This window comes from Ornithodoros turicata, chromosome 3 (genome assembly GCF_037126465.1).
Source record: "Ornithodoros turicata isolate Travis chromosome 3, ASM3712646v1, whole genome shotgun sequence".
In the NCBI taxonomy this organism is placed as follows: domain Eukaryota; kingdom Metazoa; phylum Arthropoda; class Arachnida; order Ixodida; family Argasidae; genus Ornithodoros; species Ornithodoros turicata.
Window position 1 is genome coordinate 2050980 of NC_088203.1, and position 70617 is coordinate 2121596.

Genomic DNA, 70617 nt, shown 5'->3' on the forward strand with positions numbered 1-70617 from the left:
GGAGATAGAGCACTACACGGGCACGGGCTTACCCGAAAACCCAAGCCGGGTAACGCTTTCTTTTTGCGGACCTGGGCTGTGCTTGGGTTTGACCACTATGGGCCCGGGCCGGGCCTGGGTCCGTACATTGCCAGGCCTAGGTCGGACTCGAGCCTGTGTTACCTCTGTCTTACTTAGCCACGGTCAAGTTTTACAGCCTGATACTGTGGGCCGGGCCGGGTAGCCTATATATTTATCGGGCACGGGCCGGGCCGGGCTATGTATGCAGCCGTCGTGCCGGGCCTGGGCCTAAAAATACGGCCCGTGCAGTGCTCTAAGAGGAGACTTAAGTCTACTACGAACCGAATCTCTCGGATCAGACTTTGAAATATTTGACAAATACATACTTTCGCTATAGGTCTCATAAAAATTACGTACTCTCGACGCACGAACTTTGATTACCGTGGTCATTAACGGTCATGTATGGAGCTTACGGTTTGTGTGCACTTTCACCCTCTTTGCTTCTCGTTATACATCGGACATTTTCCGAATACTGCGAATTTTCGGGGTTTGCAATGTTTTTGTTACTCGCGCGGAAACCGATTTTCCCGATCAGCTGGGATCCGATAAGCGGAATCTTTGAGGGTGTTAATAAACCATTGATAATGTGGCTCCCGAAGTCGCCTTCTATAGTAGCCTTCCGAAGCACTGCCTCAGCCGCGCTCGTGCGGATAATATTCTGAGTCTGAGGCATGCACACTGCCATCGAAATGTACGATAACGTCACGGTGACGTTATCAACTGTCTATCAACGCGTTCACGATTAACGGTTCCGAAAACGCGATGTTAGTTCATCGCGTTTTCGGAACCGAGCTGTTCCTTCGAAGCACATTACTTTGCTCTTGATCACAGTATGGGTTCCGTTGCGTGCTCCCAATCAACTAAAACATCGTCTCGAATCTCTCAATTTTTTTTTAAAGTATAGAGTGGCCCCTTACATGTATATGGTCCGATATCCAGTTTTGTTACACGGGGAAAGTTTTAGCTAAGTGAATAGGGAGAAAAAGGAAGATCTTGTATCATCCCATTGTGCTGGTACTTTCAGAAATTTTGCTGCGCCACGTTTTGAACAGTTCCCGCGCGTTACGATAAATATTTAAACATAATTAGTAAATACGACATTTTCCCCTCGAACTCAAACATTAGCCCCCCATGGCGAGTAATCCCGAGGTTGTGTACTACGGGCTATGGCACACTACAGTTTGCTAGGCATCGTTGTGTTTCCCACTCAGGTGGCTGTCGAGAACATATCATGAACTGTGCTGTAGTTATCGCACAACGTAAAGAAAAGACTTGGATCGTATATGGACATAACACGCTGATCTGCACCAACCAAAAAAGCAGCATATCGGCAACATATCAGCATTGGTAACCATTCAGCGACACATTTCTCTTGCACGGGCTATATACAACAAAATGTAAGTACGGATACAAAGCCTTTGAGCAGCTAAAGCGAAGTCTCTGCAATGTCCTGTGGAAGCACACTAGCAGCCACCTTGCCGTTGCGTCCAATCCTCACAATGCTTGATCTTTGGATGGGCTGTTGGCAAGCGGACAGCGACGACTGGCCTGCTGGGATAGCAGTGTGCAAAAGCAGAGCTCATCAGTGCCTTCTAACATGCCCTTATTGTGTATAACGGGTGGGAAAATAATGGGGCGTTAAATGCCCCGCTTCCATGCTAGTCAGGGTACAACGGAATTTGTCCGGCATAACTCTCCGGTTCAACGTGTCTAAAACGCGCTCTGATTAAAACTTTTGGGCACAATTCATGCAGCCCTGATATAGCGTCGCGTGTTCGCTGTATACGACACAAGGAGATAAGGTATTCGTTTCGTAGGCGTCACCATTTGAAAGTTGGTTTCACCTCATCGTCGAAACGGATTTGGCAAGGCGAGCTGCCACAGCCGCGCTAGACTAACCTAACTTATCACTAAACTAACCAAGTTTATGATGTCTTGGGTTAGTCTAGTGATAGGTTAGGTTAGGTTAGGTTAGTCTGGGCTGTGGCAACTTGCCTTGTGTCCTCAAATCCGCTTCGATGGGCGATTAGGGCGCGGCTAGCTGATTAGGTTAGGTTAGGTTATAACCTAACCTAACCTAACACTAAACTAGCCTAAGACATCATAAACTGGTAGGCATAGCTTTAGGTTAGTTTAGTGCGGCTGTAGCCGCTTGCCTTGCCAAATCCGTTTCGATAATGAGGTGAAGCCAACTTTCAAATGGTGACGCCTACCAAACGAATGCCGGGGATAAGATCGGTCACCGTGCTATGTTTTGCAGAGTTGGTTACGCCGTTGTTATCACACTCACGTGCGCAGGAGCCGAAAAGGTGGTAGGAATTTCCCACAAGGTGAATGGCTAACGCTACGTCATACATCGTGTTGGGTACCCAAGCAGCAAAATGTACTGAAAGTCGAGTGCAAAAGGGGTGGCCGGGTATGTGGAAGTCCTTGAACAGACCCGTGAAAGTAAAGAGCATTGATAAGACACATACCGTCCACCCCTATTGTACTCGACTTTCAGTACATTGTGCTGCTTGGGTAAGTACGAAAGCCTGTGTCGTCAATTGAAAATGTGTGTTGCGCTACGTGTTTTCTACGTAACTATAATTTTTCTATCGGTGGGCGGTGTCTTCGCCATGCGGTGTGTAGCTAATACCGGATACTCAAAGATAAACGTTGTTTCTTCGGCTCCTGCCGTATGTCTGCCTACCTTTCGACGATCAAACTTTGCACAATCTCGTTTTCCGATTTCATTTGAGTGAAAAAGCCTGAAAGGACTTGGTTATGTGATGAGGCGGACCGCCAGGAAACTGCCTGCCATGGCTTTGATAATGGTAATTGATAATAAAGTGATCAAATTAATTCGATCATGATAATTTGGTCGTGCCTCTTGTGAGGCCTCGCAGAAACACACCCCCATGACGCCATGGCAATTCATTTTTGGGCAGTAATGCTCACAGAAATACATACGTAGGGGTCAGATATTAAACTCGTCCTATAGATGCTTTATCAGATAACGAGGTCCCTCCATGTTTTTACAGCACATTAAAGCAGAAACCGAGCTATTGTGCCGCATTTGACCGTCGAAAGAAGGGAACACTGCGTGAAGCGAAGAAGCAACTGCTTATCTCTCTACACCCTGTAGTATCTACTGCCTAAAGTGTCTACCGTGAGAAGAGAAATCATACATCAAATACTGCATAGAAGAGCGTGAAAAGTTTGCACAAAGCATCGTTCCTGTGAGAACATCATGCGATATGGCTGCACCTTGGCACATGCCAGTAGAAGCATTGCTGTGGGAATAGAAGCTCGACAAATTACAGCGTCATGCGACTACTGCTCATGCACATGATTAATGAAGGCGAAAAAAAAAGCTTTCAGTTCATATAAAAGATACGATGATCACGATCCGTGTCATATTGAGCAGTAGCTTTTTATAAAGAATAAGAAAAAAAGAGGAAAGAAAAACGACGTGTAGAGGACCATCCTTGCAGAGCAGATTCAGAGGTTTACCGTGTATTCACACGAAGGACATTTCCCGGAATACAGCGGAGAATGCAAAAAAAAAAAAAAAAAAAAAAGTCATGGCTTTCTGCTGTCACGTGAGCGCGAGCACTCAACATCGTGTCTTCACTACGACCTACTAGATTATAACGACCATGTCACAATCAGAAAACCCTATGAGGAGCCTGTCCGCACGACCCGCCAGGGGCGCTACTGATCGGCACAACACGATTGGACGATGGAAATTTGAATTCTGAACGCGCAGCATGTGTACGACTACCGTAGCAGACGACAGCGATATAGCCCCTATGAAAACGCGTAGAATGATGATGATAATCAACCTCAGAATGAAACATCTGTGGAACGTCCACCGCTTGTACACAAATACTAAGGTAAGCTGAAGTACAAAGTATTGTAGAAGTTGAGGAAGCAATAACTGGGACGATCAGAAGCGCCACCGCTACCTTCCAAAAATGCGGCGCATAGAAGGGGTGCGCCTGACATGGTCGTTATAATCTAGTAGGTCGTGGTCTTCACGTACACTGCTAACTGTGGGGAATATCCTGCGACACAGCCACAAGATATTCCGTAGCAGACGACAGGGAAAGACGCTGACGGTGTCGTCTGCTAAGTGCCGTCTGCTATGACTGGTGCCGTATGAATGCTGGCCATAACATGGGATGGGATGGAACTTCGGCTCTGTGAGCAGTGTTTTCGCTTTTCCTTCCACTAGAATCTTCCGTGAGGATGTCCTCCGTGTGAATACACGGTTACTGGACCATGGCCTGCAAACTGACGGAACAATTAATGGTCCTTCGAAAACTGTTTGAAGATTGCAGCTATATCTACTTATGAGCATTGTATCACGTGATCCTCCACAATCCTTCCGCATTGGATCCATTCCTGCCATGCCCTTGGCTGTCAGTTCCTCGTGTCGTGCAAAATATTTATGGTTAAGAACTGAAAGACGGCCTCTACAATTTACGTCATAAGTTCCGTACAGTTAAACCTCCTCCCCCCTCTTTTGCGTACGACCTGGTTTCTATCATCCCAGTAATATTTGAATGTCTTCGCGGTTGGTGTTCGGTTTGGAATCGAACAGAAGTGGCAGGTTTTGAAATGGACTGCAGGTTCAAGAATGTTTGCTGGCTCAGCTTCTGCAGTCGCAAAGACGAAAAATAATTTAGAATGGAAGAAAATAATATATACGATTGTCACCCGTGATTGACACACGAGGTCAGATGCTATACCTTTGGATAAGAAATCTAGACGCATTAGAGAGTCGGCCCCCTACGTGAAGCTTACCCGCGTTTCCAGCACGGTACATTGCAGTTGCTTGCGTCTTCGTTGATCGCCTGGGCAAGAGTGCTTTGGTCAGGGCGTCGTTGGTGTCCCCATTTGCCGAAGCCCTCCAGGCCAACGACCGTAGCCTCCCCTTGGGTCCCGTGTACACGGCGTCAGCGCTGAGACTTCTGGGTATGGTCTGCCGCCACCAATCGGGCGGTTCCTTGATCCGAGGCCCATCGGCGCCCAGCTGGTGAAACTCGGCCAGCGAGTAAAGTTTGAGCGCAATGTCTCTGCCCACCAGATTGTGCAGAATGGCTGCCATCGTTGGGTTGAGTCGAAGCACGTTGTGAAGGCGCCGTCTGGACCAGCAAAGATAGCGGCACGGCTCTTGCGCTGTGATGCTCACCTGAAACGTCGCGGGCTTCGTACTGTACAAGTACCCTTTTCAAAGTTTATATTTCTGCCGTTTTGGGGCAGAATTTCCTCTTAGCATGAGTCGAGACAACTTTTTCGAGAAAGACGTTGAAGGTAGAGTGGTCGTCTACAACCGGGGAGTGCATACAGGAGACAGATCCGGATGCGCTTACTATGTATCACAAACTCGGCCAAACTTCCCCTTCTTAAGGTAATGTTCGGTTTTGAGCTCATGTCACTTCAAAGATCGATCGATCGATCGATCGATCTGTGAATATAGTTACCTGTAAAGCTCAACTAATAAATCAATGAGCATTCAATCAATCTGGATAGAATCTACACTAGAGATAGAAAAGGGTACTCATTTACTTCCCCGCACGAATGGACCAATTATTTGTGGGTACGTGGAGAGAAAAAAAGGTACTGTAGAATTAGTACCGCTTCCACGCGTGTGATACAGATAGCTGACGGCCAGTGTTAGAGCCCAGGCTCTAATTGAGATATGCGAACGTTGAACTGACAGGTCCTTACCTGAAATAATTTTGTCGCTACCTATAGGGCAGGACTCGTATTCTGGAGAATCTATGAACTCGAAAGGTTGTATGTAGTGTAGAAGAACATCTTCGCACGTTACCTGTAGCCTGCGGCAGAAAAAAGGGAGTCCACATGCAGTTCTAGACTGTCCTCCCGCGATGTAATTACATGCCAAGAAAGCTAGGAGGAGACATACTTTCCGGACAGGAGGATGGAAACCTTTTGGTCCGCAGGTGAGACGCCTTCCACAGCGTACTTGTGGTCGCCGTCCAGCGACATGATTTCTGCAGCACGGACAATCGTTGCAAATCGTTTCTTTCCAACCTGCAGAGGTGTATTGTACCGGATCAGTGTGCGCGAGGGCACTGCACCACATTAGTTTCTCTGATGAAAGACAGAGAAAATTGCTTATTACTCTAAAGTGCAGTGATGGCCACTAACTACTTCTACAGTAGTTTAACTATAACTACTAACTACTTTGTGATTGAGTAGTTTAACTAGTAGTTCAACTACTTTTCGGGGGAGTAGTTAAAACTACTGCAATGTAGTTTAACTACATCTATAACTACTTAACGTTGTCCACCAACACCAATCCCTTGTAGTGTTCTTGGACACCTAAATATGAATCACAAGCAATAATAAATTTTGGCTCAAGCCATTGCTACGATCGTCAAATACAATGCTTGCGGCGGGATTCTTTCTGTGCCTACGCGATAAACTAGGTAAGTTGCAGAATTATTTCACAACAAATCAAATGAGGCTTCACTAGACAAGCATTAAAAGTGAAGATTTAGTACACATGCACGACACAATTGCTCTGCACCTCCGTTCTCATCAAACAAGTAGCTCAAGGTAAAAGTCGGAAGCACAATCGTGCCGTAAAGCTTGCGTCAAAATCGGAAGTAGTTGGCGCCTTCAGAAACCTAACTACTGTAGTTAACTACTTAAAATAGTAGTTTAACTAGTAGTTGCCACTACATTTATGCAAGTAGTTGATAACTACTTTTTAACTACAATCAGATAGTTTAACTAGTAGTTTAACTACATGTAGTTAACTACTGGTCATCACTGCTAAAGTGTACCTGGTAAGGCAGGAAGAGTCTGTCGTAGAGGCCCCGTAGTTCGTTGGGTAGCCTGGGAGGCAGCGCCTGCCAGGCGAGGTACAAGGCATGTGCGGCATTCACGATGAAGCAGGTCAGGTGCCAGGCGAGCACATCGGGAGCGCATACCACCAGGCCCGCCCAGACACTCGTCATCAAGAAACTCATGGTGAGCAGACTGCGGAGAATCAGAGGCGACGCGACGCATCGGTGAGGTATCAGAAACGCCGCTGCGCAGCACAGTTGACCACCCTGGGAACACAATGCGGAACAAATTGCGATCATGAATATACTCATTGAAGGAGTCTATAGATGACGTACAGAGAACTTCCTTCAGAAATTCTCGTCCACACAGGAAGTCTTATAAGTCTCAAGGAACGAAAGTATAGTCATTGAAGAGATCAAACCAATTGGAACAAGGATGATGCAATAGTCATCGACGGAAAATACCGATGCTATTGTTGTAACACGGCCGAGGACGCCAACAACTTGGCGGCAGGGGACAAGTCGCCATAAGAATGGAATGTGCCATTATTCACCGACGCACACCGTAAAGCCAACACTTATGATCGTCACTCACCACACTTGGATAGGAAAGTAACGGAATTGAAAGAGTCCCGGAATGTAAGGACGTGCATAGTGTACCTGCCATAGGATGTGTTGAGCGTCTTCCCAGGCGTCGCAGCCGCCTTGTCGGCGGTACGTTGCCGTCGGGACTCCTTCCTTGACGCTGGCGTTGGCCCCGGCAACTCCCGGATGGTGGACCATCGACTATTCACGGCATCAGGGTCGTCGTCCTCCTCCTCGGCCCTCTCTGGGTCGTTCCTTCTTAGATACAATACCTTCTACAACGTATCAGTGCAGGTGAACAGGGACGTGGTAATGAGGGCAGCTATTCCGCTTGGCCATCTGCAAGGTGGTGCCGTTTGGGTTACTTATAGTGATGGCGCATTCAACTTTTGCTTCGACGGGTCTGAAACAGAACTTTGAGGTGAACCACTGTACAAAATGATCCTCATTTCAGGAAGGAGCAGAGTGTCTGTAACCATTAACATATAAATGTCACAAGATGACCCCAATTGTTACGTGTTATGTCTACATTGTCCTGCGTACATGGCCACCAGCATGTGGAGAGGGCGAACGCAAATCCTGTCTGTCTGTACATCGACGGTCGTGTCGACACGGAGCTGACCACTCGCATCCCGCCATAGGGCTTTTCGTCAACTGCAGTTCTTACGTATTTGAGCGTTGATCATCCAAGTAGGTGTGTCACACAAGCTGTTTAGCCACAGAAAGAGGAAAACGCAACTCCCGTGGCATAGTGGTTAGGATGATCGCTTTCCACGTCTAGACTAGGATGTGACTCGAGTCCGGCTATGCTGGTCTGAGTGTTTTCAGCAGACTTCCCCTGAAGTCGGCCCAGGACGCATACTAAACCCCATGTCCCCCACTCCTTCCTGCTGTCCTCTCTTCTTCTGTCCACGTCCGCACGCCGATCATAGCCACAGTACGTAGACTACCCCCTTCCTCCCCCCCCCACACACACACTCTCTTATCCTTACTCCATCTCTCCATCTGTATAACGACCATGTAACAATCAGCAACCCCTATGAGGAGCCCGTCCGCACGATCCGCCAGGGGCGCTGCTCATCGGCACGCCACGATTGGACGATGGAAATTTGAATTCTGAACGCGCAGAAACATATGTACGACTACCGTAGCAGACGACAGCGATAGCTCCTACGAAAACGCGTAGAATGATGACGATAATCAACCTCAGAATGAAACATCTGTGGAATATCCACCGCTTGTACAGAAATACTAAGGTAAGGTGAACTACAAAGTATTGTAGAAGTTGAGGAAGCAATAACTGGGACGATGAGAAGCGCCACCGCTAGCTTCCAAAAATGCGGCGCTGGGAAGGGGTGCCCACGACATGGTCGTTATAATCTAGTAGGTCGTGTCCAAAACACATTTTCCGTACAGACACGCTTATAGGCATAATAATCGTAATTATTAGCCCACGCCGCAGATAATCGAGGGAAGGGGGATGTTGGTGACACAATGTGTGGAGCTAAGCCTGACACCCCTTCGTTATTCCGCTCCGTTGGAATGTATGATCGCAGATCCTGGTTATGAAACTTTGCGTGGAGACACCGTTTCTGGAAGGTTTTGAGTTGCGTCATAAACGAGGATGTTTCTTGGCTTCTATTGAGGAAGGGGAATAATAAGAAGCCCGTTACTTTCTTACGCTTCGGTTACGACATGTTCCTGCTGGTTGTGGTTTTTGGCAGTGTTCAAAGCTGCGGAATGAGCGACTGGCTGCAAATTTGTATTTGTTTGCTGTACAGGGACTGTATTGCAGGGCCCGCCCTAACAAGCCCGATAAACCTGCATTTTTTAACCTTGCGTGCAATAAATTATCCTTCATCCTGGATCCTTAAACTTGAAGAATAAGTATACGGTGGAAGGTAAACATGCGCCATGTATTGCTGATGATGTCATGCTGGGAGCTCGAATCCGACTGAGATTTTCCTGGGTTTTCCGCCGGACGTTCCGTACGTATGTTGACGCAGGAGTCAACGCACCTGCTCCTACGAGTAACCTATTCCTTCCACGTGTGTACACGTCTGCTTCATGATGCTAAGACGGAATTTAAAAAAAAAATGACTTACCCGAAATGTCCAAATTGCGGGGCATAAACTAAAAGCCGCGTTGTACATGTTTGGTAGCATGTCAGTACTTTATCGAAAGGCCTTCGTACATATGTCATTTGACAGATTGCAGCGTACTGGATTGATGGCATTAACTCCACACACACTGGAGTGCAGGATGGCGGGTGATCACACAGATGATGTTGGCAGAGCTCTCTTCAAACGCGACGCGATAATAATAATAATAATAATAATAATAATAATAATGCCTTTATTAATGCGCCCAAGAATAGCCGAAGCCTTGGTGTTGGCGCACGCAAGCAATGCAGTATTTACAAATATATACACACACACACACACAAACACACACACACATATATATGTATATATATGCCTGCAAACGCCTGTGGCGTGCCCGTACCGATTATGACGTCATGTAGCAAACCTATTTAAGAAATGTGTAATCAGCTACGCATCTTTAGTCCTGACGAAGACAGTGCCACTGTCGAAACGTCGACAACCCTTTTAGCATTCCAAGTATCTTAAATGTAAATAAATTATCCCTTTTTTCTTACTTCCCGTACCTTCGTAGTCTGTGTTTCAATTTTCATTTCAGATACATACATACATATACAGATTAGACAAAACATAATATAACATATTCAGGAAGAGGAACGTAACAGGAAGATATTCACACTGATACGTACAGTACAGACTTAGAGATATACAGGACATAGCCCTAAAAGGGGAAGAAAAAAAAGAAAAAAAAACTTCACGTGTTACTTAGTGAACGCAAGAGGAGAGTTTTAAAAACGTTTGAATGGGAGTTAAAGATATCAACAGAGGGGTGAATTGCGTTTGTCATTTGTTGAATACGTACGATCGGATTTACAGATAACGGATAATAATAATAATAATAATAATAATAACTCGCATAACAGTAGAGAAAATCTCCTTACTTCCGGAAGCAGTGTCAGGAAATTTAAACGAAGTACAAGGTGTCGAAAGTACGCGCATAATTTCGTTGTAATGAGTGCCCAGAGGATGGAAGACACCTCTCCGAGTGAGTGCAAAAAAGGCGCAATTAAGATTCTTGAAATGACCCAGCACCACTAATCACGTTCGCTCCCTCTTCTAAGAAACTACACTTTCTCCACCATGCGTAATTTTAAGCGTAATATCCTCGTGCTCGTGAAACGGATGGAAGCCGTCACCATTCTACGTAATTGAAGCGATGCATCAACATCTCGGATCGCAATCATCATCAGACCAATCTTAGAACAAATGGCAGAACAAGCTGCTTCCTAACGAGAGTATTCGTTCAACTTTCAAAAATGGACCGCCAAGACAGGGAACTGAAATGTCGTTGGAATTATATGCTTGCGACTCGACTTTTTCGAGTACAACCCGATTCTACCCGATATTTGCCGATCGCATCGTTTTTTTGTCTGAATAGTATCTTGAACTTATTTTCGCTCCGAAATATATACTCATTTCGCAGCTGACCGCAGATTTAAAAAATAGGACTTTGTTTTTACCACTGGAAAAAGTTGTATAGCTGACTTTCCCGCAATGATGGTTATGCTGCAGCGAAAGCACGCTTTACAGGCGAAACTGGGTTGACGACGACGATGATCATGGGGGTGGGGGCGAATATGTTTATTGAAAAAACAAAAAAAAAGGGGGAGGAAAGGTTAGATGATCATGGCCATTCCCTCGGACAGTGCATGTATACACACGCGTCCAAAACAAGAAAAAAAAAAAGTAAAAGTAACGATAAAAAGTAGCGTTCCTCCCATCCGGGATGTTTATCGCCACCGGCAGATTCAGGGTAGCCAGCATCGGCACGCCATCGAAGCTAAATTGAGTCAACGATGGCGAACAAATGGGCGGCAGTGATTAACGTTTTTAGCGTTGTTCGAAGAAAAATACGGAAAAAGGATTTCCCCGATTGGGCAATCAAGCGAGGTAATGGCTCTGCGGAACAATTTGCGTCGCATGATCAGACTGGGGATCCAATTGCGCGACCGTTATTTTGCCTTTATTCCCGTCTCTATGGAAACGCAATATGTATCATAATCGCTGGAAATCAACGTCCGTAATTGTACATAGGTAGCACGAAAAAGCACAACAGACCACAATAACGTCGTATGTACGCAAATTGTTCTACACCGCACAAAGGCATATTACGTCTCGCGCAACATTACACGATGCGGTGTTTTACTTGATACAATCTAATCAATGGTAGCATTCGCTGCGATGGTGATAGTGGTGTGATAAAGAAAAAAAAAAAGGCGTGTGAGTCGCGACAAAGCCAGACTCGCCACCCCAGGACGCCTACACATGGTGAATACAAACAGATGAAAATGATGGAATGCAACATGTACTTCAAAAGGTTCGAATGAGTGAGTGTAAAATGTCAAACAAGAAGGGCACACACAGCACACACTTAGCAAGTCATAGAATGTCCATAAGCCCAGTTGTACGTAGAAAACCTTCAAGTGCCCTCAGCGCCTTGTCGTGCGACTGAGGACCTAACGGTTTCGCGATGTTGAAGGCTCGCCCCTAAAACCCTTCGAGTGTCAACGTATTTTCGACACCCGAGAAGGATGCGTTCTGCGTCCTCTACAACGCCACAGTCACTGCAGTTCGGAGAGTCACACTTGCCCAGTTTGAAGAGAAGACGTGCGCTGTACGGTACATTGAGCCGTAGCCTATGTAGGACATCGTCACAAACGTCGTCGTGACAAAGGACATGTAGGACAGTCGTCGTTTGTCGCGTGAAGGAAGGTGGTGCTCGAAAGCGTAACCCTGGGTCGACCTTGTAAAGAAGCGAATCCCGAGCAGATCCTGTTAGCAAGGAGGTGCTGCACATTTGTTGCTTAAATTCGTTCAGCATTCAGCGCCGCGTGTCCTTTGGTGAAGTAAATGGGCATCAGTTGGACATGCCTGAGTTGAAGAGACCGGCGTGCGGCAGCGTCCGAAACCTCGTTGCCTGCAATACCACAGTGACTAGGGATCCACTGCAATTGGATGTCATGACCTTTTAAAATTGCACCTTTTAAAATTGCAATGTGTGCGAGACGTCTTGTACTGCTTATGCGCAGTGAACATGGTAGACAGAGTCTGTAACGCCCACCATGAGTCACTATAAATGATCCAGCGAGCAACTGAAGATCGGAAGTGGATAAAGCTTAGTGCCGAATGGACCCCGTGAAGTTTTCATTTATTTATTTATCTTTTCGTTATTTCCTTTTCTCTCGTTTATTCTGCCTCCGGTACCATACCATATTATTCTCCCTCCGGTGCTGTTTTGTTCTGCTCAAGACTGAACTGGGGGAGGTCGTGCCCTGGTATATAATCTTTCTTTCCCGGCAGTCCAGGAACAATTATTCTTGTGTCAGGAGACTGCAGAGCCCACGTTGGGATATCCGGTAATGCATGTGGCTTGTGCTCCGGAATAAGAGGCTCTAGTACGTTGCAGAAAACACTGCTGGCTACATTATTTATTTATTTTGCTAGTGGTATATATTAAGTGGAATGGTCTAAAGCGTGAACCGCATGGACCGAAAAGCGTCCGAATTCTTTCCGAACCGAATTCGGGACCGAACTTTTTTCGGAGAACAGAATTCCGTGCCGAATTCGGCCCGATCTGGCCAAGCCAGATTTCTCCTCCGAGCTGGTAAGTGACGCCAACCGAAAAAGTAGAAGCAACCACTGGCTATCCAGCCGGAAGGAGAACCCTAGCAACGATGACGTAGGTTAATGATGGGGTTGACTGTTGCCGTGTGTGTGCGACTTCTACCCCTCTGAATACAGGGATTATCTCATTGACCTGGATGGTTGAAAGGCGATGCTCTCCAAGGCCAGAAGTCTTCGGCCGAAATTCGGAGTGCATTTCGGTAGCATGCGGTGATGCACAGAAAAAAGTTCGGTCCCGATTTCGGTTCGGCCAGTTTTCGGCCAGTTTTTCGTGCCATGCGGTTCACCCTTAAGAGTTTCATTTCACCCGACCGAGACCAGAAACTATTCGAGGGTAGCTATCGAGTGTAATCTGAGTGGTACCGGTAACATCTTAATGGGTTAGATGAAATTTTATATAATCGTATTACGCGTATAAATTACACGTACTGTCGGGGGACACGGTTAGCTGAAATCGCCTGTCAGTACCTCATCATCCCATATTACCTCGGTTGCGCTCGAAAGTGTTGTGTTCAAATATTGTATTTGAAAAGTGGACCAGGTGCTGCGCGTGTTTATTACTCGAAAGAAATAGTCTCGCAACACCTGGAGATTTGAGATGAGATAAACCATCGAGTGCTGATTTTAGACAACCACGTCCCCTACAGTACAACTGAAATGAATAGTCTACGGACCTCTCCCCCCCCAAAAAAAACAACAACAACAAAACACCCATAAAGTTGATCCTCAACGGGTCGGTACTCTATACACTAAAACTCACCCTGATTGAAAGGAAAGCCTAACGTGACATATTTAATCGGTGTTATAAACACACCTTGCGGGTGGGTTCATCACCGTAACCTTCTAATCTGCTCCAGCGCGTGATAAAACATCGTTTTCAACCAAGTGAGAGTTGATCGAAGCCGCATACGTGACGCTAATACCATCAGTCGTGCTTTGCAACCTCGTGGGGATACTTGCCGCCCCACGTACATTTTGCTTAAGAGAAAGAAAAGCCTTCGATTGGTTGCCTCGTTTGACGTCACTGGTCGGAAGTTAATCGGGCATGGAAAGAACTCCTGCAGTGATAATGGAAGATCACTCAACCGTGACCCAGCTGTGTTCGTACCACCGATGGCTTGTCTTCTGCTTCATTTGCGAGACGGGATGGGTTGTCAAGGGGAAGCTACTTCTTTTTCACCCGGTGTAAGCACCACGAAGCAACTGTGGCTATGAGCGATGTATAGATGGAGTAGCGGCAGACTTGAAGGAGATCTGTGCCAGAAAAACGAGGGAAAAACCCAAAAGGCACTGTCGCAGTTAACCACCAATGGACGTATGGACTCGGCTGTGTGGCTTTGTAATATGCTAAAAGCACTCCAAGTGCCGGGAACAAGCATTTTATGAAAGAACTGATGTTCCGAGGCTGGAACAACATAGAAGGGGCAAATACATACAAAGCCTCAATTTCATCGTTTCTTTCTTCGTTAAGCAACTTTCATCGTTAAGCATTTTATTTCAGGAGTCCCACACCGGCAGCGCAAGAGGTTAAAAACAATATTAAAATTGACGTTTCGAGGCCTATACGGGCCTCATAACCAGAATGAGGTGCCCCGGCGTCCTCTTTCTACTTAAATAGTGGGACATATCTATCCGGGTCCCCTGCCGGACAGATATGCCCCACTATTTAAGTAGAAAGAGGACGCCGGGGCATCTCATTCTTGTTATGAAGCCCGTATAAGCCTCGAAACGTCAATTTTAATATTGTTTTTAACCTCTTGTGCTGCCGGCGTGAAACTCTTCAAATAAAATGTGTAACATGCGTCCACACTTGTCTGATGGCGGTGGTGGAACTCAGGCGGGCAACAGTGGAAGCTATACTGAAAAAGAGTCAGAGCACCAATCAGTAGCGAGAATGATACGCTCTTTCCCGCTGCATGCCTTCCTCTCATTTCTCATCTGTGAGAAGAGAGAAGAAAGATATGTTATCGATGATTGGCGTCTGTGCTCTTTCCAGGGCATGGGACACTATTGGACAGAAGACATTGGACCTCACTATTGGACAGAAGACGCGACGTCGCAGCAGAGGCTTTTCTGACTCGCGAGATTCAAAGTTCTCTTGTGCACCAGGACTGCGCGTAAACCACGTCCTTTTCCTGCTATTATGCGTCCACGGCTTGTAATCCGAATTTATACTTTAAAAAAAATTCCGTGTTAGCGCCGCGGAGCAGCTGTGGCTATGAGTGACGTGGACAGATGGAGAGAGGTCAGCAGGAAGGACGAGGGGGGTTAGTATGTGTCCTCGGCCGACTTCAGGGGGAACTGTGCCGTCTTAAAAGTCTGCCTGAAAACCCAGAGAAACCCTGAGACAGCAGAGCCGGACGAATTTATACTTCTCCTTGTATGTATATATTCCTTTTTCTAGCGTATAAGACATTGTAAATGAACATAATCTTTGGTGTCCAGCCTTTAAGTGGGATAACGTAAATTACTGGTGCTTAATCAACAGTTGAATGATCTCGAGCACCGCAGTGGACGAAAAATCTGGTTGATCTCAAGGACTCGTCTGTAAGGACTGACATCCGACTCAATATTCCATTTCACCACATTACCGCCAGCAATGGGGTAGGGTATCGCCCCCTGGCGATGAAACTCGCCACTCGTCATCATTTAAATAAAGTTGTTGTTTGTCTACTTCTGACTCGCTATAATTGCTTTGATGCTGAACGATGATCCTCAGGTACATTTTTGCGCCAGCACCGTGATCACTGTGATTCGAGATATGCGGCCTTACGCGATGTTCTAAAGATTGGGAGATGAATCAGTGAAGTGAATCGGCGTTTCCTATCAGGTGGGATCATTTTCCCGGCGATCTCCCAGACAGTTCCCTGTGAAGTCTACCCAGGACGTACAGGAACCCCCTCTGACTCCTTCTGTCTAAGTGTCATAGTCGCAGCTGCATCGCGGTGCCAACGCGTATCACGGTCCCGTAGTCCCTCATTTTGTCGCTGCTATATTTCCACTCTATGGTTTCTCTTCGTATAATGATTTATTACGCGAGAGTCGGAGTAATCTTTTTTTTTTTTCACATCCAAGGGCAAGGGTAATCTTGTACACAGCCAGCTGCGTGCCGCTGAGTCAAAAAAAAAAAACATAAAGAGGGCCCCGGATGCATAAAACGGGTGGGCGTTCCCTCTGCAGTCAGTTGGTCAATCCATCAAACGTAATCGATGACGTTTTCCTTCAGGTGCGACCATGTATGCACGTATGCTCTTCCATGTGGATGTAAAACCTTCAATAAAACTTCCTCCTCCGTGAGTAGCTATGAGACGAACACAGGGAATTTCCCAGTTTTCATATATACAACCGTCAGGTGTACACCGGACCTGTTCTCAAACTAATTGCCTTGCATACCGCGCACAAAATGTCACTGCTTTTGGGAGAGGGAAGCGATCAGGGGAAAATCCTCCTCTCCCACGTAAAGTCCCCATAGAACCCCTTCCGAAATATTTTTCTGTCTACGCCGCTGGTCACAGTTCCTGAAGGTAGTATACTCATATCACGCGATAAAAAAATAAAGAATATAAAAAAAAACACTGCGATTTTCTGTTTCTCATTAACATTTCCCAGCTTTTCCGTCAATAGTAGTTTTTCTCCTGGCATCATCATCCTCATCGGTGGTAATAATAATAACGTTTATTCCCATAAGTTACAATCGCGCAGAATACAGCAGGCCCGCCTAAGCCGAGAGGCTTGAGTAAACAAACAAATAAATAAATAAACAACAACAACAATAATAATAATAATAATGATGATGATGATCATGATGCTGTAGGTTCTTACGTGGTGAGACGAGAGTATAGTTCGTTCGCCGAATAATTTTGCCCAACTGAAATTCGAGTACACATCCCGTGATCGCTGGACGATGTGTGCCTCGAAATTGTTGGGTCGGATGCGTTCCCGAAACCGAGGATGGACACCGAGGCCGGTATTATTCCCACGCGTGGATGGACTGGACGACGGAGCGACTCTTATACGAATTAAGAGCGCAAAGAAAAAGAAAGAAAGCAAAAAGAACAACTGGAACCAATTCCCTCGGTGGTGGTAGCTCGAGGGTCACGCTGAAGACTGGAAGGTTCTGTGTTCGAATCCTAACACCCGCCATGCCGTCGCAGGTCTTCTTTGGGTTCTCCCGCAAACTTTTGTTCCCTCCGAAGTCGGCCCCGGGCGCATACTGACACTCTTTCCTGCTCTCTATGTGTCTGCACAGCGCTCATAACGACAGTCGCTTCGCGGTGCCAACAGCGAATAAAAAAATCGTACGAAAATATTCGACGTTAGTTGGCGCGAACAACATCAGAATTCGTGTCGGTTTCGGGACCAGATTACCCATTTAAGGCTGACACGTCGTTGGTCTTAGATACCGCATAACAGGGTGATCTAAACCGTTGACGCACTCGTAAGAAATAGCGGACACAGAAAATGGATTCTCGCTTCGTCAGTTTAAATGTGCTTCGCGAATTACTCGCCGGCATGACATCCCTAGCGGCAGCTGCTAAGCAAAGAGTACGCGTCGTTGTCATGACAACCGTCGGACAGGTGACCTCCTTCTTGGCGTCCGTCTGGGAAGTCATCCTTTACCCGAGAGGAGCAATATCATTTACAAGTTTCACGCAAGTAGGTGCAGCCGAGATTGCCGGAAGTTATTCATGGATCGATTTCCGGTTTCTCATACTGCAACCTCGTGTGGTAAAGTGGCGTGACGCTGTCGCGATGGAAGCGTCATCCCATCTATTCAGGGTCGCAGATTTTTGCTTTTTTGGGGGGTGGGGGTTAACCGTCTCTCCCAAATTTGTTGGGTAAAAATTTGATCTTTTTTATTTATTTTTTTCTGCAATCTTTAGTCTGCGATCGTGTAGAGTGTCGCTTTTTCGAGTTGAATGAATTTTGCATTCGACGAGTAAAGATTCCGTGCTTTCCGTAATCCGCAGTTCTGGGTGAGATGTATTCGGAGATAATGGGGGTATACCCCCAGTTATTATCAATATTATCGATATTTTTATAATTTCTCAAACTATTGAGATGCGCGCCGTATGCCGGAAAATTACGATTGTACTTACGATTCCTGCTCGTCGGTAGTACGTATTTCACCGCAAACGACAGAAGCACAACCTCGCGACACGAAAAAAAGAATCGCGAAGCGAGCATCCATATTTTAGCCTCCAAGATATCGACCGGGCAGGGTCACAAATGTACATCTGCATTTCCTCACAGGGACCGTTATCTACGTTATCTGAAACCAGCACTTAGGCAGACCAGTATCGCGGAACTTTTTTTTTCTTACGAAGAAAAATGAGGGACGCTAGGCGACGCACGAAAGTACGCATAAAAATCTACGCTGTTCGCGCTCTAGAAATTATGCGGGCCGGTCAATACACGAGGGTAAGGTTGTCCTGTAAAGGACACTTCGCGGCAACTGGAGCCTTAATGAGGAGAAGCCGACTTTTCGTTGGCGTTAACGTTGCCGTGCGGGTTATCCAAGGACGAGCGTTCCTTCCGCTTTAATTCTGTGTCTTCGTTTCGAAGGTTTGAATCTGTCTGTTTATAGATAGCGTGCTCTCCCAAAGCACGAATCGGATTCTGGGCATGCGCAGTGCCGACCCCAAATTTCATTATACCTCGATAGCGCTTCTCCAAGATTCTAAGATTCTCTAACAACTTATAACTGACTTAAAAACACTGCCTGACCGGAAGACAAGAAGATTTCCTACCGTGAAGTCACAGGTACAGAATATCCCCTGACCGTTTTCTAGATACGATGAAAGAGAAATAAAAGAAAGAGAACAATGATGTGGTGCAAGAGGAAGCATTATCTGAAGCAATAACATGACCGGCCGATGCTCCCGACAATACGAGAGGCTACTTGACCTCCAATCCGGCAATATTCCCCTGACTTGTCGCACACATTATGAAAAGAGTCTATGTAGCTATATATAGCCCTGTGGCCGAGGTTGTGTCCGACCATTTATTGCCACCGACCGTTATTGATCTTTCTCAAGCGTAGCAGATGGTTGGTTGTAGCGTTGATTACAAACCTTTTCATACATAGGAGAATATAAGGAAGATAGAGAAGTAGGCGATCAGGAATATAAGCCATGACCTGAACCTTTAAAAAAAAAAAGAGTAAACTTTTAAGTAAGCATTTTAGTATACTTTTGGTGGTTCGAATAGTGTGTTCGTGTCGTTCCTCCGTGTGCCCAGAGTCGGGCTTTTATATTATGGAGTTCATCCACCAGCAAAGCCTCCATCTACGCCATTTTGTCACCTGAACCTTTAATCACGAAAACGTAGGAGCGCAACCATTTTCTACCCTTTGTCATCGTGGAATTAACCGGTCAATGTTTAATTTTTTAGTAAACTTTTACTTTCATTCCGCTCCTGACTCACTTATTCTTTGCCTCGTGTGTGAACTTCTTTCGTCACATTAATTCTTCTCATGCGTGTACATGAACATAGAGGATAAATAGGTCGAAGCTCAGTGGTTGCCCATAAAGTGTGCGCTTATTTGTCGAGGATTCGGCCACTATGTCAGGCTGCGTCTCGCTTTCACGAATTCGGGATGTAAAAATCGAGGTTTGTTCTTTAATCTGATATTGGGAGTGATATTGTGCGTAATGTTTCATTTCATTTCATTTCATTTCATTTCATTTTATTACCCTGAAGCGCAATTGCATTACAGAGGGGAGTGAGGCAATAATAATACGCGAAACTACACATATAAGAAATAGTAGGAAATAACAATACTATAACAAAGAAAAATATTATAACAACAGGAGCTGAGAGACTGCTTTACGAAATGAATCTGGGTTAGTTACCTGAACTATGTTACGTGGAGTTAATGGAGTTAACGTGGAGTCTATGTTATAGAGTTAAAGTAGAAAGCAAAAAGTATAGCATGGCACTATGAACAGAATACGCGTACACACACAGAAAAGGAAAAAAAGTGTACAGTATTTGGGAATACTTTGCTTTTTAATATAAACCGGGGATAGCGACATTTTGATACACGTACAGCTTTGGACATAAGTTCACGGAACACAGGGGTGTCGCATTTCTCCATTGGAGCGACATCCTAGCAGCAAACAGGAGCGGACACATATACGGAGAGATGGGTAGAATATACGATCACCCGTTTCTTATTAGATTTTTTTTTTTTCCTGATAGCTAGAAGGGGCCGCTCCGATGAAGAAATACGCCAAGCTGTACGTGGCTCGTCGCATCACGCAGTGTTGAGGAAAAAAAAAAAAGAGTTCCTCTTCTACCGCGGTGTCGTACTTTGCGAGACAGAAACCTAGCTAGCTATAAAGGGATTTCTTCCGCCTAAAATTTATTTAGGAAAATTTATGAATCCAAGTTTTTTTTTTCTGTACGACCCACACGTCATGGAGACCAACCCTAAAGGAAGGAAGGGTTCTTCTTAGTTTCCCTTCCACGAAATGTAAGCACAAATTAGTAAGCGCATATTTCACTAACTGTGATGTCCTTACTCTGGTTCTCCTCTTGTAGTAACCTGCGTACTGGAGATAAAACGGCCAAAAAGGGTTGGTGTGGAACGCGGACTATTCCTAAAATTGCACTAAAATTATAAAGACAGCTGTTATGCGATCGTGTTCAATGCGTATAATATCTATTGTAGTTGTTCCGTATTACTGTATTGTATTGCATCGCCTCACAGGAATTGTGTCCACTTAAAACATGTATCGTTAATCTCCTCTTAAACGCGGCACTACCCTGCCAAATCAGTTAATATGACCAGCAGTGGGTTGCTTTCATCATCCGAGGAAGTAGGTCCAATTCTCTACTTGAAAGATATTTCTTCGGTATCTTCCGAGTGCATCCACCAAATTTACCACGAAATTTGCCTATATGCCCTTCAGGGAATTCCGTGCCATTTCTGCGCAATTTCGCAGTCCATAGTTATTGTTATAGGGTGAGACCCAACAAACCAGTTACGATTCCTAGCATCGTCTGCAAAACAATTACGTCACGCTCCAAGTAAACACCATTCGACTTCTCCGCTCCGAAGTAGCTAAACATTAGATGCCACTACCAGCACTAAACTTACTCCATAAACAAATTTCGATGGTGCCGGCTACGTGTAGACACAGTTGTTTCCAAACGAAAGGAGCATATTTCTCGCAACACATGTTTCATTTACGCGAGACACACGCGGAAGCATATACAGTCAACCCTCGATTTATGAACACCCTCGGTTCCCCCAAAAATCGTTCATAAATCGAGGGATTCATAAATCGAAAATTCCGTTAACTGAGTACTGTCGAGCAAATGGAACAGTATTTCCGAGTTGGGATTGTGTTTATAATGCCATATATTGTGTAATTTTGCTTTTGACCATGCCTTCTGCTGTATCAATCTCACAAAGAGTAGATGTTAGCGCATTCACACTCTGTTTATTATGCAATACTAAATTGTTTAATTTTGCTTTGGACCATGCCTTCCGCTGTGTCAATCTTGGAAAGAAGAAATGTCACCACATTCGCACTGGACTGGTCTCGGATTTCCTCCGGGATTTTTAACCTCCGTTTATTAATCTCCGGGTGACAGCGACCACCTTATTCATCAACTGAGGTCAGGAACACTTGGTCGCACCTTGTGCGACCCCGAAAAACCCGTTTGTTGTTCGGATTTCGAGGGGTTAAGAACCGAGGGTGCAATACCTGGAAAACGTTTTGTCCGTTCAGGCGTCATTCATAAGACCACAGAATAATCCGTTTGAAGGCTTCTGTTGACCTCGGAACGATTCGTTCATAAATTGAGGGCAAAAACGCTGGGCAACTCCTAGTTGGTTCCCAGAAATTCCGTTCATTATTCGAATATCAAGGTTCATAAAACGAGGGAAAAATGAATGGAAAAAGTTTGGTTCCCCGTGCTCGTGTTCATAAAACGAGGGAATTCATAAATCGAAGGTTCATAAATCGAGGGTTGACTGTATTCACCACAGTGTGGAACCTTAGCGCTACTAAGAGTTTTAGCGTCACTCAGGTAAACAAATAAAGATGCACACAAAGAGCTACGCCATCGACTTGGCGGTGCTACAACATAACCGAGCCGAGAAAGAGCTGACCCTCCCTGAGAAAACGCAGACACCCTTCGGTTTATTTGCTTTCCGTCGGCCTAATTGCATCGCTCATGCACTGGACCCGAACAAAAAGTCACGGTTCACCGCCGTGAGTCAGGGCGACTTCAAAAATGCTGGCTATGAAACACCCGTCGTCACGTGGCGAGAAAAACGTTCTGCCCGAAAATAGGATCGTCTGCTTTTCTTTTCTCCTGCAACAAGCGCTGTCGTCTGCATACTGAGCAGAAGCTATATACCGTCCAAACTGTTCGTTGTTTGTTAACACGTTCAATTTCTACGCCTTTTCTTTTAACGAACATATTGTTCTTTCGGGTTAGGCATATTCTGTGGCGCCCACACGTCTGCGCCGACATCTTTGAAGCATTCTTCGGTACGCACGTGCGGTGTTTGCATGAGCGCGCGTCCTTAGAGTGTCAAGATCTCTTGGAGGGGTGTGCGTGTATAGGAATAGTTGTAATTCCGCCAGTTCCGAAACATATTCTGTCGTTTACAAGTACGTAGCGGACATTCATATTATACCCTTGTCAGACGTACTAATTTAGTGTCACTTTCAGCGAGTACACTTGCAGTAAGTGTCATTCTTTCGGAGTCACACGGCATCTTTTAGTGACACTAAATGCAAAGTACACTTACGATGAAGTGAGTTCGCCAAACTCACTTCACTTTGCCTGCGACAATCAAGTACGTAGCCTCCACGGCAGGGATTGCGTAACAAAAAGCTTATTTTTGGAAAAGGAAAGAAACAACCCAATCGGAATTTATTTTTGGACAAATTTGTTAAGACAGCGCTGATTTGTATAAGAAAGACGTAAGGATTTTTGGCGTGATTTACCGGTACTCTCGTTCACAGACTGCCCAGTAGAGTTCGTAATCCACTACGTGAAAAAATGATGACGTAAGAAAAATGATTTTACCAAGAAAGCATGGCGCACTCCCCGATGTTAGGTGGGAGTTCAAGCTCGCCCATCGTCATCACCATGACTGCTTAGTGACACTTACTTATGCCGTGTAGCAGGAGCCTAGTGAAAGTGACATTACAGGACGGAGTGCACTTCAAATAAGTGACACTAAATTAGTACGTCTGACAGGGGTATTACCCATGCAGACGGCGGTAATGCAGAGGGCGTTTTGGTCACGCACGATAGTAGCGTGTGGACAACTGCATATTTGGCCGCCATCATCGTGTTTTGGAGCGCGATAGACATGCACCGTTCCGTACGAGACGGCAAACAATGTTGTCGTCTGCTACCCGCGCACCAAGACGACATTGAACTCCTTTTTTCAATTTAAAATACTCGCAGAAAATGGACGCACTAATGTATGGTAGCAGACGCTCGCAACAATTCCGGTAGACAAAGTCGAGCTCGCATGTCCGCTTGTTACTACGTATTATCTCTCATATCAGCAGGCCTCTATTCTGTTTCTTTCCTTGCTCTATAAAATTGAGTGAACGACATTAATGAACAACTTGCTAACAGGGCTGCCTGTCTAATACCACCATAATGTGGTGATTAATAAAAGAAAGAAAAAAAAACTCTCCTCGTGGTTTCCGTACTTATTTCTTCTCGTCTTTCGCTTCGTGTTTTCAAGATCCCTTATATCCAAAATTCTAGCGCGCACTGCCGCGCGCTGATGGCAGCACGTCCTAAATTTATTACGAAGTAATTTGCAACTTTTTCTGTGTCTCTCTTCGTTTTGAATCCGCTCTCCTGCGCAGCTGCTTTTCAAACCGCTGTCTTGGAAAAAAAAAAAAAAAAATGAAAGAGGCAAAATGTAAAAGAAGTTACTTTCTGACAAATATCGTACCTGCGTTGAAATTATCCCGTAGCGTAGTCACAAAAAAGAAAAAAAGAAAGCGCGCGCGAGAGAGAGAGAGACAGAGAGAGATGTTTGACAGTGCTGCCCTCTCTTAGCCACTTTATCGGCGCCCACACCTCCATTGCTCACATTTCCCTTTCCTCGCGCCGGTCGAAGCAAAGACAACAACGACTTTATTTTGATGATGGTGATCGAGTCGTCGGAGCATCTTTCACCTAACAGAGTACGATCCTTTATTTTATTTCCTCTTTAACGTGACCTCTGTGTCAGTTATGGGGAAGTTCCTTAAGTTACAGTTAGGAGTCTCGAAATGTAACTGGTTACAGCTACAGTTACCGCCCAACTTCGTTGCTTTCTCTCTCAAACTCTCAAAAATTTTGTTTGTATCTCTTTTTTTTTTGTGCTTGTAGCGTTTGCCGTCCAAGCAGAACTATATAACGGGGTTTATTTATTGCACTTAAGCGATAGGTGCTCTTTCGAAGTAATGGTCAGTAATTGTCTACCGCTTCACTCCCTATGACATACTGGAGAGCCGACAAACAGATATTTATAAACTGCTGGATGCAAACATATAGGAGCTCCATCACAGTTACATTCCGATAGAAGGCGGACAATCTATAGCACGTGCCGAGACACGTCGTTGTCCTTGTGTCTCAACTGTCCTTGTTCTTCCGTGTCTCCGGGTTACTATTACAGTTACATTTACTGATTAATTTCACCAAATGTGGGAACTAACTACAGTTAATTAACGGCTAATTTCCCAAAGACTAGCTCGTTACGGTTACAAGTTAGGTACTATAGTGCTATACGTACTATAGTCAAGGACAAGCTCCGTGTGCATTGAGTCCATTCATGCAGTGAAACGAGGCAGATTATGTAAGACTGAATTAAAAACAATTAAAAAAACCCAGTGCTGGGTAGGACAAGGACAGAGGATAAAAGGACAAGGACCGGCACTGATGGTTCATATTGAATTAAAAACAATTAAAAACCCCCAGTGCTGGGTAGGACAAGGACAGAGGATAAAAAGTCAGTGCCGGTCCTTGTCCTTTTATCCTCTGTCCTTGTCCTACCCAGCACTGGGGTTTTTTAATTGTTTTTAATTCAATATGAACCAACCAGCCCAAACGCTTACTCTGCTTATGTAAGATGAAGCACGGAATGTTTCGTTAAACTTGCATAAGTATAGACAGGGGAGACCCGGGCTGAGGTCATCAATGAGGTCAATGGCCCGAAACTGAAATGGACGCCTGGCGAACGTCTTGTGGGGTCCGCGAGAACCGTCTCTGTTTGGCTCCTTGACGTTGAGCCAACAATTAATGGTTGCCTCTCAGTTACAGATGCAGCTATTCGGTAGGCGGTGATTTCCGCCGTATTTCTCATGGTAGTATACGCATGTTGTCTACTTTGTATTCTATTTAACTTCGACTAGTTAGCACCGCGGAGCAAATGTGGCGGAGGACAGATGGAAGGAGGGGAGGTGTATCCGGGAATCCCAAGGAAAACGTGAGACATCACAACATGTGGTGGCATTCGAACCCAGCAACTCTGAGTCTATCGCGTGACTTTGCAGCCGCCACCAACGAGATCCAACCCGGTGTCCACGAAGTCATCAGAAAAGGTTATACTTTTTGCTTCATATATATATATATACTATATATATGCAATGGCCTCTCACCGATAGTCTCGTAAAATGTCGCCCTAAACGCGATTCCATGCCCTAGGGCATGCAGGAAGAACCACAAAAGGCGAGCCTTCGAAGCGCAATTTAGCGCTACAACGATCATTGGAGAGGAAGTACTTCCAGTATGGATGTCCCCTTTTTATGTCCGGTCCATAACTGCGCTCATAAAGACGAGCGGCCGACGTTTTCACGCAGCTGCCGGAAACGCTAAGTGAGAAAAGAGCACAAAAACATTGATGTCCACACGTTTCGACGATAGTACATCCGCAAAATCACACTGTGCGTTTGTACCCGTGTTTTTCTATGTGTAACGCGCGCGATATGCACGGCGTGATATTGCGTGACGAATAGCCATTGTGCGTTACGTAAGTGTCTATATATATATATATATGTGTGGTTCTTCCTGGAAGAGCCGAGAGATATTCTGCAACCGCCAGCCTCGCGCGTTGGTCCAGCCAGCTTGACTCTTACATGTATGTTCGGTAGTGGTGGGAAAACGGTATCGTAAGCAGCGATCACGAAACACGGAAAAAAGCGTGCGACGCCGTATTCGGCGTTCAGTGGTGTCAGAGACCCCTAGAGATCCCCGAGGAAGGGTGGAGATGCGCGAGGGGTCCGCCGGGAAAAGGGCTAGAGTGGTCGTTGGGCCAGACCCGCCTCCTGGAGAACTTACAAGAGATCTGCGTACTTAACCTGTGTTCGTCCTATAGCCTGGGATATACTTATGTTGTCCAATCCAGTAACCAATCCAATCCCATACAAGTCTCGTTTTCCCTGCGGTATTTCGTCAGCACAACGAAGCGGATTTGCATCGTGTGAGCCAACGAAGACCGAAAAAAGGACTTTACGGTCGTATAACGTGGACCAACACGGATCTTTGCACGCTATATATACAAATGCCTCGGAAGCGCCAATCTGGCCAGAGTGGACAGCCCCAACAGAGGAGAGACTCTTCCCTATAACCAAAAGCCAGCGTAGCGAGTCCAAGGCCCGATGTGTGACATTATCTGTGCCACACGTTAGTATGACACCAGCTAACGCTTGGTCAATCACCTGGAAACGCAATGCTGGATACTATCCTGGAGGCCGCATTGTAGAGGAGGAGGTATAATGGTTTTATGACTCCGAAAAGGAAAAGCAAAATTGAGAGAGTAATATATCGGATGACAGAGAAAGGGCAAAGGGCAATCTATTTCTTTGCTTTCTCAGATCTTGGTAAAACGTCACAACATGACGTCACGCCTTGTTTGTCCGTTTTAATTCCGCGTTAGCACAACGAGTCAGCTATGGCTATGGGATATATGGAGGAGAGAGAGAGAAAGTAACGGCTCTGGACTAACATCTCCATTTTTTCTTTTACGAGTCAATCAATCACCGGTGCCGTCTGCCGAAAAGATTCAGGGAAAAGGGGGGGGGGGCGTGATCATGCCGCGTCTTTGACATGACCTTGGACCAAGAAACGAATCAATTGGTAAGTACAGTCAAACTCCTTTATAGCGAACACCTTTTTAACGAAAATACCACTACAGCAAATTTTTTTGCGGTCCCGCTGGAGCCCTATAGGTCCAATAATGGGCAACCTTTTTAACGAAAATACCTTTACTGCGAATTTTTTTTTGCTGTCCCCTGAGTTTCGTTGTAAAGGAGTTTCACTGTATATGTGTTCGAAGAGGAGTCTAGCTGTGTGCTTAATCTTGTCGCTGGATCGTGAAAATCGTTGAGTTTAACATGAAGAAGGTGTTACCGCGATAAAGTGCATTTGGTGAGCTCCATGGATTGGCTCGGGGTGGTCAAAGAAAGGAGTAACTCGTCCACAGTGTTTCTCATCACATCACTATTACTTGTGACACCATTCTTATCTAGGAGTCTAATTACATTTTTTTTTAATTACCCCGTTTCTTCCAAAATGAAGAAGATTTTCATTGGACTTTTATAAAACGCTCCAGGCAAGTTTTTTGTTGACACAATTGTTATAGCAGGAAATCAGTCGGAAACAAATATACGCGCTAGAATAACTCGTAGTGTACGTGACCTTGACAACCTTAAGGCGACCAGTGTGAAGTAAAACAAAAACGCTGCCGCCACACGACTGCTTGTCACATCTAAAACCGCTACGTAAGATACTTGAGTAAAACTGTCCGCCAAGTATTCCAAATTGAATTGCACGGGTCCCCTACCAAAGTTTACGGAACACAATTTGCGACGTATTTCTCGACCGGAGCGACACCCTGGCGGCGAACTGGAGAGTGGACACAGTCACTGAGAGGTGCGTGCAATACCAACACCACATAGATACGGAAGACCTCCTCTCCCACAGAATTCGTCCGCTTCTGCCTTTCACCGTTCTGCGAATTCGAGAACTCGCAAAATGATTGCGGCTAACTTCGAACCTGCACACCCGAATATGTCGACACAAAGTGCAACGCGCTTTCCAGAAAATCAGTTTTGGGGGAAGATTGAGACCGTTTTGCGCTTTCTTTTCAAGTTTTCCCATTTAGTACGCGGGGACGTTCAATCACTACTGGCAGACGACATTGGTTTGTCTCCATGGCGACGACTGCTGAAAGCACGTTCGTGATTGGCTACCGCCATTGAAAACACGATCCTGGTTGGCTGACTCTAAATTGTTACGTCACGTCGACGAGCGCGCGGGCTTTCTGTATCTAGGTGGTGTTGGCAATACCCAGCCATAAGCGTATTCTGCTCCTGTGTTCTGCTGGGGTGTCGCGCGCAGATGAAGATATACGTCACGCCCGTGTTCCGTAAACTTATGTCGGGACCTGCACGAGTAGCGGCGTGTCCTGTGGCGCCACCGTCCGAGCTTGCGGTTTCTGTTCGGTGAAGATCCGCAGACCAGCTCCCGTGGCATTAGTGGTTAGGATGATCGCTGTCATTCCACTGTCACTCGTTGTATGTTATTAACCGGCTTCACTGTATATACCACTGTTATTTACTGCTTGCACTGTACATATCATCAGGTTAATGTAATAAATTCTCTTTATATAGGATGATCGCTTTCCACGCCGAGACTGGGAGGTGGCACGGGTTCGAGTCCTGCCTCCGGCTGCGCTGTCTGAGGTTTTCCCTGGGTTTTCCGAAGATTTTCCAGGCGAATGTCGGCACAGTTCCCCCTGAAGTCGGCCCAGGACGTCCCCACTAACCCCTCTGTCCCCCACCCCTTCCTGCGGTCCTCTCTCCATCTGTCCACGTCTGTACGACGCTCATGGCCACAGTTGCTTCGCGGCGCTAACACGGAATTCAGCGAACCGGTAAGGAAGTGGTAAGGGAAGTGCCTCAAGATGAGATAGACTGTTCTTCTGCTAGGCACGGTCCTCATCATTGGCATGGTGTTAAAGGGTAAGGATGTGCGCAAGTTCTCACCCCCCCCCACCCCCATCTCTCTTAAAACTGCTTGGTCCCTGGCCAGCCCACCAACGCTGTGCCCTCAAAGCTCCTTTGACCTTTTTGGACACCATATGACCTCGATACTTATTGTGAAGGGGATCATTATTTCATTCACCACTTCACCACAAGCAATGGGGTAGCGTATCTCCCCTGCCGACGAAACTTCTCATTCATCGTCTCAAAATAAAAAATTCTTCTTCCTGTTCTTCCTGTATTCATTTACACTTATAACCAGCAAAAGGACCGCCCCTTTAATAAAGCGAACGCCGACCACAGTATTCCAAGTACTATCTTTTCTGCCTCCAACTTTAGAGCAGCTGAATTCTATCCCTATTCTTTACAGACGTTGGTACCTTATGAAACGCGGTCCACCTCGCGAAAGCGTGTATATACATATTAAATCTTAAGTTCTAATCGTTCCATACACCTATTCTTTACAGCGAGACTCGGCGGTCCAGTTGATCACAATCGGTGAAAAAAAAAAATCCTACGAGCAGATAATAGTAGCGCGGTTCTACTCCACTAGGTGGTGTGTCAATATTCCTTCGCATCGATAGGTCTCACAGGTTGGGATACACTCAATTTATTGATCCGAGACACGGACGCGTGACACGAACGTGATATCGCTTCCGGATAAGGACAGTCTTTGTCACTTTTTCTGGTACATGAAAAAAAAAAAAAAAAGAAAAGAAGAAAGAATAAGAACCCTCGTCACGACCGTGTTCTTTAAATTGTAACATTGGCGACTTTATCAACGGCCATTTAGCGGTTAAGCCGGTTCACACATGTGGATACTACACTTCCTGCTTTCGGGGTAGCGAACGGTCCAACCATGTCGCCTGAGCCATGGAATATGTCGTTCACTTACAACAGCCAGAAATCGTACGAGGCTTTTGATTCTATGATTATTCGTAGTGGTGATGGTGATGTGATAAAGAAGAAAAAAAAAAAAAATGGAGATGTGAGTTACGACGAGGTCGAACTTGCTATCCCAGTACACTTACACACAGAAAGTACAAACAGATGGGAGAGTTAAAATAATGGAGCTCAACGTGTATAGTTCAAAAGTTTCGACCGAGTGAGTGTAAAATGTCGGAATCGCTGGGGGTCACACACACAGCACACATTCAGCGAGTCATAGAATGCGAATGATGCGAAGGTTTGATAGGTATTTGGTTAGAGTGGGGAAAGCAACAAACGTTAAAATTCTCGGCAGGTTTCATGAAACCTGATGCATGTAAACCTTAATTAAAATTAAATAAGCACTCCGCAAATTCGACTGCATCGAATACTTCTGCATGTTATGCAAAAAGCACGGATGTGTAAATACAGAAATGTAATACAATATGCGAATAATAAAAGTTCATACTTCTTGAAATACAATATATAGTTATTGCTTAGAACAGGTAAACGTATTACTGATGGTTAGCTTCCCTGCAATGCAAGTAAATATTGCGGTGAAGCAGACTCTATTAATATCGCTTCCTCGTCTGCTACGTAACTCGTGATGAATATTTGATTTTTTTTTTCGCCACCAGCAAGTTTTCGGAGATTCTTTCACGAACGATCTTTTCTCACAACACGTCGGTAATTTTACCAAATCGTGTGTTTTGGAAAAAGCGAAACCGCGCACGCCAGCAGGCGTGTGTGAGATGTATCCGTGTCATCACTTCGATTTACGTCAGTTTCTCGCTCCAGTCAGCTAGCGTTAATTAAATTTTTGTCTATTTGCATTTATCTGCGTCCCAACTTGGACGTAAAATGGCATCATTCAAATGCGAAGTAGAAGCGTGTCATAATAAACAGCGCTCTGACAAGCTCTCCCTTTCAAAAAACACAGCGACCACCTCTGCGTGGATATTCAATCTCTTTCTGCGGCAGAAAATATTTGCTTACCTTAACCAGATTAAATCCGGTATTCTTTCGAGAGAGGCGTTGGGAATGGAGTCCTCGCTAAACGCTTTGGACGTTGTTTACTGAGGATCTTGTATCGCAAAGGGAATCACCATTGCAGTCATGGCGAAAATGGGAATCAGTTGCCAGCGCTTCCGGCAGATGACGCTACTCACGCCGGAACGTGGATCACGTGACTGGTCACGTGACTCGCGCTTCATCTGGCCGTTTTGTTCTGCGCCATTTCGAATCGAAACCGAAAGAAGGGAGAAAAGGAAGAGCGACGGAACGAGCCGATGAATTACGGCTGTTGTCTTCTTTTTTAGTTGTTTCAGTAGTCCAACAGCAACGAGATTGCCATTTAATGATGACAAAGCAATATGGTTTGAGAGGAAATGGGTTCAGTATGGCATCGAAGCTTGATATAGGTCATTATATAGACGCGAGAAGGGTTGTTGGAGCAACGCTGCGTTGGGCAAATTCGGTGGTGAATACTTTAGGAGAGCGACGATCTAACGTAAAACGAGCGATGCTCTGGACTTACAACCTCCTAAAACTTGTGCTGCTCATTCGACATATATTTTCTGACGAACCTGTCTGGGAGGCTGACTTAACATAGGGAACTGTGCCGACATTGATCGAAAAGTAAGGAAATCTCGAGGAAAATACGCAGGCAACAGAGACGATGTTCTCTGCCTCCTAGCAACAGGGCACGTCTCCGCTCTCCCCGTTGGAAGACTGTCGGTAGCTGCGACGAGAGGAGGGAAACCGACCTTCGAGGGGCCAATGTTGCCAGACGCGTTAGGTGATCGGGTACCCATGACGTCACACTTCTCAAAACTAGAAACTGATTTTACGATTCTTCCCCGTCACATGGGGAGGCAATATCTTGGGAGTGTACAGTGTGAGACAGAATACAGTGGTACAGTAGGATTTAGCCCATGGATGTTCTCAGCTCAGGCGTCAGGGGATACTCAGGTAGATGCAGAAAAAAAAAAAAAAGAAGAAGAAGAAGAAGAGGCGTCAGAGGAAACGAGAGCCATTCCTGTTGGTTCCCTAAGCACGTGATCTCCCGATGAGTTTCGGTATTCTACGCATCTGTAGCCCCCTTTGTTGTCGAACATAAAGTTCAGGTTCGCATCCTTGGAAATAGCTTCCAGTATAACTTGAAGCGAAGTGTCGACGACGACTCTGAATTTAGCACTGAATGACTTTTCAGTGGCCTCTGTACCATTGTCAAGAAGAATGGAATTCACGAATTTTACTGCGAGCTAGACAGGCAATGAGCATCAAAGAACCCCAGGTACGTGCAGCATTTCGCCACACAAATGCCGCCTTTATCTTTTATGGGCCTCCGCCTCGTATCCGTGGCGTATCCATGCAATCTTCACACGTCATGTCATTCACATATCTTTATATCGGACATCTCAAAATCTCAAGCTAAGTTAACGCTTCGGTCGCTATCACGACACCTAAAAATTTCCCACCGAGAAAATCTACACAATTAAAAACTAGTCAAATGAACCCTGTATCACTCATTATCTGTACAGCCTATCACAAATATATACTCGAATAGACAAGAGAAGAAGAAAGAAAAAAATCACGCCCATAACTTGCACCTTTCGGCTGCGACCATGGAATCGTTCTGACCGCAACGCCACGCTCGTGCGAACGCCTCATTATTACGAAGCGGAACGTTCACCCTCAACTTGGGCTGTGTAAACGCGTCCTCCGTCAGCTCTCTCCTTAACTGCTCTGCACCACCTTTTTCGCACATTTCGAGCGCGAATAAAGCGTGAAACAACTGCTCTGCGTTCAGAGGCAACGTGGTCACTTCCTTCGGAATATCAATACCGCTCTCCTTCGCGTATTTCAAGAACTGTTTCATTGCAGGCTCTAACGCGGCGTTGTCCAAAAAGTCGTACGATGTGGTCACAGCAGAGTTAACCTTTGCGTCATGCATCGAGTTCGATATCAAGTGGTACTGCGCTGCGAGACAAGTCTGCTTCTCCTTGATGGACGCCGCCGTGTTCAGGAGCCAAAGTTCTTGCGGCAGAGGATAGAAATTTCGGTGCAAACTGGCTATCATGGCTGCAAGGACCCTGGTGGCAATTCTCGGAATTTGGATCAGCAAAGCTGCGTCCGTGTTTGGGTAACTGAAGTTGAAGATGCCCACAGGGACGAATACTGTCCTGGTTTCGTAGTCAAAAGTAGGGTGGGTGTCAAAGATGGTCCCTCTCCACTCAGGATGCCGTCCTGGATCATTTGCTGACACCTTTAGCAGATGTCCTTCCGCGATCCTTTGAGCGTGTGTCCTGTATACTTCCAGCATATTTGTCTCGGCCAAACTGGGGTATACCTGATGATCTTTGTCAGTGAACCAAGATGGAAAGAATGCCTCCAACTTGAGTTCGGACAAGACGTTCTTGGACAGCACCTTGCTCTCTCGAGACATCCACGTCAGATCGTTTATGCCTAGCAGTAGGCTACTTTTCATGTCGTTTAACAAGGCTATCACCTTCTCTGTGTTCACTTTCTTTTCCACCACCTTACGGTAGTACTGGAGATACACAGTCGGCAGAACAGAATCTATAACTCGGAGACAGGTCTGCCATCGCGGCCATTTGTGATCCTCAACACCTGTTAGCTGCCGCATACGAACCGCGGCCAGGTCAGAAAAACCCTCCTGCAGGAGTAAAGGTGAGATGTGCAACACAGCCCTAAAGCCCAGGTAGTTGAGGACGACGCAGTTCTGCGTGACGTGAAGCAAGCTCTTCAGGGCTTTCAGGTAACGAACGTTCTTAACCAGGATACGGGTACGCTCCGTGACTGGTGCTATTTCGTCGAATATGAAGCCCAAAAACTGAGCGTACGAATGGAAGTGCTGAATCGTTGAGATCTTCGCTTCCTCCGCATAATTTCGTTCTCCTCTCGAACTGGTGATCTCGGACAGCTTCTCGGAGAACTCAAGCACGCTTTGAGCATGCGCGAGGTACTTTTGCGGAGCGAACAGCTTCATGGTGACTCTGACTACGTCGCCGTACCAGTTGGGCAGGTAGGCTTCCTTGGTTCCGAACAAACCTATCAGGAGGTCCGGCTCGTCCAGGGCAATGATGGAGTTGGTGTCGTTGTCGGGGTCTCTTTCCACCGTCACCGATACCAAAGCGGATAGGTCCAAGTGTCTGTACAGCATGGCGTTTGTGCGCCAGAAATCAGCCCGACTAAGGGTGTCATTCCTGTAGGGCCAGTTCTCCAGTCCTACGGTTTCCAACAGCGTCGTCAGTTCCTTCCACTCCAGTTTAGGATCTGACGATGTGTTCTTGACGCATAAGCTGAACAGTTCTCTTGCGTGTGCGATAGCCGAGCGGTTATCACTTTCAAGCTCCTTCTGAATCAAGCCTCTTTTGAGAGTGTTCTGTATCTCTTCAACATAAGCAGAGTCTTGAGACAACACTGCACTCTTGCAAGTCTTCCAGGATGCGCAAACAAAGTCGTAAAAGTCCTTGCAGGGCGAAATGGTCCAGTTCAGGCTGCTTTTCAGTCTTTGCGTTTCGTATCGACAGAGTTCAGATCGGCATCGCGCTTTTTTAACCAAAGACTTTGCAGTGAAACTTAACGTGTCTTCTTCCTGCGTCGGATTCAGGTAAAACACGCGACTTGCCTTTGTTGATGTCGTCGTCGTCCGGTTTCCACTCTCGTGCTCCGACACCGTAATAACTCCGAGGTCACCTCTCAAGTGAATCACATTGGAGGAGTTACCTATCTTAATGTCCGAATCTATTACCCCATTGCGAACGACGTAGTAGGAGACCAGCGATCCCATAGCCATTGCTACTATTACTGTTGCCAGTAGGAAAGCAGATCGACACCACCCTGCAGTGTTATCTCGCGGGCTAACTTCGTCTGTGCGTATAGGGCGCCCAGTCAGCTCAGCGAGGACCTGGTTGATACGGCGGGTTGTCATGACGTCTAACTCCTTGCTCAAGGTCTGGTGCTGGTAAGGCTGCACAGCGCCAAAGTTTGCAACATAAGCTGGCGGCAGCATGACGCCAGGTGGTCCTGGAGACTGCTTCAGAAAAGCGCTTCCTCTCTTCTTAGATAACCTGTCGGGTGATCTGCGTCCATCGCGATGTCCCATGTGTATAACGTCGGGGCTGGTGGGCACCGGGATGCAGTACGCCAGAGGGACGTATGGCGGTGGCGGCAAGTCGTCGTAGCTGGCGCTCTCTTCTGGAAGGGACTGAGATTGCGACGGCGAGTTTGGTGTTCGTCTCACAGGCGCTGCAGAGTTCATATTGATGGGATGCGGTGGTTTGCAAGGTTATGAGTGAGGTGCTTCGAACGCTTTGCTTATTTGAAGAGCGCGGGCTGACTGCCACGAGCGTACTACGCCATGGTCACGTGGTCACTTCTGGCTACTGGTGTTTACCTCCTTTGGAGGGCAGGAAATAGACTTTTCTCGTTTCTCGGAATATTTATTTTATAAACTTTTTGGTGATCAAGAACCGTTTAATGCATGCGTGAATTTCATTTCAGCAACATGCTACTCCGCCCACAGTTTTGTGCCATCTGTTACAGTTCCAAATTTAGTTCTACAAACAAGACGTTACAAAAGGAGGCGAGGATATGATCCCCCCATGCTCCTTCACGCACACAGGCGCATAACTAAAGTTTAAGCGCACGTAGAAACTCGAGCGCCCTCATAGTAAGTTCCCAGAGTATGGCCGCCATACCCAGAGCATCCAACGTCTTCCTTCTTTAATGGTATCCCACAGTCTGTGCTTTTAAAGGTCTTCCAAAACGTGAAGTTGGTCCAGTCTGTTGTGTAGATACTGGGTCAGTTGTTCCGCTGGGTGCCTAAAGAAGGCGCAGGAGGGCTGGGCAAGCCAGAGTTGCTTATAGGGAGAGTGTGGCCATTCTCTGATCTTTTGCCGCCTTGTGGGTGGAGCCTATTTTGACGTCAGAGTCGTCGTTGCGCCGCCCAAAAAACCTTTATCCGAGCGCAATCCGTCCAGAATCCGCTTATCAGCCATCTGGGGCGCGCCATTTTGATGCTGTCCTCCACCTGGTCGACAGGTGCTTTGTGGCGCTCAATGTAATCTACAGAGGTCGCCGGCGGCTTATGGCCCACAACCTCTTGTGATATGGGGGCTTTGTTGCCAAACTGAAAGCGTTCCAGGACGAAGGGATCTCGAAGGACGTGATACGCTTTGCCTCGCACATGTTGCACCGTGAAGTCGCAGCGCATCGTGCTAAGGCGCAGGCGTTGGAGACGGGCGCGGTGTGAGGTCATCCGCCGTCTTTCTAGTGAACAGAGGGATAATAATATTAATAATAATAATAATAATAATAATAATAATAATATCTTTATTAACGTGCCCAAGAACAGCCAAACCCTTGGTATTGGCGCACGTAGACGATACAGGTAAGATCTTATACATACATATGCACATTATGCAGAAAAAGAAAGATATCTAGGAACATATTCAGGAACAGGAACATAACAGGAATATATTCATATTGATACATACAATACAGACATACAGTACATGGCGCTAAAAAGAAAAAAAAAACTGTACAACTTCACATGCTGCTGAGTGAACGCCAGAGGAAAGTTTTAAAAACATTTGTATGGGAGTTAAAGATATCAAGATAGGGGTGAATTGCTTTTGTCATTTGTTCAATAAGTGCGCCCGGATTTACAGGCAGATGGTGGGATTGGGATATGTACAAGATACTGGCGTGTCTGGTTTCATTCACAGGTACGACGATATGAAGATGATGAAAAAAAAAGAAAAGATGGTGCATCGAGAAAACTGTGTAAGGTCTTGCGTAACAAAGCATAATATTACGAAAACGGCGTCGCATTGAGAGTGGTTCGAGGTTAGGAAATGACTTTATATCCCTGTAGACGTACATTCTAAAGTCGGAGCTCCTTCTCAAAAACACGCTATGTACAACGTGTAGAAATTTTTTCTGGACAGCTTCAATCCGTGACAAGACAGTGTAGGAAAGAGAGTTCCACACTGGGAGACGCGTACTCCAGTCGCGGTAAAATTAAGGAACGATACAGGTGAAGAAATACAGAGTGTGTGGAAAAGATTTTGCATGTATATGTGAGCAAGCCAAGAATTTTGAGAGCTGAAGAGCGTACGTAGGAGACGTGGTCATGAAAACGCAGCTGGGAGTCGAAAACGACCCCTAAATCCTTCAGTACAGCAACACGCTTGATGGCATCGGAAGAGATGTATGTATTGCATATTATGTTAGTTTTTCTTGAGTAAGTCACATGTTTCGTCTTCAATGGATTAATAGTCATCCCATTTTTAGAGCACCGTTCAACCACAGAAGAAACGTCAGTTTGTAGCCTATGAACGTCATTTGGGTCGTGGATAACTTTAAATATCTTCACGTCATCGGCGTACTGAAGGACATGAGAATGACGAATATGCCCAGCTAAGTCGTTAATAAAGATATTGAAAAGTAGCGGCCCCAAAATTGAGCCTTGAGGAACACCGGAAGGGGGAAAGTAAGGAGAAGAAAAGACACCGTGCACCTTTACGGCACAGCATCTGTTACTCAGAAACGAAAGGAAGAAAGCAATGAGGACATTCCCGAGATCAGTCATATGAAGTTTGCGAAGTAAAATAGTATGGTTCATCATGTCAAATGCTTTAGAAACGTCGAAATAAATGGAATCTACTTGTCCTCGTGCTGAGACACAAGGTGCCACAACGGACATCAATGACACAAGATTGGTGATAGTGGATCTGGCTGGCATGAAACCACGTTGTTGCTCACATATGTGTGACTCGAGAAAAGCAAACATGCGATCATAGATGATCTGCTCAAATACCTTTGAAAACGCGCACAGTAGACTGACAGGACGATAGTTTGACACATTCAAAGGATCGCCCGACTTGTGGACTGGTATACGGCGACCGAAGTTTTCCAACAGCTGGGGCACACAGAGTCACACAGAGACAGGTTGAATGCATAAAGGCGGGCGGGGGCAGCGTGGGCTTTAACGAATACTGCAGAAATTTTGTCGACCCCTGGCGTCAAAGTAGGTTTTAGCCTCCGAATAGCTGCGATGACCTCCTCGTGGGACACGGCTTTTCAAGGAAGGTGATAAGATGCGTTCCACACGGAGCTCGAATTTGTTACTGAAGAAAAATGTGTCGCGAAGAGCTGAGACATCGAGACAATTAACAACAACAACAACAATAATAATAATAATAATAATAAATTTACTCGACTTGTTTTCATACACGAAAAAAAAAAAAAAAAAAAAACAGGATGGCTTATGCCTTTTGGCATGTCGGCCGTCCTTGCTAGATGGCAGACAGTCACTAATATACCAGTATTTATGCACTTACATAGCTTTGAAGAAAAGAAAAATAAGTGGTTTATGCTCAGTTTCTACGTGAAACTTTATTCCAACCAGATAGCCTTTCATCTTTTCGCCCATCAATGTGACCGCCTCCTTTTTTATCTGGGAGTAACCTCTTCCTGCCTTGACTTAAAAGAATAGACAAACAAGACGTTACAAAGGTGATCGAGCATGGTCCCGGCCTCCATGTTCCTGTCGCGCATGTATTTCATCGGGTATAGGAGTCTGTGCTTTCTGGAAAGGCTGCCCTGATCTCGGTGCTCCACACAACACAGGCGGGAAAACTTAGTTTGCCACAGCCGGAAAGGGAGCTTGTCCCTTGTACACGTCTCCCACCCAGCCGAGGGAAGAACAAAGTCCTCCCTCACACAAGGCGGAAAGAGGGACGATGGAACGGAGTAACGAACAACAGAGACAGTTTCCAGAAGACGAACTGCCTACAGCCGAATAGGCTCGTGGGCCCCAGCCGCCCATATACCGCATGGGCCCGACTGCTGCTACAGCTTGGGACAAAAGTTTACGAAACACGGCACTGGCGTATTTCTTCATCGGAGCTGGCCCCTGCTGGCTTTCAGGAAGAGACCGACTACGGAACGGGTGACCGGCTGTGCTATATCGATCCTCTCAGTATGTGTGTTCGCTCTTGATTGCTGCTAGGGTGTCGCTCCAACGGAGAAATGTGAGAACCCGGTGTTCCGTGAACTTTTGTCCCAAGCTGTACCACTGTGGCTCAACTTTATTTCATGAAAACAGGCACAGAACAACGAGGGGCGGGGATGTCGCCCCCGAAGAAGCGCTACAATCCATTAAGAAAGGGAAACAAAGAGAATCCCTGGAAAACGGAACAAAGAGAGCGTGAAGGCTTACATCCTAACATGTATGTTTGCTGTTCACAAATTAGTCTAAATATACGAATATTCTACTATGTGCTTAGACAAAGACCCCCCGCCCCCAAGTGAGGATCTTGATCCGACCCTGACCTGAGCTTGGAGGAAAGACAAAACACAAAACGAACAGCACAAGACAGGGCTCAAAGCCTCTGTAGCCTTTCTCTTTCTCCCGTAGTCAAGTCAAGTCCCATCCCGTCAAGTCCCGTCAAGTCCGTCCCCGTCAAGTCAAGGCATGTTCAGGACATGGAGTCAAGGACATGTACTTTCCTACACCACCTGTTTTTTTTTGTTGTTTTTTTCAACATCCCCCTTGAAATTTCTGAGATTGCCCAATATAGATCGGCTACCCCTCGGAAGGTCGGTACCCCCCCAGAGGTCGGTTTCTGCAAGATCGATCTATACGGGCGTCACCGTCACCTTTCTAGTCTGCTTTCTAGTGTGGATCCTTTGTGTATCCTTTTCCGTAATTCTTGTGTATATTCACCAGAGGATCACTTGTGCCGCGATGGTACGGTACTGTTCGGTTCCCCAATGCTCCACCTACTGCACTGAACGCGGAATAAACGTGTAAAAGCGGACGACGCGAGGAAGCTATCCACACTACGGTAGTTCACCATTTCTCCGCAGCGCGCGGACACCGTTCGATCTCGGTGGCGGTGTCGATCCTTGGTCGGGAAATATGCTATGCGTCCAGGCCTATATTTGTGCCGACAACTTGCCGACATATGTCTGAAAAACCCTCGAAAAACCCCAGACTGCACAGCCTGCGCCGGGATTCGAAGCCGCGGGTACCCCCTAGTCTCGACGTGACATGGCCAGCACGCTAACCACTGAGCCAGCTAACCACTAGCCGCTAACCACTGGGCGAGCTGGTATTCAATCTCGGAGCAAACCATTGCCATTTCTGTAGTTTCTGGGTTAATTTGTTTCTGCGCGCAATGGCAGTTCATGCGGTTTGGCGCAACTGAACAAAAACCTGGCAACACTGACTCTCTTGGGTCTTGGCGCCATATCTTGTCGTGTACGTTCATGTTTAAGGCTGCTTCTCGCAGCAGCTCATCGCTGGATTTTACGGTACTCAATTTTTCATCACCGTCACTTAGAGAATGAGGTGTTCCTCGGTTTATTAACTTTCGGACTTTGTCACTGAATCAGCCGATCAAAATGTCAATGCTCGAAAAGCTGCAGGTTCAAGGGATCCGAAGCTTCGGACCAAAAGAAGAACACAAGCAAGTAATGGCATTTGCTTCACCGGTCACATTTATTCTGGGATGCAACGGGACGGGAAAGACCACCATTATAGAGTGTCTCAGGAACGCAACGACCGGAGACCTACCCCCGGGTCAGGGTAAAGTGTTCATAAACGATCCAAAACTGAGCGGTGAGCGCGAGGTAAACGCTCAGATCAAACTGATGTTCCGAGATGTCCGAGGCAAACAAAACATCGTGACGCGCAGTTTCAACATGAAACAGAATAAAACGAACACAACCACCTTCAAGACCGTCGACACTGCTCTCGTCCAACATGCTGCAGACGGCAGCAAATTGCACGTGACGCCAAAATGCATGGACGTATCTGCTACCATCACGGAACTGCTCGGTGTGCCACGACCCATCTTGGACAACGTCATTTTCTGCCACCAGGCGGATTCGTGCTGGCCCCTGTCTGAAGGCCTTCAGCTGAAGACCAAGTTCGATAACATCTTTGCTGCGACTCAGTACCTGAAGCTGCTCGACTCCATCCGGCAGCTCAAGAAGGAGTACGACGCCGAAGTTCACGTCTTGAGCAAGACCATGGTTCATTTAGCGAAGCGCAAGGAGCGGGCTCAAGAATACGAGAACGAGATAAAGACGTGCACGCGACAACTCGAGGAAGGCACGACGAACCGTCAGCAGGCTGAAGAGAAGCTGGCGGACGTCGTGAGAATGTGGGAGGAAATTGAAAAGAAGGAAACGAGGACGAGAGAAATACAGGCGAGCCTCAAAGCGGAGCAAGATAAACTCGACGGGACGAGGTCGATGTGCGAACGCATCAAGAAGAACCTGAAAGAAATTTACGACGGTCCGGCAGCGGAGCTGAAACGACAGATCGAGGACTTCGAAGCTCACATGGAAGCGCAAAAGAGGTCGCTGGAAAATTTGCAGCGAGAGTCGCGCGAGTTGGCATTAAAGGTGAACAACCTCGTGGACGAAAAGAGCGAACTGCTGCCCCTTCTCGGACAATTGGAGAGCGAGAAGCGAGCTACAGAGACCGCGACGAGGGCCCTCGAAGACAGGATGGATAAGCTGAATGACAGACTAGGGTTGAGGCTGCTGCTGCCGAAGCAGTCCCCGGTTGCTGAGAAAGCTTCTTCGGTCCTGTACGAACTGAACGAGACGGTCAAAGAGGCTCAGCGAAATCTGGAGGATTCAAAAAAGGATCGTGACATTCAGGTGAAAGAACAGCAAGATCGCGTGGACAACTTACGCGAGCAGAAGTCGAAGAGCGAGCAGAGATTGGAGTCGACCCGCAGGCAGGTGTCGGAAAATCAGAAAGAAATCATGCAGATCCGACGAGAGTTGCTTCAGGCGGAGACGTACTGCTCGCAGATCCGCGGTTACGAAAACGAGATCAGAGACCTCCAGGGTAAGGTTGGCGAGCTCGAGGCGGAAATTCCGACGGATTCCATCCGCGAGAAGATTGACGCGAGCCAGAAACTTAAAGACGAGCTAAGGCAGAAGCTCGAGCTCCTGAGCAAGGAGTTGGTTGACATGCAGAAGTTCAGCGCGGAACAGGCGGAGATCGAGCACGTTCGTAAGGAACTCGACGAGAAGCGTCAGTCGCTTGAGTCAACCAAGGACGAGGTACGGAGCAAGTTTGAAGAACTCCTCGGAAGCCTTCCGTCTGCGGATTATGCCGCGAAGGTCAAGACTAAAGTGCGGAGCATAGAAGATCGAGTGAGCACGCTTCGAAGTGAGTGCAACAAGCTGCAAGCGTCGGAGAGTTCTTTGGAAACTCGACGGCGGATGCTTCAGGAAGATCTGAAAAAGAAAGAAATTGAGCTCGATAAGATTAGAAAGAAAATAGTCAACGTGTGCGGTTCGGAAGACCTCGACGACAGCATCGCGGAGCTGAACCTCACGATCGCGCAACTTCGTGACGAGAAAGGCTGCCTCACCGGAAGCGAGTTCATCTTCAAGAGGTACGTTACCAGGATGAAGAAAGATAGCAAACCGTGCTGTCCACTGTGCAAGCGGGGCTTCAACGACGCCAAAGAAGCCAGGAAGCTCACCGACTACATAGAAGAGAAAATACAGATCATTCCGAACGAGCTCGAGCGGATGACGAGGGAGCTTTCGGAAAAAGAGGCGAGCTACAACGAGATGATTAGACTGAAAGGCGACGAAGAGAAGATGTCGAAGTTGAGACTCGAAGTGCCGGACCTGCAGCAGCAGATCGAAACGATCACCGTCGAACTCGAAACGTCCAAGAAGCTCCGGAGCGAGAAGGAAGAGGCGCTGGACGTTGAAGAGGTGTTCAACCTGGAGACGGCGCGGTCTCTCGTCCGAGAGGCGGAGACAATCGACCGTCTGGAATCCGAAGCCGCGTCCTGCCAGAGGAAGCTGGCTTCAAAGTCGCCTAGCGTTCGGAAGTTGAAGCCCGGGAGGACGGCGGAGGTCGTAGCCAAAGAAATAAAGGACTTCAACAAACGGGTGAAAGAGCTGGACGACGCCGTGACGACGTATCGTGCCAGGTTGGAAGAGCATCAGCAGCTGAAAATGGCGCTCAACGAAGTGCAGAGCACGAAGCTGAGGCTGGAGTCGAAGATGAAGGAGGAGTCCCACCTGCGAGATCGGAAAGCGAAGTTGGAGGAGGAAAACGAGAAATCCAAGGTCGCGGAGTCTGGGCTGGTCAGGGAGGGAAACGGTCTTGAACGGGAGCTGCGGGAATCGATGCAGGTCAGTGCTCAATGGTACGGACGGGGGAATTTGGTGCAGCGAAAGTCTAAAACTTTACTTTTTTATGCTTCACGCACTTTGTTTTTCACATTTTTTGCGTCATTTACTTTGCTCGTGAAATGCGTATCAGCCCTGAGGGTGCGAAAACAAGTAGTGATGCCGTCATTAACGATATTTTGATATTTAATGTAATAACCATAGTGATAACGATATTTAACTCGGACGGGACTTTAAAATGACGATAGCTGCGTTCATAAAAATTACTAGTTTTACATTTGTGCAAAAATTTCCGCCTAGGGACTAACAATCCTATTTGAATTCACTTTGAAATCACATCTCTGTTTCATGCACTTTTGGGTACAGTTTGTACACTTTGTCGCATTTAATTTTTGTGCATCTTAACATAAACTAACGGACGGCCAGAAAGCATCAAGAGCAGCTTGGCACCAATTGCATATTTCGGGCAGGCAGCAAAAGGGAGTACATTTAGAGGGCAGTAAAAAAAAAAAAAACGTACAAATAAATGGGCGGTATGCAAGCACTCAGATTTTATTAGATATGTCTGCTTAGTTCGACAACCTGAAACAGAGTGTGGCCGATTAAAAGTGATAGCGAACTTCCTCTTGTCATATTTGTGTTCAGTGAGTAAAGGGCCATAAAGGATTGGGTCTTATCAGATGAGCAATTTTATTTCTTGTCCAGTAAACCACAACACCAAGCTATTTTCGAAATCTTACTTTCCACTAGCTACAATAGAATGGAACGATCTGTCACATGAAGTAATTTTAGAACATCAACCTGAATCATTTCATCAAGTCCTGTCTTATCATTATGGAATCTTATCATCTGGAATCAACTTGTCTTGCAATGCATACTTTTTTGCTCACACTGCTGTATCTGCTGAATGCTGTATACTAGTGCCCTCTGGGTCTTTGGAGGTATACATAGTATACCTCCAAAGGTATACTTTGGAGGTATACTATAGGCTTTATTATTTATTATATATTATTATATAAATTATATATTATATATTATTATATATTATATTATATATTATTATATATTATATTATATATTATATAAATATATAAATTAAATATATTATTATATATTTATTATATATTATTATTTATTATATATTATTTATTTATTATAGGCTTACTATAGGCTTTATTTATTTATTAAACATAAATAAATAAAGCTTCATATTACAATATATCCTATAACTTTCATTGAACAACTGTTACAACATACTCTTGCCAGCATGCGCGATGAACATGCTCCTATCATTCCATTGACGCAGGCAAAAGAAGCCATAGTCAAAGACGCAGAATCTCGCATAGAAGAACTTCGAAACCGGATCAACGTCCGTAGGGCGGAGAAAGAAGAGATAGAAAAGAGCTTCTCCACCATCGCGGCATTCTCCAAGAGCGGAAAGCTGGAGAAACTGAACGACGTGAGGCTCCGGCTGTCCACTTTCCAGGACAAGATAGACGCCCTCGAGAAGCAGAAGGCAGAGAAAGACGCTTCGATCACCCAGTTCCAAAAGAACCTCTCGAATGAGGAACTCCGCGAACGAGAGCTCAAGGACAACCTACAGCTCCACGAACTGAGGGTCGAGACGGTCCGAAGAGAGGCTCGCATCAAAGAAATCCAGGAGCAGCTAGACAGCCTGGAGGTCCGGAACCTCCAGCTGGAGAAGAGGAGGGTCGCGGATAAGATGCAGACGTTGAGGGAGGAGAGGGAGTACTACGACGTCCGTTGCAAAGAACAGCGGATCAAGATTGAAGCGGCCAGGCGGGAACTGACGGGGCATTTCAAGGACGCCAAGAAGGAGTACGTCCAGGATTTATGCAAGATGAAATTGAAAGAGAGGTTGAGCAAAGAGCAGGACATGTACTACCGTGCTGTCAACTACGCGGTGCTGCAGTAAGGATATTTGTTTCAATCTTTCCCTTTACTCGATAATTGGAAATTTTATCTTTTATATTATCAGAAAGGCACCCGACGCTGGGGCTGCGTATAAATTATTTTCCACAGATAACAGCCACGAGTGATAAACAGGAGCATCTTAATGCGGTTGTGAGACTTTGGTAGATGTGGACCCGTTTGCATAAAAGTTGAGTACGAGAGTCTCAGACTAATTCTCAATAGCCTTGGCAGTGCATTGAGCACGTGCTCACTGCTCGTGCGGGAAGAGCTGCCCAAGTCTTTGAGATTGAGTCTGTGACTCGAACTCAACTTTTATGCAAAAGGGACGTGGTTTATCATACCATGCGTACAGCCCCTAGCTTTCCGTGAATCCGCGATTCCATGAAAATTCGCATAAGTTCTTGTTTCCCACAGAATCGTGTGTTTTTCGTTTCGTTATGACTGCAACGCCTGACGCGACTGATAATGTTGTCCGCGACGAAAGAGAATTAAATGACAGGAATGCCCAGAGAGAAATTTTCAGAGTTGGGTCTAATTTTCTTTGCACACTGAAAAGTGACGAAAGGCTGGAAAAATGTGCGGGACGAGTCGGCAAGCAGTCTTGGGAGAATGCTCTAACATATTTTTTTGTTTTCTCCTGCCCGCGAAATCCCGCGGATTTATAAATCCCACTTCGCAGAAACGTTAATTTTGCCACCACCGCAGACAGCTAGGAGCTTCGATCATGCATGCATTGTATTGCACACTAGAGTATTGAGTAGAAAATAATTACATTTCTAGTCGTAGTTAACGAAATACAGACCCTTGAACACATGTCCGTGTTGAGCTTTGAGAGTCTGGAACGACAGCTTCGGCCAATTCTATTGGTTCTCGTGAACGTGTGACCTCTCCCACAGCCGCATCATTGGTGGATATGCCCGCCATGATTTCAGAGCCGGATGAATTCCGGTAGCAGCAGTTCCATTTTTCTAAGTGGCTATTACCCCCTTTGCCATAAAACTTGCAATGCAAATTGTACAACAATCCAAATACATCCGCGCAAATAACTTTCGTCACGCAAGTGTCTGTTCGAGATACTGGAGTTGTCATCTGCATTATTGACCTCCGAATAGTGTTCGTCGTAATAACAGCTTCATTATATCTACCACGTCTTCATGGCATCATGTTCCTGTTGCACCTTACTAACTGTTGACTGCATCAGTTTTTTTAGTGCATCGGCATTGTCTTCATTGTAACAAATGACGACTTAGAAACAGATCGATATTGTGGTAATGCTCGAATGAAGCACATACTTAGTTTTGAGTTCAGTTATGAACCGATCAGACATGGCTTTCGTCCATGTACTGCATGAGAATGGTACCAGTAGGTAGCGGTACACTGTGATACGAATCTCTCTAAATTCGTAAAATAACAATGTAACGTTGAACGACAACGCTGGAAGATTCATCTCACAGAACACCTACTGTGCTGCATTTTCAGTTTTTTTCTGAGGAATGACCATATAGAAAGGCTCTTTTGTACAGTCTTAAGCTTTCCCAGGGTTTTCCAACATATTTTCCAGACATATCAGCGCAGTTTAGTCAGCTTAGGACGCGCGCTAACCTGTCTTCCACTGTGCTGTCCGCTCTCCAGGAAACCCCTGTAACTAGACATAATACCCCCTTTTCTTTTTCAGGTATCACGAGCAGAAGATGAAAGACATCAACAAGGTCATCCGCCAGCTCTGGCAGGAAACCTACAGCGGAGACGACATCGAGTACATCAAGATCAAGACGGAAGCAGACGACAAAGGACTCGCAAATTCCAAGCGCTCTTGCAACTATCGTGTGGTCATGGTTCGCGGAAATGTGGAGCAGGACATGAGAGGGCGATGCTCCGCGGGACAGAAAGTGATGGCGTCCATCATCATCCGTCTCGCCCTCGCGGAGACGTTCTGCCACAACTGTGGGATCCTTGCGCTCGACGAGCCGACCACAAATCTTGACCGCGCCAACATCAGAGGCCTCGCGGTGGCGCTAGCGAACATTATCAAGGAGAGGATGGTGCAAAAGAACTTCCAAATGATCATTATCACCCACGACGAAGAGTTCCTCCGCGCGTTGAGTCAAAGGCTGCCAACATCGGAGTATTTTTACAAGGTTGAAAAGTCAAGCTTGGGTTATACGACTATCAGGAAACACCTCCTCAGCACAATAATGTGATTCTGTCTTGTACATGATACTCAGAAATGGGAAAGTGAAAGTGAAAGGGAAAGTGAAGGTACGCAGGACCAAACAAACGTTGCATATGTCTTTCCAAACACTTGTTGAATGCAACTGCTTTCTTTGTTTTGTTAGGTTGTTCCACGTCGTGTTCCGTAAAATGAGGTCGTGAGAAATGTCACAGTGGGGTTGCGTACTCTGTGATGGACAGTTGTGTTTAAATTTCTCAATATTCCCATATTTATTGGCATGTTGAGACCAGTGAATAGCTTTTTGGATGTTGAGTGGCTCCAAATTTTATGTGTATGTCAGCTGAATAAAGTGAAAAAAGAAAAAGGTAACAAAATCCTGTGTGTTTACCAGTGTTGAATTCAGCGCTTAAATGGACTATTTCCTAGGGTTCCTGTATACTCCTCTCCACCCCATTTCCATATGTTCGAGTCGCCCCTGGCGGCGGAATGTCGAACGTACCTAAACTGTACTTCAAGCTAAACTCCCTATTTAAACCCCAAATGAACGTGGCAACGCTTTTCGGCCTCGCCCGTCGTGTGCAAGAAGATAATTGGAGTTGTATTGTGTCATTATTACGTCCATGAGTTCAAGAGCCTTGTTCGAGGGCTCTGTCGTCGGCTAGGTTGGCACTGCGAGAATCCAATCCAATCCTATACAATCCGGTTCATTAACACGTGCGCGATGGCTGTATCACAACGCATACTGTGAGTATTTCTATGTTTATCCGCAATATTGAGCTCGTACTTTATGAACCGAAGGCTTAAGTCTTGCGTCGAACTTTCTTGAACGTTGAAACCGAAATTAAACAATCCTGAAGGGAGACAGCATTCAAGAACCGCCATGGAGTGTTGACAGTGTTGACACGAGCTAATATTTCGTTACAGCAAACCAAAAACGCATCGGGGAAAGCTCGCTCTCGAAAAGCGTGAGCCAAAGATCACGGAGAATCCAAAAACTACAATCTTGATACGTGGATCCAGTGCCAACAATGTTGTCGTGAAAGCCATGAAGGACTTGGTATGTGGCTTTGATAGGTTAATATTTCTCAGTGCCAACTAAGGTTATGTTTCTGATCTTTATAGCGCTCTTTAAAGGCCCCACACGCAGTTGTCTTTAACAGGTGAGTTGTAGGAAAACGTTCATATCGCGAACTTCGTCTCACGTACTCTTAAAATTCCAGAAAAAACGAAGCACAACCAATGGAAGATGCTGTTCCAATAGTAAGAACGAGGCCAGAAGCCAGATTCAAGCTGCGACTGCTATAGGTCTTTCTTAATTATCCCGCAGGAAATGATGATGCAGAGGACAGACTCATCTTTATTTGTTTTTGGATCTCATAACAAAAAGCGACCGAACAACTTGATCCTCGGCAGAACCTTCGACGGCCACATTCTCGACATGTTTGAGCTTGGAATGGACCAGTACAAAGCTCTCGAGGAATTTAAGGTTTGTGCCAGCCTCCAATCCTCGCCGTGTTTTTGACTGATATGTCGTTTAGGTTGCCAAAGTAGCTTCTGGGATCAAGCCTCTACTGCTCTTTGCCGGGGAACAGTTTGAGCAAACGAAGGACTATCAGCGACTAAAAAACTTCCTTATTGGTACGTTTCGCATGTTTCCTAACATAGCTGGTCGTGCACACTTGCATTCTGAATAATCAAATAGAATAATAGCCCTTCAGAAAGCTAGCGACGGGACTTGAACGCACACTTCTTGATCGCTGGTCAAGTACGCTAACTGTTGCGTCATGCTGGCAAAGACATTGCTGCGTGGCTTTCTCAACAGCTGCTTTGCCGCAGTCCTTCAGTGTTCTCAGGAATTGGCAGCATTGTATTGCGTTTCTGTACAAACCTTAGCTTGATTAGTTTACGTTAGTACCAAAATAGAGCCTGATATTTTCTTTTTTTGTTGTACCCTCCACGAATTTGATAGTAAAGGCCTCGCATAAATCATGAATTTATACAGCGAAAGCTCCCTATTTCGGAGACTTATTGTGCAGCCAAAACGTGTCCTAATTAGGAGGTGTCCGAGTTACACCCTTCTACACGTGCACTCTTCAATGATCATTGAAACCAATCGTCATTGAACACGCGCGTGGCGCCATCTAGGGTGTTACGTGTCAACCTTTCAGAGAACGTTGGATTCAATGCTTTTTGCGAAGTTGACGCGTTACAGGCTTGGTGGCGCCACATGCGTGTTCAATGGCCATTGAATTCAATGATCATTGAAAACTGCCCACGTGACAGGGGTATTAGAGAATCAAATTCATAAATTTTTTACTATAAAAATGTTGCGATCTTGCTGGGTCTTGCCATGTTTTGTTTTGCACTAATGCAGTGTCAGATTTCAACTTGAAATCTGTGACTTCACCTGATACTTGTGGAAGTGACTGGTACCTGAAGACCACCACTTATTACCTATTTCCAAAGCCCTCAATTCCTCCACCATCGTGCTGCATGTTCTTCCTGTCCGTCCAGAACATTTCTTTTTATCAAGCGTCAGTTTCGCGAGGTTTCTCTTGGGCATTGCAGTACAGGTTTTTGAACGCTTCCTTAAGGGCTTTAATACTGTGCACTGTTTGAAAGCTCTAAGCTTGTAAACGCAAATTGTACACAAACAGCATATTGTACACGAGAGGTAACGCCAAAACAAGGTTGACACAAGACCACCTTCTAAAAAAAGACCACGGATTACTTATCTCGAGATAGAAAAATGTAATAAAAAAGATTGACCTGTCTCGGGCCTTCTCAGAAAATACTTCCGAGATAGGAGGGCGGGCAGTTTACTATAATTTTAAAGTGAAATTCAACATTATTTTTATTAGTGCTCCATAACAAAAGCAGCGCAATTTGGTTTTGGGTGTATCCTGCGCAAACGTACTACCAGCAATAGCACTTCCATACATTCCTGGTGCGCCAGAGATGGAGATCAATCCAATTTGAGGAAAAACTCGTACAAACCAGAACCGATTTGAGGGTACATATCGTGTTTTACCCGAAAAAGTCTCAAGAATATTTGTACGTATTGCTTCGGCATTAAAGAAATTATTTACAGACTTCTTCAGTGGTGAACAAGTTGATGCTGTCAGTTTACAAGGTTTGGAGCACGTCTTGATGTTTACGATGAGTGAAGAAAAGCTTTACGTCCGCAGCTACAAGTAAGTGCTGCATCCAGCCTACTTAGCATCCCGGCTTGCATAGCTGGGAATGTTCCTCCCGGCATGCTACGAGTACCCGTCCGTTTTCAGAGTTCTTATGAAAAATTCTGGCACAAAAACTCCGCGCATCGAACTAGAAGAAATCGGCCCCTCCTTCGACTTGTGTCTTCGAAGGATGAAAATAGCGTCGGATGACCTTTTCAAGAGGGCAAGGAGGCTTCCAAAACAAGCTAAGGTAAGGGATATATGCAGTAAAGTGATGAAAGTCCTAGAATAAATAACACTCAGTGGGTTGCTTCAAATTTGTGCAACTCTGAAATTAACTCGTGCGCAACGAGTGTGCAACTCGTTCAGTGCAGATCCCAATGTGCATAGTTTTTTTGTCCAATATTTTGCAAGGTGCTTTTGCAGGTTAACCCTAGTGCTCCTTTAAGTGGACTGTCTCCTTCCTACTGAGTTCCGTTGATTCCGAAACTGAGGTGGTCGTTTCCTTCTCGTTGATCAGTGACGACCCGTACAAAATACGTATAGTTTTTGTCCCAAGTAGTTAAATAAACTGCGAGAGCAGAAGGATGATGTTGAGAGTATGGATGAAGGTCCCTCCCAGGGAATGTGGGAAAACGTACGAACGAAACCGACAATGATGGCACAACCTGGGCATGGAAGGTGTGCAGATCTCAAAGTCAATTTTGGTAGTGGTGTTAACAAGCAGGGTGTCGAACCGAACCCGAACGGTAACTTTTGCTGGAACCGAAACCGAACCGAAATTTTCATGACACTGTTGAATCCGAACCGGAGCAGAACCAGAAAAAATAATAGCGGTAACCGGTTCGCTACCAAACTGTTCGGACATAAAAGAAGTCTGCATAAGAGATCAAATGCCTCTCAATCCCCGAACGAGGACACATTCGACTCCATATCATATATTTCGCAAGTTGTCACCTAGCAGTCGAGCGAGGATGTACGTGTATAGTAAGTGTGCTTTCAGCATCTTTTTTAACACGTTGAAGCACAATTGTGCTTGTTGAACCGGAACGAAATCCCAGTAACGTGAACCCGTATCTTTTGCGGTTTGACACCCCGGTAACAAGAAAGTGACAATTACCAACGCTGCACGGATTCGTTGTCGCTATACTCTGCCAACTACGGTGGTCTCATAATTCAGGATGACCCACGTGTCGACGGATTTAATTGTTCACCATGTTGAGCGTTAGCTTGTTGTCAACCTAGCCATTTGTCTATGCGCTGTTCTCTAATTCGCTCTTCAAACGTACGTTATGCTGACTTTATTATTTCTGCTGGAGCTTCTTCAGTTTCATGGCTGACAGGTCTGTAACCATGAAGAAAAGAAGCAGATGCCTTTTCCTTTCTTCGTGGTTTTGTACTATCTCCCCTGTCTCGCAACGCCCGTTAAGGAATCTATAAGATTCATGACGAAAACCCCGTAGACCAGGGAACAAAAAAGAGACGCACAAGTCCCTTTTTGTTCCCTAGTCTACGGGGTTTTCACCGTGGATAAATCCCACCAGCTCCCTCGCTTTTTATCTATTTTATGTGTAAGATTCATTGGTTTCTTATCCAGGCACCTTCTGAGGGAGGAAATTAGTGTCGAACTAATGTGGTGAAACTGTTGTGAAAACCTAAGCTTCATCTCAGAAAAAGAATGACTGGCAGCGCTGCTCTATAAGACTAGCTTTAATGGACTCCATTGAACATCGTAGAACAGTAAGAAAATAAAAATAAAAAAAGAATCGAACAGTGAGCAAGCGCACAAAAAGACGAAGAAGCTCACGGCGTCTTCCTCATCAACTCTTAGTCCGCAAACCAAATAAAACGACAACAGAAGCGTTGTGGTGTTCGACTCATCAACGCTTTTGTGTAGGCTACTGTCGCTTCAAAAATTTGAAATGTTGTTTCTAGCCGAAGAAGAAGAAGAACTTTGAGAAGACAGCTCTGGGGACGACATTGGGTCGCATCCACATGGAGAAGCAGGACTTGAGCAAGTTGCAGACGAGAAAATTGAAGGGACTCAAGAAGACGGCGGAAGAGAGAAAAGCGGCGAGGCAAGCCAAGAAGCAGACGACGGAAGAGACATCAGAAGACATTGAAATGGCTGATGAATGAATGGGCAGCTCGTCGTAGCGCTGCAGGCTGTACATACATATCCTTTTGAAATACTATAACGATAAAAAAAAATCTCCCTACGTTCCACCGTGTATCCTTTTATGTTCTTTAACGTGTGGCTAAAAAGGTCTAACTATTTAAGAGTACTGTGTTGCCAGTTGGACAGTTTTGTGGCGAAACGATTACTTAGATATTGGTTTTCTGCATCATCAAAAAGGCACAGTGGTGGACAAAAGCTTTTGAAACATGCTCCGGCACATTCCTGCCCAGACATTCCAGCGAATGTCTGGGCACATGTCTGTGTGGGTCCCATTCCCTGCTAGCGTGTCGCTCTGAGGAAGGAACGCGCCGGAACATGTTCCGTACACTTTTCTCCAGCACTGTACAACAGAATATTACGTGAAGCAAAATTGAGTAGTTGCTTGTAGCTTGAAGTGTAGTTGATAAGTAGCTTGAACCTGGACCATCCAAGTTGATTTAATAGAGTTCCCAGATTGATTGTTTTCTATATATTTTGTTGATTCCTAATGTTTAGAGGATCAAAGTATCCCAAGTAGAGGCGCAGCAACATGTTACACGTTTTTTTAGTCCATTCGAAAAAGGACAAAGTGCTTTTGCGAGCAAATTGCAAAATTTGCAAGCTAGCTTGCATACTACGCCATGAAATATGTTTTAATTTGATCCGGAGACAAGATTGTATCTAATCGTTGACACAGAATCCCACGAGAAATGTAATACTATAGCCGTTGACTGTCAGCATGGTTACCGGAGCACGTTTTCCTCTCTGAACTTCTTCTTTGTCAGAAAATGTCTCTGTCGGTGATTTTTTACGAGCTGCTGCGTACCGAACGATCCCTAGACGCTGTGTGTCTTATAATCTCTTCCTCCATCGCCGACAATTTGCCTTTCGCCATATTTCAACCGATTTGGACGGCAGATATCCGACGTTGTTGTTGTCCAAACCGAAACCATGCACCCACACGTGGTCCCGCGGGGTGTGTCCTCCTCGTCGTTCACAGTTGGCTGAGAGGATTGGATGGCGATGATGTAAGCCCGCTTTGAAGGCATATATCCACCGGTCACGTCCTGTTATTTTTGTCTGATGACTGCGCCCCCGTTGTGCTGAATACGGCTAGAAGTCGATGGGTGTACAATAATGAGGGGTCGTGAGAACGGTTTCCTGCAGAGTACTCGGAATTCGCGAAAACCATTTCATGGTCCCTTTAAGAAGGGAGAGAAATCTAGTCCGGCAGCTCCAAAATATCACTGCGCCGCGGGTAGGACAGCGGGCCGCAGAGAGGTGACGGTTCCCCTACGGTTTAGAGAGCCTCGTTTTAGAGAATTGCGTTACAGAAATCGCGTTGCATTTCGCTAAAACGTTATTCTCTAAAACGGCTTTCGCTGAAACGTAACCTGTCGCCATCTTCTCTAAAACGATACTCTCTAAAACGAGGCTCTCTAAAACAGGTTCTCTAAATCGAGGTTCGCTAAAACGAGGTTCTCTAAAACGAACGGCTCCCAGAGGTGACGCTTGCTCCTTCGTGTAACCCATGTAAGGGTCAGTTCTCCCTTGGCGACGCCTGACGCGACATCATGAGCGGGCGGAGGAAGTATAGACGCGCATTTCCGACGTTGGGAGAGGAGAGACGTCGAGCCAAAAAATTGCCCTGCCGAACTTCTTCCACGACGTCGGCGAGAGCTGCCGAGTACTGGCAACCAATAAGGTGGCACAGAAAGGCCACGCCTCCTGGTTTTTTTGTCTGCTTTGGACGACGGAATGCCACTGTGATGGGAACATGAAAATTGTGTGCTCTGGCAGGGCGGCAGAAATGTGCCTCTACTTCCGCCGCCTGCTCGCGACGTCGCGTCGGGCGTCGCCAAGTGACAGTTGGCCCTAACCCATTATGCTCACTCTCGGGACTCACTATTGGTAGGGCCTGACTTTTTGGGGTTAAACCCGTATTCGCCCGATATTTACCCCCCGAACGAAATCTGTAAAATTCGGGTTTAACCCGAATCTACCCGAAAACATCCGGGTCGCGTGGCACACTCATAAGCGTGCATTAAAATAAAGTTTGATAACGTTGCTAAACATTAGTTCCATGTTAAGACAAATTTTTATTAAACAAAAAAAAAATCACCCGAATACACCCGAATTCCTGACAACAGAATATGCCGTAACGGGATTTAACCCGAATACACCCGAATTTTCGAATGAAAAATATCACCCGATATTTGCCCCCCGAATTTGGCCAAAAATAAAACCCGAAAAAGTCAGGCCCTAATTATGCTCACTCTCGGGACTCACTATTGGCTGTTAAGGCTGACCACATGACACCATGCTGCGTGTTGACGCTGCAGTATTTCTCCTATTCCGTCACGCTATTCCGTCCCTTTATCTCCTATGGCGCATGTAGTTGACGGACTAGATTTCTTTTCCCTCTTAAGTTGAACACGACTATAGTACAGGCATCTCGGCAAAAAGGGTGGCAGTCTTTCTTCTAGACCGGTGCCATTTCCTTTGGTACAGCTCCCCGCAACCTTAACTTGAACGCGGCTTCGACCGGCGGAGCAGGAGCAGGGACACCCCGGTATGATTCGGCTGACCTATTGGGAGAGCATGTTTCGGACTGTTCCTCTAGCGGTGTAGGGGTGTCCGTTGTTACTCGAACACTTCGAAGGCTGCCGTTGGTTTCTGAAGATGCACCCTTCTGTCAATCCCTGTTTATTTTCGTTTTGAGTTAATGCAGTTTCACCAAAGTTCCATTCGGGTGCACAAGATCGTTCTTAGCTGTCAACGCGGCCACGCCTCGGATATCGCCGATGTTAGCAGTATTACCTAGCGCGCATCTCGCATAAGCAACACAAAACAATCGCGATCTCGCTAACAGCATCTTCAGAAAGCATCTTCTTCCCGCCTTCGAAGCGTTTAAGTTACATCGGACACCCCTATACCACGAATGGAACAGCCCGAAATGCGCTCTCCCAATAGGTCAGCTGAATCCCACTGGGATGTCTCTGCTCCCGATACACCGGTTGAAGCCTCGTTCAAGTTAAGGTTGTGGAGAGCTGTACATGAGGTCTTGCTGTCTGCTTCAGCGAGTAGCTGCGGATAATCTCAAGCACCCCCTCTGACTACGAGTGACAGCCAGTGGAACTGAAGTTTTCTCCACAGCTCTTAAGCGTGGTTACGATTGGAGGGACCACTAATGATACCTATTATCAAGTAGTTAAGAGGACTATTCAATTAACAACTGCTGATGTGAAGGTGCCCATTCTCTCCATCTACAGCTGCAACATGGTACCAATTAGCCCAACTTTTGATGCTTTCGAATAATTTGGCAAATGTGGTACAACGCAGGCTTTCTATGGGGTGTCGAAAGATAAACCTTACTGTTGTTTCTGTGTCTCCTGCAGTGGCTACTAGAAATACGTGTAACTTGGAGATTAAACTAGTCACAGTTGCAGATAATGGTGGCCCTCCGGAAACTGAGAGTTTGTGCTGAGTTTGACCGTCGAGAGGTAAGTAGACATTGCAGGACATGAAGAAAGAACAGTAAAGCCCATCTTTGGACCCCTTGTACATAAGACAGGCATTCTGCTTTAGCGAGCGCACAGCTGATCAAGAGTTATCTTAAATGTTTTATTGAGTATCAGAACACAGGCTGTAACACATACATAACAACCTACATTCAGCATTGACGTGCTCAGGTTAACGGTATGGAAGACGGCATATTGAAATGGAATGTAGTTCGTAGTAACTGTTGTGACCTAGTAGTTGTGCACCTACACAGAAAGGTCTGCACGCATACATTGATAGAAAAACTCTAGTTGGGAGCTGCTGTTCTACGGGTAGAACAGCATTGTGTCCCATATGTTCCACAGGTAGAACAGCATCGTGTCCAATATGTTCTACGGCTAGAACAGCAATGTGTCCCGTATGTATCCCATATGTTCTACGGGTAGAACAGCAATGTGTCCCGTATGTATCCCATATGTTCTACGGGTAGAACAGCAACTCGAAATATTCTCGACCCGAGCCTTTTGCTTTAATCGACCTTCACCAGGCCTCTGGTTTTTGCACTTTTCGATGCACACATACATAATGATCCAACAGATCAGATCACACATGTAGGATTTTTGCGTTTCTTGATATGTGGAAGATGGTACCCAACCGCGTCAACCGGAAATGGTCTCTCATTGCCTAGTCGTACAGTCAGATCTATAAAAAATGCTGGCCAATGTTTGATCGCCGTGATCTGGCTCTCTTCGAGAACTCCATACGTCTTAAACTAAAATCCTCCTCCCTCTGGTGTTCCTTACAGCACTTAAAGGGACAGTCTGGTCCATCCTGACGCTAGACTGAAATTTTACTCATTGGTGCTGTGGAAGCACAGCTGCAAAAGTTCCTTTGGAACAGTGGAGCCACTTTTGAGACATATGAGTAGGGCCTGACTTTTTCGGGTTTTATTTTTGGCCAAATTCGGGGGGTAAAAATCGGGTGATATTTTTCATTTGAAAATTCGGGTGTATTCGGGTTAAATCCCGTTACGGCATATTCTGTCGTCAGGAATTCGGGTGCATTCGGGTGATTTTTATTTGTTTAATAAAAATTTGTCTTAACATGGAGCTAATGTTTAGCAATGTTATCAAACTTTATTTTAATGCACGCTTATGAGTGTGCCACGTGACCCGGATGTTTTCGGGTAGATTCGGGTTAAACCCGAATTTTACAGATTTCGTTCAGGGGGTAAATATCGGGCGGATACGGGTTTAACCCTAAAAAGTCAGGCCCTAATTATGAGGTAGCCTACCATAGTAGCAGACAACAAGAGGTTCGGGGCAAGGTTCACCTCAATCGCACAAAACTATGAAAAATGTTGCTCCGGATGTGACCGTAAGGTCCTCACCCTTCGAGGTTTCCTCAGAGTTGAGCCGAACAGTTATGTAGTCTTTGTTTACTTTTGTGTTTGCCATCAAAGTGGTGATATGCTAAAAGGGAATATATGGCTACCCAACTACCCATGTTGTGAAGGTCATCTTGAGGCACAACAAGAGAATGTGAAACTTCACCTTGTCTCTCTCTTTTGTCAACTCTCTGGCGAATATTGAGGGAGACTTAACAGATGTCATTGTTGCCAGCACAGTTGCTCTGGGTTAGTGGTGGCACGGATATCAATTGAATTTCCCGTATTCGATAACCACGACCATTTGGAGTGAGACAATTCACACTGTTACACTATCGATGGCGTGGAATAGAAATAGGGGTATTTGGTGTGTGTCTGTACTTGAGAAATAGGGTATCTTGTCCAGGCGTAAACCTTGCATAGTGCCACTTTTTAGTGCTGCGATGTATGCTGGAACTAGATGAATTGCTGCTGTTAGAGCAAAGTCCTACCAATGCACTGCTTTTCGCGCCAGCAAAGTGCATTGCCTCTACATGGAGAACTAATATAGAGAATAAAAGGTATTCATTCAAGTTCATTATCACAACATAGCTACCAATACACACACAGTATATGAAAAGATGTGCGTTACATTTCATTCATTGTAAATGGCTCTAGAATGGAGATCTCATACACCATCCCAGATGCGAATAAATAGAATCCAGTAAAGTTATTTGCATAGACAATCTTGCCCCCAGACTTTATAGCGTTCAACGTGAAATGTAATACTTGCATCCAGAGTATAACTGGGACCTTGTGGTTTCGGGATAAGCCCGGTTAGACCCGTTTTTACTTCCCGACTTGCACCCAACTTGCCCAAAATGCAAATTCAGTCACCAATAAGGATAGTGGAGAATGCTAAGCACTGCTCATTAAGCAGGCCTGCTCAGCATCTGAAATGTAAGTCTAGATCACCCCTGGTGATGAAACCCTCCAATCAGCATCATACAATAAAGTTGTTCTTTATGTCCCACCCAAAAAACTGCTTTTCTACTCTGCATGTACCCATATAGTCCGATCTGACCCTATGTTACAGCTCCCCCCCCCCCAAGAGAAAAAAACACACACACACAAAACCCGAAAACACGGGTCTAAGCATAATGCGTTGACGGGCACACACAGGAATGTTCAGTATACTTGGTCTTTGCCATTATTAAGTGCAAATGGGGCAACCTTGTGTAGATCTCGATGCTGGTAAGATATGACATTAAGTTCTCAATCACTTTGATTAGTGCATACATAGTAGCTGTATAGGTTAGCGAGGCTCGTTATACAGGCATATATTGTATACGTCGTAAATTCTTTGTTTGCATATAAATAGGAGAGCATTCCTTTTACTTCAGGAAGCAACGAATGCTCATAAAAATGGCGGCATCTCGTCTCGAGAGTCCGTCCCCACCGATCCGTCCCCGATGGGGAAGGAGCCTTAAATGTGGCAGCACAGTAAAAATAGGCATTATTGCACTTTGAGAAACACAGTCATGTTCTTGTTTGTCCGCGCCAAGAGCTTGTTGCTGAGCGGGGTGCTCACTTCGAGCCACGTGTAACCGGGAGAGAGGGAGATGTCTTCGAGCGCTGCCTTGCACGAGACGAGGAGCGCCAGGCAGAGTCCGTCGTGCTCTCCGACGGGGGCGCCGCTGTGCTCCAGGGACAGCACTCCGTGGGGCTTGTGCGGAGGAGGTTCTGAGCTGAATATTGACTGTAGAGGGAGAACTTGGTTAGTACAGGGAGTCTCGGGCAAGTACGGGAAAGTACACAAAAAGTTTTCTGTCGGCCTACACGCACGTGTGGGGTTTGTAATGGAGATAAAACGAGTGTTTGGGAGCTGAACTACAGGGTCAGTCTAGCAAACGTTTGACACATTTAGACTGCATCGTAAAAATAGAAGACTGGGTTTAGCCAACCCCAAACTTCGCAGACTGGTAGCCATTTGTCTGAAGTTTTGTTGGAATTTTTTGTGACCGTTACGGTTCTGTAGAAGAAAAATTAAAAATCAAGCAAAACCTCGTTTCGTTTATCGTAAAATTCGTTTATCTAATATCTAAGCACTTTTGAGACGAAAAAATTAGCCAAGTAGATTGTCTGCCGATGCTGAACATAGTGGTATCTGCTCTAGAGCACTGCGCGGGCCGCATTTTTAGGCCCGTCCCAAGCCCGGAGGGTTCTAAGTTTGTCGGCCCAAGCCCAGCCCGGTGTATCAGGCTGTAAAATTTCACTGTAGCAAACTAACAGAGGGGTAACACAGGCTTGAACCCGCCGTAGGCCCGTCCCAGCCCAGCCCCATAATGGTCAAACCAGCCAAGGCCCGCAAGAAAAAATGCTTTACCCGACCCGGACCGGGCTTGGGCTTACCTGAAAACCCGAGTCCGGTCCACAGGCCGAGCTGAGTAGAGCTTTTTTCTTGCGGTCCTCGGCTGGTTTGACCATTACGGGTCAAGGCCGGGCCGGGCCCATACATTGCCGGGCCTACGTCGGGCTCGAGCTTAACCCAGGACGACAAAAAAAAAAAACATTTACCCGGCCCGGCCTGTGGGCCGGGCTCAGGTTTTCGGATAAGCCCGAGCCCGTGCAGTGCTCTAATTTGTTTCACAGATGGATTTCCGGATGCGACAGTACCTTCGAGCACTTAGGGAAGACAACGTACGTGAACAAATTTCTTGAGTGCCGTGTGAACGCTTCTCGCAGGGTTAATCTCGCACATTGGCAGGTGGGCGTTTCCTTTCTCCGAGACGAGCACGTGGAGCATGTTGCTGCGAGAGAGCATCACCGAGCATTCTGATTCAGTCCTAAACAATCGTGGTGGTACGTACTTTGCCTTCTTGCGTATGATGGTGACGATCCTGAGGTAGAGCTTTTCGTGCGGACGAATCACGGGCAGGGTCGGCGGATGCCACGGTTCCGAATGCTGCGTCTGGTGGTAGAGCCTCGCCCTCTCGATGACGGGAAGGATGTCCTTGCAACGGAGGCTCAGCTGGCTGATGTCGTCTATCCAGCTGGCCTGGAGAGATTCCGAGTCGGCTCGTGCGACCGTTTTCAGTTCGCCCCCTGGTGTGTGGGTTGGAAAAAGTCCTTAAAGGTATCGTAAAGCAGTTAGAGCTGCGAGCTAAAAAAAATGTATCTATTCGATAGCCCGAGCCCTCGGTGCTCTTACATCAGAATTTTCGTCCAAACTGCGCTCGTAGCTTTTTAGGAAATTAAAATTGTGGGCAACACTGGGTCGAAGTCGCCACCAGCCGACAAATTGGGGATTATTTCCCACCTTGCATCACCCCTAAGCATTTTACCACAATCTTAATTGCAAATTGAAATTATGTAGCATTCTCTGTTGCACGTGTGACTTGTTGTGCTGGGTTTACAAGCAACAAGCTGTTACTGCCAACATAACCAAAGCCTGAAGTTTTCGGGAAATATTTTTTTCCTAAATTCGGGGGGTAAAAATTAATTAACCTTAAATTGAGGGGTAAAAATCGGGATTCACCCTTAAGAGGCAACCTTGAATTCGGGGTGCAAATTTGGGGAGGAATCGAGATACACCCTAAAACTTCAGGCTCTAAACATAACTTGTCTGTCTGCTGCTTTACGGCACCTATAAAATCATCAGAAAGCAGAGCAGGGAGTCTGTTCTGCCTAGTGTTTAACGTAACCTCAGAGTTACCCCACCAATAAGAGGATGATGTCACCACCCCCGTCGACCCCACTGACCTAATATATTTCCAACGAAGACAAACCGATACCACTGTCCCTGTGCTGACTCTACCATCAACAGGCTGGTTGGTTCGAAGTCGAGCCCAGTCTCTTCATTGACCTCCCGTTTTACGGCATCCTAAAACGGCAAAATGGCATGTTATTAGATGTTAGCGCTTTTCAGATTTTATGTTCTTTTCTTTTTTTTTCAATTTGAGAGTGGAGACTGACCCTTACATCAGAAGCTGTAGAACAAGGTATAACTAGGGTCCCTCTTTTTCGGGTTAAACCCAGTTTCTCACGGGATTTGCACCCCGAACAAACTTTGTGAAATTTGGGCACAACCCAATTTCTCAACGCATTCCACGAGATTTCAACATCGGATACCGCCACAGTAAGGCACGAAAGGGATCAATCATGTCATCAGCCTTACTCCTTAAGCATCAAAGAGAACACCTGTGCACTTTGGAATGATACTGCCAATCGCTTTCCGGCTTTGGCCCCTGTTGCGCTTGCCTTGCCGCAGCACTACGTTCCGAGGCAGGAGAGGTCGAGAATGAATGATGATTTGCTTCGCGTATGCGAGCGATTATATACGTGAACAAGTCAGGGTGAAACACACGTCTTTACCTTTTGTACTCTGTGATGGCCTGTGAGTTGGAATCGAGATACGATAAACAAAAGTGTGTTTCTGAAGTGCACTCATCTCGGCAGCTTGATTCGCACAATTTTAGTTTCACCCGAAAACTCCCGATAACATAAATCGGGTGACAAGAAACGCCCGATTCTTCCCCGAATTTCTTTTGAAAAAAAAAAATCACGCGATGTTTACCCCCGATTTTCAAAAATAATAAAACCCGAAAACGAAATATTCCTAGGTATAATCTGGCGATATTCTGTGACAGACCACATTTTTCAGGTGGAAAGGTGGAAATCACGAGATTTTGAGAGGCAGTGCCGAGCATTTAGTGTTTACTCATGGCTGCATAAATGGCTAAGGTTCGTGTCTCGGGTTTCACTCAAATGAGGGGTAAAAAACGACTAGAACACCCCTAAAATTAGTGTCCCTATGTGTACGTACAAGAATGTTTTCGCCAAGTTCCATCCGGCCTGCTGGCAGGTACCATGTACCGGCGCAGGAACTCTTTGCTTCTTGCATCATAAGTACCTCCCCCTTCTCGTTGACTGCCACAGCCGCCACAATATAGGTGACGGATTTCTTTACGATGGGCTTATAGTCTGGCATCACAGAGGATTCTACACCTTTCGCAGCTGTAAAGAAATAGGGGTAAAAACAGGGCCATCTAAGCAAAGTACCACGTCAGTCGCATTTGCATATTTAAATCACTTGGATTTGTGTACGCAAAGTTCAGCTGCCACGGTGGAAGGACGCAAGAGTTATACTTGCATTGTCCTGCCAGAAAATGTAAAAAAAAGAAAGTTGCGGAACGTGTACAGCTAGGATGACTACAGTACAAGGAACTCTGTGAGTGACAGCCAACTCACCAAGTTCTTCCACTTGATCAGAGAGTGTGTAATCGATGGTGACAGCCGATTCGTCTGTTACCACCTGTCCTTTGAGGACATCTTGAATTATACTCTCTATTTTGTCCATTCTATCAGTGTTTCGATGAAGTTATACAGATATTCGGTAATGTTTCTCACTTTTTCGGTACATTCGCGGCCATGTTCGCTCACCTAGCGACATCTGCATTCGTCACGGCGAGTCGGGGGTAAAGCAGAAACCTGTTTGCTGGGGACAAGCAGGGAACATTTTCTTTAACCTTTTCCCTGCCTAAAGCCGGTGCTTGGGTTGTCTTCACTGTCGAAGACTATTTTAACGGATTGCTGCCAAGAACTGCCAAGAAGGTCAAAATATGGCGCAGTTCGGCACAGTTTCGGTATTGTTGAACAGCCGGGTCATTGTTGGTTCGTTCAGAAATGACGCAAATTAAGACATCATACGTCGTCAAAAATCAAATCATTAATTAAATATCGGAAGTGAAAAACAGAACCAAAACGCGCAATGTAAACGCAGATTTGATTTGCACTATCATCCGTTGCTGCAAGGCTTTCTTTTTTCTTCTTCCGCAATCGCCTTCTTCAAGTTGTTCGTGTACGATATAAAAATGAAAAAGGAAACGCGAAACATATCGCAATATTTCCACAATTCCTCGTTTTGACCTGCGTGTTCATCGTCTGCAATGATAAGCCGTGTGCCGTTTGTTTGTTTGCTTCACTGGAAGGTGTCGTCTGCTACCAGTGAGCAAGGTTGAAAATGTCGCGAAGTTTTACTATGGCGTCACATCAGTTTTGTTATTTATATTGTGCTTTCGCGCGTCAGTGGATAGTGCGTGTGAACATTCTGGGACAATGGTTTCTGCGCTTCTTCTTGGGAGCCGGTATGCTAACATTTACCATTTACCTCTTGAACGCGATGCAGCATTGCAAGATAGACCAAAAGCCAATGAACGCCATGATCGAATATTCACATACCACAATTAATTTTTGTTTTCTTCTGTTACCTGAAGCCATTGTGGGGAAAATGCTCAAGTTTATTTATTGTAGTGAGCTAACGAAGGCGTTATGAACTGCTTTGCAAACTATAGGAGAGATATATGCTGCAATACTATACCTATGTACATGCCATATCGAAGCAGAGGAAGACGTACGGTGCACCTGCAATCGCTTAGCTGTGTTTGCCGTTGCATATTTGATTGCACTGTACCATAATTATACACTAAGTTTCATTTAATTAAAGTTTCATTTAAGTTGTAGTGCTCTGGCAAATCCCAGAACAGCGAAAAAAAAAAAGAGAAAGAGAAAGAAACACGGAAGACCACACAGGGAAACATGGGAGGAAGTAGCCTGCAGCAGTGAAATTTGCAGATTGCTATTTTAAAAATCGTCGTCTGCTTTTGTGTCGAACCTCGCGCCATATCGATTTGCCCTCCTATTTCTTTTTATATTAAATTACTGATGTCCACTTAGGATATCGGTATATGTTTTATAAACTGTTTAACGAGCTGTCTGGTTGCTTGGTTGCTTCTGAACCGCTTTTATTTCTCTAGATGCCGCATAATCAGGAACGTATTGTTGTAATGCGTGGCATTTTGCTTATTCGACATCTTTGCGACACAACAGACTCATAGCACAGTAAAACCCCGAGCTTGAGGGAAACACCAAAAACGGTACGACACGGCCGCGCGTCTTCGCATTTGAGCCTTCGTGTTGTGTCGCTCTTCGTGTTTCCCTCACGCACGGGGGTTTACTGCACTACGGATCTCCGCCAGCTATCCGCAGTTCTCAAATTTCTCGCAAGACACCGTGTATTCACACGAGCGACATTTCCCCAGAAGCGGAAGATGCGAAAAGCGTCATAGCTTTCTGCTGTGACGTGAGCGCGATCGCTCAACGTCGTGTCTTCACGTACACCGCTAACCGTGGGGAATATCCTGCTACACAGCCACAAGATATTCCGTAGCAGACGACAGGAAAACACGCGGACGGTGTCGTCTGCTAAGTGTCGTCTGCTAAATGCCCAGTTCGTCACTCCCGATATTCCGCACTCAACATAACACGGGACGGAACTTCGGCTCTGTGAGCAGTGTTTTCGCTTTTTCTTCTACCAGAATATTCCGTGAGGATGTCGCTCGTGTGAATACACGGTTACTGTCCATTTCTCCGCGTCGTATATAGTCACAAGTGCTTCGCGGCCAATCGAAACAACTTGAAGGGGAGACACAACGTTCTTTTTGTCAACAAACTGGGATGCGCGTTCTTTCCATATTTATTCTTTGGAGAGATTTGGCGACCCATTGATTCTTGCGATTCTTGCTGTCGTATGGCGAGGAGAACGGCCTACGGGCGGCGCTGCGGGCGTTTCGAATAGCGTGGCGTTAGATCTGCGTAGCGTGGCGAGCGATTGTGGAAAAATCGTCCGTGGTTGCTGTGTTCCGCATCATGGAAAGCGTTCTGAGGCTGGAAGGACGGACATAACAGCATCAAGTTACCGTGAAACATTCGATGTAGAAAGATATGGCAGACGTCGAAAAAGCCAATCGCAGCGACGAAGAGGTTCCTCAGTGCAATACATATTGCACTGGACCTCTACCCGAGAAACGTCATCATGACGTCGGTAGACAAACCGAAACACATCGGAAGGGGAGGGCTGGGTTTCACGAATGAGCACTTGTTCGCTGCCTTCCATTGAAAGAAAGGTGAGACCAAAGGTCGCGTCCCTTTCAGGGACCATCGTAATCCTCTCAAGAACGTTGGCTTTCGGGCCCGATCTTGTTCGCCCCCTAGCTTCGAGCGTAGTTCAACTCTACCAAATTGGTGGCGCTGTCGAACACTATGACGTCATTTGTTTACAAACAGTGAGAGGTCTATTAGCTTTCCTGCCTTCCCGAAGGACAAGAAACGACGAAAAGTTCGGTGTGTCAAACTCAGAATTGGGAAACAGCTCACGAAATATGCGATGATGTTGTAACGGACACTTCACCAAAGAACATTTCAGGAAAGTAAAGGAAGGCAACACAGACACGGCTCGTAGTAACTCTGAGATCATCTGGTGTTACTCAGTTAGGAGTGACATCGTGACGTGGCAGTGACGTGGCACGCTCGTAAGCTCCTCCCACTGGTGGTCACTTTTCGTGCTAGCGGCATTGAACGATTACAAACTCAATTCAACAACCATAGTTTTCGTAAAAGAAAATGTGAGAACGACAATGACGAAGTGTGTGCGGGATAAAAGAGGTGTACGGACGCGCCCGGACGGATTTCCAAACACCATTCAAGGCTTCGTTTTCGAGCAAATGCCTCGGCTGCAAGTGACCACCACCGTGGCGGCCAATCGCGTTCGTTCGACGTCATGTGCACGTGACCCTCTCACGTGGATTGCCTGTCGCTCTTTCTGCTCTCGACTGGTGCGTAGTTCTGGATTCGGCTCATTTGTATGCGCGAAATTTGGCAATTTATATCTCGAGGTACGTTCGCTTTTGAGTGTGTTTAATGAGGATGATGGATTTAAATAATGACTGGCTCCGATTCCATTTTACCTCGCATTTCCCAGAAAACATCTAATTAATAAGTTAATTAACGAATTTTAGCTAATTTGTCGTCCAGTAGACTCATACACTGTGTACCATAGCTCCCGTGGCATAGTGGTTATAGGATGATCGCTTTCCACGCCGAGACTGGGAGGTGACACGGGTTCGAATCCTGTCACCGGCTGTGCTGTCTGAGGTTTTCCCTGGGTTTTCCCAAGACTTTCCAGACGAATGTCGGCACAGTTCGCCCTGAAGTCGGCCCAGGACGCATACTAACCCCTCTGTCCCCCTATACTCCTTCCTGCTGTCCTCTCTCCATCTGTGCACGTCTGTACGCCACTCATAGCCACAATTGCTTCACGGCGCTAGCACGGAATTTAAAAAAAAAAGCATACACTGTCCCACAGAATGTCCGCCCTGCCATATAGCCCGCTTGCCAAGATGGTATCAGCGCTGCCCCCTCGAAGCTTTTTTTAATAAAAAATATGCGTCGAATAATAATAATAATAAAAAAACACCCTGTAGAAGAATGATTTTTGTCTTTCATATTTATTACGTACTTGGTACTCGATCCTTTCTCGTTTGGACACGTGTTACACACCGAGCCTTAGTAGCATAGTATCCATAATGCGTTGCGTATTCCCTGTCGCGCACGCGTATATTTTCGTCTAAAAAAATCTCGAATCTCAGCGTACTACGTACTTCCCTCGCGGAGGACGACGATCCTTTTTGAATAAGAAAACAATCATGCGCGCTCCTCGTTGTTCATTTGAATGCAGTCCTTTATACGCGGGGACGGCCCGCTGCTGTAATTATGCCTGCACGAAATAAGGAAGGACGCCGTGGGAGTCGTATGGAAATACATATTAAAGGGCGTCCTTTCGTGATGCGTCCAGGGGATTAATTCATTATGCGCATATATTTATAACTTGGCAATTTGAAAGCATCTTAAGATCCCTTTGTCAGCGGAAGAAAGTACAGAGGGAGAATGATGGTGTTCCAAATAGGGATCCGAAATCCCTTTTCAGTGCCAGTTCTCGAGCAACAACGTCTGCTCGCTCCAATAGGTTATTACGAGCACTCAATGAGCGTACATCATTCTCCGAAATTCGGCTGTTTGGATATATATATATATATAGAAAAAGAACGTTTTGCTTCTAACGCTTTAAATACGAGGGTTTTTCTTCTCAACTTGGAATCAAGTCGTGCTCTATGCGTACGGGCGTACTATCCTGACGTACTAGTGTTGGTTTGTACGTGTAATATATATAAAGCCTTCGAACACACTCCCGAGCAGAGGTGGGCATCCTCACGAGGGCAAATGAGGGTGAGGGTGCCCTCACATCACCCTCACCTCACGCACATTGAGGTGAGGGGAGGGGAGGTGAGGAATGACTTCTAAAAGGGAAATCGACGTATGTGAGGAAAACTTCTCAAAAGAGAGATTGAGGTGAGGTGAAGAAAATGTTTCAAGAGGGATATTGAAGTGAGGTGAGGTGAGGAAGATAGTTTAGAATGAAAGTCGAGGTGAGGTGAGGCAGAAAGCAGGTTGAGGTGAGGTGAGGAAAATCTTCAGAAACAAATAAGTGAGGAAAATAATTTTAAAAAGACGTTGGAGGTGAGGTGAGGTGAGGAACGAAATCCCCCCAAAAATGAGGTGAGGTGAGGAAAAACATCCGGGGTGAAAATTGAGGTGACGGCAAAGATCGTGAGGGCATTTGCCCACCTCTGCTCCCGAGCAAAGCGCGGACGTCACAGAGCTCAGAGTTCCGTCCATTCCCATTGGTAGCCGTAAACAGATGACTTCTCGTGCGCTGCCTCACTGGCGGTGACGAAGCCTGTGAGGTCAGAGCCGTATGTCGGCACAGTTCCCTTAGAAGTCGGCCCAGGACGCACATTCCCCCAGAGTGTTAGTCGTGACGTTGCCTACCACTGTGAAGTCGACAACGGCGTGCTCTTTCAGCAGCACCACCACCGCCTAGAGATGCAAAATTTCCGGAAATTTTGAATCGCTCGAAAAAAAAAAAAAAAAAACGTTTCTTTTTCGTTTTTTTTTTCGAAAAAATGGAAACAAACGCGGTTACTGCTGAGTCGAAGCTTTGCCGGCCAAGCCACAGCATACAATGAGCTAGAATCTTTAGCAGTGTTCACCCTCTAGGCATAAATGCAGAGCAGAGCATCTCATGAGACTTCGGTCTACCCAGCGATAGGTAATTGGAACAATCCGTCCACTCCGACAAGAACTCCGACATTATGTGAACGCGATGGCGATCGCTTGGAGCGGCCAGACGGAGCTCTAAGTTGGTGGTTGTTGGCGGATTAGAGGCACCTAGGGCACTGTTGGCGGGTTGGAACGCATCAAAGGCACGAAAAATTGCATTTTTTAATTTTGTCGCCTGGAAATTTTGGGCTATTTTTCCGGAGACGAGGAAAAAAAACGAAAAAAACTTTTTTTTCCTCAAAATTTCCACTTTTTTTTCGGGGCTTCGCATCTCTACCACCGGCGCCGCATGTCTTTCGGTATTCGCGGTGCTCATTTTCTCCGTTTCTATTACCCTATTCGTTGTGAACCTTTCAGTGCAGGTTCACATCGATGCAAAGAACAGTCTTTATCACGTTTATCGCGGATAACATGGGATGACCTCTCGCAATCCCTTTAAAGTACGTATTCTACATTATTCGTGTCAGCTTCAGGATGTATTCACGTTTTAATTCGGGATAACCCTCAGGTGGGCAAATTTATTGCGTCGCTCGTGATCATAATTATTTGTGTCTCCAAACGTAAAGCACTACACCCGTCTTAGGCGTATATATATACTGCGGTTAGCGCCGCGAGGCAACTGCGGCTATGAGACGTGTACACATGGAAAGGTTGGAGGTAGTTGGAAAGGTATAGTTGGAGGTAGGATTTGAACCCCGCGGTCTTTATAGAACAATTTCGTTCTCAAAACAAAGGTTTGAGAATAGAATATCAACACAGAGCACTAAGTTTCTGTGAGGATTTGCTGTGTGATGATACATCCGCGGGCAGAAAACATCTCGTTCAGGTCGCGTAATCTGATAAAATGCTTCTGTCCGACATTCGTAATTAGACAGCTTGAGACACGCACGTTTTTCCTTTTCTTTTTCTTTTTTTTTTTCAAGTAAAGCAACACGTCTTCTCGCAATAATAGACAGCGTCCATTGCGCCTAATTAAAAGGCTCCAGCCCTATATCTCGGGGCCCATCCGTTTTGCTTCTTTCATTCCTTCGATATTTTTCTATCCTAGTTACTTTTTTTTTTTTCCCGGCAAATGTTCTTTCTTCGCCTCACTGACCAACTCGTCGTCGGGCGAATTCCGCTGCGTGCCGGGATAGAGTAATTAAGAAGTTGGAATTAGTTTTGCCGCCCGAACCAATGGTTGATTAAACTGGTGTTCACGCCCGGCTGCGTACTCGAAGATGGCGCTGTCGTCCGCCGTCGGTTTTTTTCTTCTCTCGTACGTTAATTATTCACTCCTCGCTTTTCTGATACGTTCAAGACTGCGACGTGCGGTTCAAACCCTGACACGCATAAGGCATATGGACCAGCTCCCGGCAGTGTGTTACCTGTCCCGTCGCGATCCTGGGTCCGTATATCGTTCGGTGTCGGCGGAGGTTGTCAGACGAGGGTCACCTTTCGAAACAGCAGCAAGGTTTCAGTTAGAACAACGAGACTGTATACAGAAAAAGGGAGGAAGGGATGTCTATTTGCAGTAAAACAGGGAGGCGTCCGATTACTCTATCCGGGGAGTCCAAGCACATATAGTGAAAGCCGCACCGGCGTGCAGTACAGCACTCCTTTAACCTTGCATTTTGGGCCTCGTCGAAAGCTAGGTATGGAATAGACAGGGTGTGTGCAGAAAAACATGACCCGCATTTTTACATGTAACTCGTTGTCTACATAGCCGAGGAACTTCCGGTGGCGCACGACGGCGTATTTATGCGTGCGAAAGCTACAAAAAAATCCTGGAAGCCATACTCAGTGTAAAAAAATAAACAGAGCGCGAAAACATGGACTTCCATGCATTAGAATAATGCGGTCATGACAGTGCGTGGTAGTGCATTTCGGTCTCAGGAAAGTTATGTGCAGGCAC

The 70617-nt window shown here is 46.0% G+C and overlaps 5 protein-coding genes across 6 annotated transcripts; 2 read left to right on the forward strand and 3 right to left on the reverse strand.

The window, feature by feature from the left end:
* Nucleotides 1-1174: 1174 nt before the first annotated feature.
* Nucleotides 1175-31339, reverse strand: LOC135387827 (popeye domain-containing protein 3-like). The gene is made up of 7 exons (XM_064616980.1): nucleotides 31180-31339; nucleotides 7527-7790; nucleotides 6864-7133; nucleotides 5978-6105; nucleotides 5787-5888; nucleotides 4852-5246; nucleotides 1175-1611 (listed from the first exon to the last, which is right to left on the reverse strand). The coding sequence occupies exons 2-7, from the start codon at nucleotides 7647-7649 to the stop codon at nucleotides 1487-1489; spliced, it is 1143 nt and encodes a 380-aa protein (XP_064473050.1). The 5' UTR covers nucleotides 7650-7790; nucleotides 31180-31339; the 3' UTR covers nucleotides 1175-1486.
* Nucleotides 31340-32776: 1437 nt separating this feature from the next.
* LOC135387710 (neprilysin-1-like) lies at nucleotides 32777-35470 on the reverse strand. The gene has a single exon (XM_064616808.1). The coding sequence runs from the start codon at nucleotides 35468-35470 to the stop codon at nucleotides 32777-32779; it is 2694 nt and encodes an 897-aa protein (XP_064472878.1).
* Nucleotides 35471-40465: 4995 nt separating this feature from the next.
* LOC135387829 (DNA repair protein RAD50-like) lies at nucleotides 40466-47877 on the forward strand. Its single transcript, XM_064616981.1, has 3 exons — nucleotides 40466-43398; nucleotides 44702-45327; nucleotides 47006-47877. Exons 1-3 carry the CDS (start codon nucleotides 40624-40626, stop codon nucleotides 47529-47531), a joined length of 3927 nt encoding a protein of 1308 aa, XP_064473051.1. The 5' UTR covers nucleotides 40466-40623; the 3' UTR covers nucleotides 47532-47877.
* Nucleotides 47878-48142: 265 nt separating this feature from the next.
* Nucleotides 48143-52908, forward strand: LOC135387831 (ribosome production factor 2 homolog). The gene is made up of 9 exons (XM_064616985.1): nucleotides 48143-48247; nucleotides 48428-48560; nucleotides 48626-48663; nucleotides 48724-48763; nucleotides 48831-48989; nucleotides 49042-49141; nucleotides 50595-50697; nucleotides 50788-50932; nucleotides 52618-52908. Exons 1-9 carry the CDS (start codon nucleotides 48225-48227, stop codon nucleotides 52819-52821), a joined length of 945 nt encoding a protein of 314 aa, XP_064473055.1. The 5' UTR covers nucleotides 48143-48224; the 3' UTR covers nucleotides 52822-52908.
* A 5367-nt stretch (nucleotides 52909-58275) lies between these two features.
* On the reverse strand, nucleotides 58276-63267 carry LOC135387830 (8-oxo-dGDP phosphatase NUDT18-like). Of its 2 annotated transcripts, none has more exons than XM_064616983.1 (6): nucleotides 63150-63267; nucleotides 62533-62723; nucleotides 61470-61590; nucleotides 60578-60812; nucleotides 60412-60517; nucleotides 58276-59466 (listed from the first exon to the last, which is right to left on the reverse strand). In XM_064616983.1, exons 1-6 carry the CDS (start codon nucleotides 63163-63165, stop codon nucleotides 59224-59226), a joined length of 912 nt encoding a protein of 303 aa, XP_064473053.1. In that variant the 5' UTR covers nucleotides 63166-63267; the 3' UTR covers nucleotides 58276-59223. The 2 variants fall into 2 exon arrangements, with proteins under 2 accessions (XP_064473053.1, XP_064473052.1); XM_064616982.1 differs by lacking the exon at nucleotides 63150-63267 and adding an exon at nucleotides 62958-63140.
* Nucleotides 63268-70617: the final 7350 nt, after the last annotated feature.

Bases quoted from the DNA above. Each gene is read 5' to 3' on its own strand.
- LOC135387827 (XM_064616980.1), bottom strand. From the start codon at position 7,649: ATGGTCCACCATCCGGGAGTTGCCGGGGCCAACGCCAGCGTCAAGGAA. The intron at 6,106-6,863 runs GTACACTTTAGC...ACACCTCTGCAG, and splicing joins GACTCTTCCTGCCTTACCAG to GTTGGAAAGAAACGATTTGC. The intron at 1,612-4,851 runs GTAAGCTTCACG...CTGCTATCCCAG, and splicing joins GTACCGTGCTGGAAACGCGG to CAGGCCAGTCGTCGCTGTCC.
- LOC135387710 (XM_064616808.1), bottom strand. From the start codon at position 35,470: ATGAACTCTGCAGCGCCTGTGAGACGAACACCAAACTCGCCGTCGCAA.
- LOC135387829 (XM_064616981.1), top strand. From the start codon at position 40,624: ATGTCAATGCTCGAAAAGCTGCAGGTTCAAGGGATCCGAAGCTTCGGA. The intron at 43,399-44,701 runs GTCAGTGCTCAA...CCATTGACGCAG, and splicing joins AGCTGCGGGAATCGATGCAG to GCAAAAGAAGCCATAGTCAA. The intron at 45,328-47,005 runs GTAAGGATATTT...TTTCTTTTTCAG, and splicing joins GTCAACTACGCGGTGCTGCA to GTATCACGAGCAGAAGATGA.
- LOC135387831 (XM_064616985.1), top strand. From the start codon at position 48,225: ATGGCTGTATCACAACGCATACT. The intron at 50,698-50,787 runs GTAAGTGCTGCA...GTCCGTTTTCAG, and splicing joins CTTTACGTCCGCAGCTACAA to AGTTCTTATGAAAAATTCTG. The intron at 50,933-52,617 runs GTAAGGGATATA...TGTTGTTTCTAG, and splicing joins GGCTTCCAAAACAAGCTAAG to CCGAAGAAGAAGAAGAACTT.
- LOC135387830 (XM_064616982.1), bottom strand. From the start codon at position 63,066: ATGGACAAAATAGAGAGTATAATTCAAGATGTCCTCAAAGGACAGGTG. The intron at 61,591-62,532 runs GTACGTACACAT...TTGCCGTTTTAG, and splicing joins AACTTGGCGAAAACATTCTT to GATGCCGTAAAACGGGAGGT. The intron at 59,467-60,411 runs GTACGTTGTCTT...CTCCCTCTACAG, and splicing joins CACTCAAGAAATTTGTTCAC to TCAATATTCAGCTCAGAACC.